The sequence below is a fragment of the Amblyomma mixtum genome, chromosome 4 (assembly GCF_055824585.1).
Source record: "Amblyomma mixtum isolate Tamu chromosome 4, ASM5582458v1, whole genome shotgun sequence".
Classification (NCBI taxonomy): Eukaryota; Metazoa; Arthropoda; class Arachnida; order Ixodida; family Ixodidae; genus Amblyomma; species Amblyomma mixtum.
In genome coordinates, this window is record NC_143015.1 from 57,870,062 (window position 1) to 57,942,150 (window position 72,089).

The 72,089-nt window shown below is 45.8% G+C and overlaps 1 protein-coding gene and 2 pseudogenes across 1 annotated transcript; 2 read left to right on the forward strand and 1 right to left on the reverse strand.

The window, feature by feature from the left end:
* The window catches only part of LOC149346553 (uncharacterized), a 2,325-nt pseudogene extending 661 nt beyond the window's left edge, over positions 1–1,664 (reverse strand).
* A 139-nt stretch (positions 1,665–1,803) lies between these two features.
* On the forward strand, positions 1,804–5,595 carry LOC149346554 (membrane metallo-endopeptidase-like 1; annotated as a pseudogene).
* Positions 5,596–19,343: 13,748 nt separating this feature from the next.
* On the forward strand, positions 19,344–26,366 carry LOC149346555 (neprilysin-like). Its single transcript, XM_089585411.1, has 2 exons — positions 19,344–19,498; positions 24,252–26,366. The coding sequence occupies exons 1-2, from the start codon at positions 19,358–19,360 to the stop codon at positions 26,298–26,300; spliced, it is 2,190 nt and encodes a 729-aa protein (XP_089441537.1). The 5' UTR covers positions 19,344–19,357; the 3' UTR covers positions 26,301–26,366.
* Positions 26,367–72,089: the final 45,723 nt, after the last annotated feature.

A 72,089-nucleotide genomic window follows, 5' to 3' on the forward strand; every position in this document is an offset into this window, starting at 1 on the left:
GCTCTAAAAGAGATTCCATCAACGTGCATTTCCTCGTGAATGACAGCGGCCGTGTAAAATTCCGTGGGCGATGGCCCTGCTACGTCTACATAATATACAACAGGTCGGGAGCCGTGTTGTCTCTCAAGAGCCCGAGCCCGCGCTTGTCGTCGGTTTTCGTGCATGTCGGTGTCCATGTTACGAGGGAGTGGGGAGACCAAGAGCATATGGCGCCACAGTACTGGGATACTCTCCGCCTCCTCTGGAGTGCAGTCGTGTTGGATGTGTAAGCGGTTTAGCAGGCGGCGCCCAGGAGCCGTCTGCGTGAGCCGCGTGTATTGGTTCACGAGGTGGGCCTCCCGCAGCTCCTGGTAGGAGTTTAGCACCCCCAATGCCTTGAGTTTGGCATTAGAGGTAGCCACCGGCAGATCCAGGGCTCGCTTAGTTGTCTTGCGGATGATGGCGTCTATTCGCGCCTCTTATTGCTTAGTAGTGCGGAGATATGGCACGGCGTAGAGGATCCGGCTAGTCACGAAGGCATAGACGAGCCGAAGCGCGTCTCTGCCCCGCAGACCGCCCCGCTTGTTGGAAACGCGGCGGATCATGCGCCCTACCTGTTCGCCTACTATCTTGAGTTTCACAATGGTGAAGTCCGGTCTGAGTCTGTGGTGAATGAAAAGGCCCAGAATACGGAGCTCCTCCACCTCTCTAATAGGACCTCCTGACGGAGAGATGTGTATTGCTGTCCTATCCTTTGGGTTCGCTCTGACATGCAGAAGCTCTGATTTCGCTGGAGCACATTGGAGCCCACAGTCATTAGCATAGGCATCAACTATGGAAGCAGCCTGCTGAAGGCGGTCCTCCATGACCCCAAGACTCCCCTGAGTGGTCCAAATTGTATTGTCATCTGCATATAACGCGTGTTGAATGCCTTCCACCCGGGCCAGTTGGCTTGGGAGGCGCAATAGCTACAGCTGGCCGCATGGAACTCGCCGAGTCGAATTGCAGTCTTTCGCCGCCGCGTTTCGCTGGGCGTTCCTCTTTCACCTTCGTCCCTTGGCGTGGATTCACAGCTACTGCGTAATTTCCATTCCTCAAATTTATTTTCTTCATTATGCCCCTCTTTCTGTTTGTTTTTTCAATCCACTTCTTCCTTTCCTCTACAAAAGGATTACGGGTGTCCACCGAGATATACGAGACAGTTTCAGTATAATTTTCTTTCTTAAAACACAATTTTCATTTTTTTCATTACGGCCCCTCTTTCTTCTTCCACTCCCACTTCCTTCCTGTAGGGCGTGATTCGGGTGTCGACCGCGGCGGTTGCTAGGCAACGGCTCAAGGTCGGTGCGACCATGGCCAGGCTGCAACCAAAGCGAAAGTGCTACCATGCTGAAGAGGCGAAACGGCTGGCATAGACTAGCTATCGTTACAAAAATAGAGGCCAGGGCACAGAAACTTGTTTATCCATCCTTTTGAACTCTGTTCTATCGCTGTCTTAGGCTACAAACCTCAGATTTCCGGTAACATTTCGTCCTTGATTTTTCTGCAGCGACAACGGCGACGCAGCATCAACCGCCGTTGGGCGGTGCCACTGCCCACTCCCTTAGACGCAAGTCCACGCGTAATCTTTCTCCTACCGACGGCAATGCGCCGCTACCGCCGCACCCGGACCCCAGCGACGCCATGGCAAACGACCCAGATAAGCCGCAGGTGTCGGCGGCTAGACTGCTGGACGCGCCACAGCAGCAGTCGACACCGTCCCCGAGAAAACAGTCTGACGCTACGGCGGCTTCGGACCTCAAGAGGTCTGCCGGTGCGGAGGAGATGCGAAGTCCGGCTGGCCGTCGTTCCTTCCTGACAAATGCCCCAGAGACGAGCTTGATTTCCAGAGGCAAGAAGGGCATGACGGAGATGTCCACCGGCAGCTATGCACATCCTGCTGGGCCCTTCTCGGCGAAGGCTGGTGTGAGTGCGTTTTGCGCTCAGTGCGTTTTCCAGTGGGGGCGGTTTCTGAAAGTGTGCCTGTTAAGCTTGAAATATTAAGGCGAAAGCCTTTAATGGCCCGTACTCTCACTCGAAAGTTCTATGGAAGCTCCCATAGACGGGGCGCCAGCTTTCCCTCTAGGTAATAATAAGTAACTCTATGCCACCGATAGCAACACCTGCCATCGCAGGGCCACTGCTTAAACGCTGCAGCAATTTAAGCTATCGCATCATACCCTTAATTGCGCAACTTAAGTGTGCCCTCCAATTTTTTATAGCTAAAGCCTGAACAGTTGAAAATCATTGAGAAAATAAGTCCTGTTAGAGTGGTCTATCACGAGTAAGTTAATCCTGAAGTGAGCACCTTCAAACCCCGTTATAATGCACCCGTTTATATACCAGTTATATCGGTACTGGGGATCAAACCGTGCACCTCCCAAATGCAAGGCCGATGCTCTACACAAGCGACAGGACGCCGAAGCGGCCAGGCCGGCTGGACGGGGAGACAGAGAGGCTTGTGACGTCACAGCATCAAGGAGCAGTAGATTGGGGCGCCGCCGCCAGGTGGGCGAATTCAAGGAAAACATGTGGGGGCAAAATGCTTTCCGCTTGGTTTGTGCAAAAAAAACGGTGCTGTTTTTGTGCACTTCGAAACGCCAGCTTTCACTGCAGCACTAAAATGGAGCACCTAAAATTCATGCAGTATCCCTTTAAAATAACTCTTGGTGTGACGTGTAACGATGTACTGCAACTTCATTACAATTTTATAACCTTGTTTTGATGTTTGTGCTACACGGGGTATTCATGACGTGTTTTTGAGGTTACGCGGATTATGAGCATGAAAGGATACTCTTTAAAAGTAAGTCGTTGATATGTGCGTCACTTTCTGTGCAAGCAATCTTGCCTTTAGGGATGAATGTGGCGCAAAGGGTTAGCGCAATCACCCCTCCATGCTTTATCACCTTTTTCTGATTTCATCAGACTGGAGATGCACTTGCGTAAATATAGTTGCGTATACCGTACGAGCGGATTCTTTCTGCGAACGTTTCTGCACATGCGCATTGGGTAGGCACACGCGCACGCACGCACGCACGCACGGACGCACGCACGCACACACACACACACACACACACACGCACGCACGCGCACGCACACACACACACACACACACACACACACACACACACACACACACACACACACACACACACACACACACACACCTGCCACGTCGCATGATATATATGCGGCTGGCTGGTATGGTATACGTGTATGCGCTAGCAGGCGTTCACTATGCTGCAACGCGGTCGCATGGAACGTATGTCCTTCGTTCCAAAGCAGCGCAGCAAATCGGCCCAATATTGAAAATTTATTGCTAAAATAAACCCGCCTATATCCAATATTGGGAAAATTATACGGGCTGCTTGGGTTTTCACCCTGTGTCCCGAGTCTTGTAGTACGTTAGCCGTATTTCACTACAAAGAGCGGCCGCAGCCTTTTCAAAGTCCCCTTCTATTTCACCGTTTTCTTGCAGCTCACTCGTCGGAAAAAAATGGCCATCGCTGGGATCGCCTGCGCCGCCACGGTTTTGCTCCTCGTTGCCCACGTCACATTTCTGTTCGGGGGTCACACCCCGTCTCCAGCAGAGAGGAAGCACTGCGACAGCCTGCCCTGCCGCTTGCACGTGCAACTCCTAACGAGAGATCTCAACAGGAGCATCGACCCGTGCGAAGACTTCTCCGCCTACGTCTGCTCCTCCTGGTCGCCCCCGACGGACAGCAGGGAGCACGTCAAGACGCCCGTCGACGACGTGGCCTTCTCGCGGCTCGCCATCTTCAGGGAACTGCTCATCAAGGGCGCCCTAAAGTTCCCCGTGGCAGCCAAAGCCCTCGACATGTACAAGTCCTGCATGAACGCACGGGACCACGGCGGCGCCCACCTGCCGCAGTTCCTGGCACTCATGCCCGAAATGGGTCTCAGCTGGCCGGAGTCACCGCGAGCCGACGCGAACCCCCTCGAGATGCTGGTGGCGTTGTCCTACAGGTGGCAGGTCCACTTGTGGTTCGAAGTCCGCGTGCTCGCCCGGCTTGGAAAATGGCTGCTGGCGTTCAACCCCGCTCCGTCGCTGCCGTTCCTCTTGGATCAGTACGAGGCTGTGAAGTACCGTAGCAGCTATGTTGCGTATTGGTTGGGCTACTACGAAGACCTCAGGCTCAGCACCACGGCTCCCGTGAACGATGCCTCCCTCGAGGATTCCATCGAGGAAACACGCAACATGGAGGGCACCGTGCTGATCGAACTTTGCGAAATGATCTTTACTCGAATGAGGACCCCGGCTGCATTCCGCCTCGAAGACATTGGCAACCACTCTCAGCCAATCAGCTCGGATACCTGGATGAACCTTCTTCGGGAAAACGTACCGCTGAGTCCAGAACTGGCAGCCACTGACGACGTAAATCTGAGCGACGAGAAGCTCCTGAAGACCGTCGGGGGCTTCCTCGACGACTACCAACGAGCAAGACTTGTCAGCCTGTTCGGTTGGACGTTCGTCCAGATGTTCGCGCCCATTGGCGAGCCCCGGATGCTTCTGAGACGTTTCGGCGCCAGGCACAAGGTCGACGTCTACCGTTCCCATTTCTGCAGCTTCCATACCGAGTCTACGTACAAGGCGCTTGTACTTTCCCTCGAAGTCGCCACCGACAACAGGGAGAGGGACCGGGAAATCATTGGCGCTGGATTCCAGAGGCTGGTGTCCGTTGCCATCAAGAAGATGGAGGGCGTAGCGTGGCTGGACGCCGACAGCAAACGCATCGCCAGCGAGAAGCTGAGGTCGGTGAAGATGCGAGCGTGGCCCGAAGAGCAACTGCTGAACAACGAAGCGCTGGGGGAAATTTACCAGGACTACCCGAGCACGGGGGAACTGTTCGTCGAACTCTGGATTCAGGCGCGCAGGGTCATGCACCGTGCCAGCCAGAGAGTGCGTCGCATCAATGACTCGCAGGTCTACTGGGACGCTGTGAAGCTTGCACCCAACTTTCCGCCGTCCTACCCTAGGCTCGACTACGTTCTGGGCACGCTAGATGTACCCACCTACATGATCTACCCTCCTCTCTTCTACAGTGGCGGCCCGAACTCCATGTTTTTCGGCGGCCTCGGGTACTTGTTGGCGCTTAACTTAGTGAGGGTTCTGGACAAAGAGGGCATCCGGTGGCTTCCGAACGGCACGGCGGTGGACTGTATTTTCTCCGAAGAGACAAGAAAAGCCTACCAGGAGAGAGACAGCTGCCTCAACTTCCACGGTTTGACGAGCGTGTTTCCGGAGTTGCCGGCGGCGGAGATTGCGTACGCGGCAATGGAAGACGCCGACAACGGCGCAGGTGTTTACGTCGGAAAGGACATTTCGCCGGACAAAGCACTCTTCATAAGCATGTGTTACATGTCCTGCACTGTACACGGCTTCCACAGCGCCTTCTCGTCAGACTGTAACATCATCGTCCGCAATTCGGCGGCATTCGCGAGAGCATTGAATGTTCCAATCGTTCCAAAATGAATCCCCAGAAAAAGTGCATTTTTTTTTTGGTTGACAGGTTCCACTTGAAAGCTTGCGCATCCGGATGCCATGACATTTCATGAGGTAGCGTTGCGTATTCACCTGATTTTCTGCATAGAACTTGATGATTATCATAGACTACGCTGTGGTTTAATGACCATGCATTCACTCCTGAAACAGTTTACTTTCAACTCTAGTTTAATTAATGGGATCACTTCAGCTATTATTGTGCTCCCGGGAAAGCCTTCATTGAGAACTTGTGATATAGTTTGCTTATTCTCGTTCACTACCTGGAGGACAGTGCCAGGGAACACGTTTTGTTTCCCTCAAAATAGGGATATTTAGGGAAAATGCCCAGAACTGATGTCACTAATGGCACGCGCTTTCCGATTTGCTGGTTCATGAGACCAGGCGTAATTCAAAGGCGACGTATATGCCACCTCGAAAGCGCATATAGTGTAGTGCTTTCTAGGCTGAACCAGCAATAAATTGTGTGCTGACTTAGACCGGGCGATCTGTGGCGTACACAGCGGTATAGCCGTGGCCACCCTAATAGCCGTTTACACAAATGTGGTGTACGCTCAAGAGCAAGGCTGGATGAATTTCAGGGCTGTTTTTCCTTTTTTTGGCTATTGCTGCTTTGTGGCCGTGCAGCTGGGACGCGGGCATGACGTCGTATATGTTGCTGTCATCTCGGCGCATTTGTGTCGTTGTGGCTTCCTCAGTTTGCTGCATCTCGGCTAATGTATTATCCGAGCTGTCTGGGTAGCATCATTTGTATGCATGCAATACGCGATTGTCTTGTCCACGCTGTCAAACTGTCTACAACGCTTTTTTCTTTTCGCCAAGTGTCCATGTGCTGCTGACTTCCAGCCAGATGTTTTCTTGACAGGGATGGTTTATGGTTTATGGTTTATGTGGTTTAACGTCCCAAAGCGACTAAGGCTATGAGAGACGCCGTAGTGGAGGGCTCCGGAAATTTCGACCACCTGGGGTTCTTTAACGTGCACTGACATCGCACAGTACACGGGCCTCTAGAATTTCTCCTCCAAAGAAATTCTAGCCGATGTATTGGTAGCGTCGAGGGGTTGATTCACAGGGGCCTTTTTAATTTTTGTACCGTAATAATCGGAAGCGTTTTTTACTTGAACCGTTTCAATACTTTGCTTTTTTGTTCCTTGTTTCTGCTACGAAGACAGTTCTTTACCCACTGACGCATCAACGCCGTGGTTAGTCCTTCACATGATCATGCGGTAAGGAGGGCCCGTAGTAACCTGCGCCCCATATAGCTTGGCGCCACCAACGGTAGTGGCCTATGAAATAGCATTCGGCAATGGCGACTAAATAAATGCTCTGGTTCAAATGGTTCAGTCTATGGCCCTAAAGACTCAGTACTAAACTTATTATCTGGAAGAGGTCCAGGGCCGACTCGTGCCCAAGGCTCAATGGCCGAGCACGGCCCGAGCTCGGCCTGCCAAGCTCTGCCCGGTGCCCGGCCCGGCCCGCTCCCGGCGGCAGTGCTATGAATAGGCCACTGTGTGCTGGTGGTCTCGTCCTTTATTACTGACGCTCGAAAAACAGTTTAGTGGTAAACTGAAAAATGAGATTACGAGCGTTTGCCCGTTCACTTTCTCAAGGATGATCTCTTGTATCGAGAAACCCGTCTCGACAAGGCGATGGGGCTGCGGGCAAACTGGCAGCCTTCGAAAGCATGGAGACTTCCACACTGTTCTGAAAGTGGGTGACCGCTTTTAGACCAAAACGTGGTATTCCTGCCACTGAATGCTTGGCCGAGGCTGCTATGGGGCAGGTTTGGGAGCCTGAATCTTGTTGACATGCTGGAGAGGATTAACCGGTTGTCATGCAAAACTCTGAAAAGAAATAGGTGAGCTCAGCAAAAGGAATACTTGGGTGTGGAGTGTGGGAGAGAGAGAAAATGTGGGCTTGAAAACCGGCGTCCAGCTGTGACAGGTATCATGGTATGACTGGCTGCTTTGACGTGAAAAACAGGGTTAAATGAATTAAGCAGCATGGGAGAAGCAAATACCAGGGGACGCAAAAAAAAAATTGAAGGAAGAAAAAAAATGTGGGAGGGTCGTAAAAACTACGAGAGTGAGGGGGCGGGGGAGAGGAGGCCCTGGTATTTCCTTCTTCCATGCTGCTTAATTCCTTTCATAGTGAATGAAATAATATTTAAAGTCCAAGGGCCACTGCATAGCAACGACATATAGCACAGGAGAATACATCTAAGACGTGCTAACTAGCCGGCTGGTTAACTAATATTCAATAGTTGACTTTTCAACTATTACTCTTAGGCTACGTAATTATTGAGAAGCATGTAGCCCACCCTAAATAATAGCTATATTAGTTTTTAGAAATACGATAACGCGTTAGCCTTGGCGCTGTGGGCCAAAACATTTTGGCTACATCGCTCAAAAGGCATGCGCTTTCGAGAAACTTGCAAGCAAAGCAACCTCTCCGTGCACGCAAATTGTCAAAATGACCAAAAATCATTGCCGGTCTGCTAGCGCAATGGGACAGCGCAATCTATGTAATCCACTAACGTTCGTAAACGCCCTCGCGTCTTGCGTAACAGATTAACAGATACTACGTGGCGTGTGGGCCGTATGCGACATGTCGTAAATAGACCAGGTCGACGCTTGGGCATGTGGGTTAGACATCGGTGCAGCGCATGCAACGGCAACGAGAAGAGGCACAGACACAACTTTGAACTTACAACTCGCGTGTATTGAGGCTCTGCCTCAGTTTACAGAAGCGGACAGTCTCACAGAGGGAAGAAAACACGCACATAAAATGACATAAAAGTCAGTGCAACTCTCAGTGCTCACAAATCAGTTTTCCTTTTGCACATTAATAATATATTAAATTTTTATTTTTTTTCTCACACAGAAAATGGACTATTATTAACTCTGTGCCATTTTTTTCCCAGTGACACGTGACTGTTATGACTGCCGGCATTTACTCATGCATAGTCTAACCAGTCACAGACTCACAGGTTCAAGTACGCTGTGGGACTACTTTCTACATGCACTGCTTCATAATTTTTTTTCTTACAAACGCCTACATTCCAAGACCTTTGTGTGAAGTGTCTTGTGTGCTTATTTCACCGGAGTTTCCAACGCTGAACGAGCTTCAAGAGGAATTTCGCCCTATGTCGACAAAAAGTGGATTGCCTTGGAAAAGTGTGTTGCAGAACTTTGCGCCACCAGCGTTCTACCACTCCTGGAAAGTACATCGTGCCCAGACCTGTTCGTATCTATGGAAGCTCTTTCCCCAACATTTTGTCCTGGCCCTCGGGTCTCTAGTCCTTGAAATGTATGTCAGTTTTTAGTTCGCACAGCTCTGTACTCCTCTTATGAACATCACAAACGGGATAGAGCGAGTGCAGAATAGTAGCATTATTTTTATCGCTTGTGTATGTTGAAGGGAACAGCATCTGCATTTTCGGCCGGCCACCCATCCAGCAGGAGGTGTTGGTGCAGGCTAGTTGGTTTATTGTAATAGAAAGCACTGTGCGCAATGCCACAGACATGGACACTTTCAGCGCTTACATACGTTTCTGTGTAGCATATTTTTATTCATGTTGTTTTATGTTGAGTGTAATTTGATTACACCGAAAAAATTTCGAAATCACCAATACCAGGATGACATGTTTGAAGATGTTGCTGTATAGTTACGTCAAATGGTATCCTAAATGAGGAAATGAGGTGCCAGGAGCCACAGAGCGATTAAGGAAGGCACTTGAGAGTGTGTTGGGGAATGATTGTCTACGCACCTCTTGCTGACCTTCTTTTGTTCCAGGCAATATGCGGCGGCCATTCAATCCTTTTATGGAGTATTCTGCAACAAGGGACGTGGCTTTCCAGCATTCGTTGTCCGCGAAGAGTGAAAATGGTACTTTTTTTCATTTTTTGCTGGTGCCCTCAGTGCCATCATCCGTAGCTCTGAAGAACCGTTGCGATGCCCTTTCTACATTTTCACTGTTGTATTTATACCCTTTTCTACTTAAGTATGTGGAAAAAAATGTGTATACTTATTTTGCGAAAATGTGGACAATATTAAGCGAAGCCTTTTGACCAGGTAACACATACGAAATAAGTTAAGCTGATGTGGGCACCTTATTTTCATAGAAAGAGGGAAACAAATGGCACAACTGTTGGATAAAGAAATTGGAAGTTGGGAAATAAGTGTGTTCAGGGGAGAGAGGAAAGGAAGACCAAAGGGTACTTGTAGCTTGCGACCAACAACTCCCTAAGAATGAAAATGGGACAAGGATCACTTGTGAAGATTGAAATTCTTGCTTCTTATGGCCAAAGGATGCAAAAAATTGGAGTGGACACTTATGCTCCGTCTTCACGATATGAAGAGATAGCGTTAATGAGGTAATGCCCATATATGCGGAATTGGTCATTCTAAACTTTACATTCGTATGTCCCTTGGGACTTCTCATACCACTCCTTGTGTAATGGTGCAACAGTTGAGGGACGCGCCACTGCCCTGCGATGGCAGGTGCTGCCACTGGTGGGTTCTGCGCGACAGAAATTGCTATTCCCTAGCAACTCTTTTTTTTCCTTTTTCTCGCCTTCCTTCGTGTAGGTTTGTCAACTCGGGCAGAACGCCTGGTTAACTTGCCATGCTTTTCCTTTCTTGTCTCTCTCGGAGATCTTTGTTTCGTCTCCTTCTTCTTTCTTTGCTATTGTACGCCACAGAAAGGACGTGAACTTCGAGTTGCCTGCAGCACCTGCATGCATCACCGTCACTGCCCTGTCACTCCGGCCGCATACAGTTCGGCTAGTGAAGCGGGGTTCGTTATTAACGGCTCGTTTGAGAGCACTGCTGTGGTGGCACGCGAGGGGATGCATGGTCAGGTGTACTTAAAGCGATAGCTGTTAAGCTCCCGTATGTCGTAGTAGTAGTATGTTGAGTCACTGGACATGTTTTTCTATCATTTGTTGAATGGAACACCGTCATATGCATGATTTGCATCTCGTTATCGGCGATCGAAGGGAACTCTTGGTGATTTTTTTTTTTAGTGGCATTTGTTTCTGCACCGAACGCACAACTGAATGTGAGAATAAAGAAGCAACAGCCAAGCGCGGTCTGCTCGCCGAGCACGCGCTACGGGTATGCGAGCGGGTGCTCTCGAGGCGAAGCAGAAGAAGATATCCTGTCCTGCGGTGCAGTCACTCTGAGCAGCCCACCTGGCCCATCCATCTTCCTGCTGCCCTGTTCCGATCTGGCATCGTCCCTTCTCGGGCTGTAGGAGCGACACATCGGCGGTGAGCGGACGACTTTTTCTGGCCGACAGGCATGGGGGGCAGTTAGAAGGCCAGAGAACGCCATTGAGTGCAGCAGCTCAGCTCCATGCCTGTCGTCTATGTGTGTGGGTGTGTACGCTAATTAGCATTTCGAGGCAGAATGCTGGCAGTGGAGGCAGTGGCCTACTTAGTGAGATGTAGTTCAGTTCGCAATTACTGCGGAGCCCTTAACTGTGGCGTCTCCCATAGCCCACGTGTCGATCGCTTCGGGATGTTTTACCCAACAAGTGTTTTTACCGGGGTTATTCTGCAGTACCAGTGCACACTCTGCAAGAGGCACCGGCCAGTAGTACTCGGGTGGCGCTCCGACTGTGCCAATGCTAGAGTCAATAGCCAGTGCTAGGGGGACTAGCCAATGCTCTGTTGCAATGCTGCTGCCGTCCTTCGGCCGCTTGAGTGTTGGCAGTCGCAAGACCACTAAAGTCCCGAAGTTTGTGTCTTGACTGTGGGAGTCTACATCTGGAACTATTGAGAGGTGAGCACTTGGCTGCTCGCCGTTTGTCTTTACGACAGAACGAGAAAAAGCTTTTGGCCACGATTGTCATTTTTTTTTCAACTGGGTTCCGAAAGAGCTGCAAAGGGTGCTCGGCGCTAATCGGCAAACAATGGCGGCAGTGGACGCACGTCTGAGAGAGCTTGGTGCGCAGTTTTCTGTCTTCCGTTCCTAGAACGAGAATTTGCACTCAGGCCGGCGACTGCTGGACGAGAACAGCGCGGACAATACGACTGCAATAATACATAGGAGTATACCCCTCATGGAGCCCCTTTTGTATATGTGTTTTCTGAGCTTGCGAGCTTCCACCGCACTTTGTCTCCTTCCAAGTAGCCGCCTCCGCCAGTTGCTAATGGGCACTGAAATTCTGTTGGACGTCCCATGGACGACCTTAACGTCCACAAGGCGTCCGTGGGAGTTTTAGTGCCTATTGGGTTCTGGCCGTTCTCGGGACTCACTGAGCAGCATACGATAGTACAACGCATTATATTATACCAAGAAGAGATCTCGAAAACGGAACAGAACATTGGCAGTATGCCCCAAGCCATACAGCTTTTTTTCCTTGGATGGGTGATTCATCACCGTGCAGGGCAGGACAGGACAGGATGGCGCGAGGCAAGGCAGGCGGACAGGCGATAGATAGTGATGTACCAGAAGAGCGCACATTTAGGGGATCTCATTCATGAAGCAAATAAATAATCACATATCCAACCGACAAATCAGTCCCCATAAACCAACCAACCAACACGGGACTAGATTACCCATAGAGTGCCCTTCGCGCGCGTCTCTAATAGGCCGTTTTCAGGAACCCCAGTTGTTAATGTGCAGCCCTGTGCCACGCTTTTACTTGTGAAAAACTTTTCAATTATCCGTGATCGTCATGCAGTGCAACCTTGCGGGATGACCGGAAAAAAGAAACACGCCCGACGGACAAGACGCGAGCCCCGTTCGGAAAGCGTCCGTCCATGGCGGCGAGCGGGAGCATTCCAAGAAGAGCTCCAAGGGGAAGACGTCGGCGCCCTCGAAAGAGCAGCTCAATGCCCCGGCGAGCGGATCCGAAGAGAAGCCGCTGGCGGAAGAACGGCCCCACGAGGCAACGGACACCAAGACCGACAAAGTAACGGGTGAGCACATTTGACTTTTTCCACGCTGTAGTCGTTGGCGAAGGATGTCCGCGACACCGCGACCCCTTACTGACAACACTGCGGTTGTAAAAAAAGCAGGAGCAGTTTACGAGGGAAGACGCCGCTTTTAAATCCGAAAAAAGGGACAAAAAGTTTTTTTTTTCATGTTGTGTCCACAGGCATGTCTCGGTTTTTTTGTTGTCCCGAAGTCTCTTTACTGAAATCGATAGATATGTATACTCTAAAAAATTGTTTCTTGATCCGCGATGACTCTTCATTGCAGGGAAACGCAATGAAGAGCATGAAGGACAGAACTAACTACAGGAAACAATGCCTTCATTTTTCATCCATATCATTTTGGAATTTAGGCATCAAACAAACTAATACGCTTTCTTTGTTCAAGGTCAAATCAAAGCTTTTCTTTCATAATGTGTGATTTTTTTATTAATGCAATGTATCGCGGCATCTGTGAGCGTTTTTTTGAACATTATCCTGCCTTGTATTGTTTGTATTTAAATATTTTACTAACTCATACTACACTATCTGCCTATAATTATTCTCTGCGTCGCTAATTAAGGTTTTCTGTATTTTATATTTTGTTGCTTATTGAAATTTATTTTCATGGAAGGTCCCGCCCGCGGTCTTGTACCATGGGACCTCTCGCTGTATACGTTCGTAACTTTGTTTAAATTCCTTAATAAAGCTTCACCTTCGACCGTTTGAGCAATGGGTGTTACGGTTTTCTGCCGAGATAATCCTATTGCGGAGCATATTAAAAACGAAAGCTGTTGCTTTCTGAGCCACAGCTTTGAAGGTCATGCACGTTGCGCCGTGACCTCTAAACCGGAGGAGTGGCCTGACGTCATACCACGTGACTCGCCACAGCTGCGCCGGCTGCCTCCGCGCCCACTCTCGCCCCTCAGCTGATCGCGTGACTCCTCCTCTCCTAACCACGTGTTGCAGCTGCGCTCGCTGCCAGTACTCACTCCAGCGCGCTCTGCAACGCCATGGAGGCCGGATCTAGTCAGAGAACGGCTCAGTACAGATCCATATAGTAGAGAAACCGGGCGGCGTTCGATCACCTCGCTGACATTGCTCACTAGATATAACAGGGTTAAAACCCTGCCAATTCTTTTTACGACTGTTTTATCAATTTTCACCCCTTTTCTTTATCCTTCCAAAAATTCAAGCATCCGAAAAATTCAAAGCCAAGATTTCGGCTCTGCGACGCATAATTCTAAGAATGTCCTGGCCTGCAGCACGTCAGTAGAAACGGAGCGAACGTTGAACCAGCCTTCTGCCACATTTTGTAAACTTTGTAGCCTTTTCACAAGATGCAGAAAGAAAATATATTTTCGATAACGATTTTGTGGGGATTTAGCAGTGAAATTTTGCGTGATTAGTAATACGTTTAATCCTAATATGCTCGAAAATCATTTCAAAATACATGAAGAACTACAGAATTTTTTTTACTGAAAGCCGCGTCCCTCCTTAACTGTTCAAGACACTAAACTGTTCGTTGATAATTTCTTTTCTTCTTTTGGAATGGCATTATTGTGCAGACGGATATAGGGACACGAGGGGCTCGTTGTAACACAACTGATTTAAGCGAACAGTCTCCGAAACCGATGAAAGCGCAGGAAGATGCGTGTTTTTGGTGTTAATGGAAAATTAGTGGCGTAATCACCTGCGTCTGCCGCAATAGCTCAATGCGCACAAATAAGGTGCAGAGGCAATGGTTACGAAAAGTACGTTTTGCAAAAGAATTACAATTTATTTTAATATATTTTTGCTCACATCTGTCTGCCAAGTAGGGCGTTCCAGGAAGGGCTCCAAGGGGAAGCGGACGCTGTCGAAGGAGCAGCTCAATGCACCGGCGGGAGGAGCAGAAGAGAAGCCGGTGGCGGAGGAACGGCCCCACGAGGGAGCGGACAATAAGGTGGACAAAGTAACGGGTGAGCACATTTAATTTTCCCACACTGCTGCCATCGGGGAAGTATATAGCCGGATACAACCAAAAAAAAATTGGCTGCGGTTAAGCTCTGGTTAAACCTGGAGTGACGCGAGAGCTCCGCCGAGCCGCCCACTTATACAGCTGCGACACCTCTCCCCCTATCCACTACCCCCCCCCCCCCCCCACTCGACACGGCTCATGCGCACAGCGGTTGCAGCTCGGTTTCGTCGGCGCGCCGCGCCGCTGCCAGCAGCAGCTGCTCCGCATCACGTGACCAACCGGCTCAAGGCCAAGGAGCTCAAGGGATGCCACGCTGAAGGCTCGAAGCGCTGGCGTAGTGTAGCTCTCGCTACAAAAATAAGAGAGATAAGAGATAAAAGAGAATCATTTAGCATTTGGAGAATGCGAAATGATTCACGCCTCCTCGGCACTCGTCGCCTCTTTCTGCCTTTCTTTATCATTTTTGTTTGTTATTTAACTGCCAGTTAGCGTAATTATATTGTGCTTTAAAAATCAATTTATTTACCCTAGTTGTACCTTCTTTTATCTCAATCAGCCATTTTGGTTTTTCAAATTGGGCGCCGTGGTTGCTTTCCCGTCCACTCACTATATCCGAGTCTTATCTATTCAACTTTCGAATGTTTTAGCTGATAATTAATTGACTAATTACTCTGTCATTGAAACTTTTTATTCGATTTGTTATACCTCGTCAAATCCATTTCAATGCATTCCAAAGTTAATTTTCACTCCTTTGCCTATTTTTGCACTATCTTGTTGCCCATTGCTGTTTTCCCGTCCACTCACTATATCAACTTTCGCGCTATTTCGACGTTTTTTGACATTTTTGGCTCTTAATTAAATAGCGAATTATCCTATCAGCATAATTCTTGTGTGCAGCATCCTCACATAATCCTTCTTCGATTGCAACCACGATACCTCTTTTGAGGGGTCACAACTGCTGCGGACACGGTTCGGGCACGTTTTGGTGACACGACCCGCCGAGATAACCTAGAAATGCTTTTGCATTAAAGAAAAGAAAACTGCTAGTAACAAAGGGTGATGGTCCGTGCCTTCCGTGCCGTGTATTACGCGATAGCGTATACAGCTCGTTCGGTCGAAGAGCCGTAGGCGTAGTATAGTCGGCATCGCGTGTCGGAAATGCTCGGGGGATGCGTAAAAAAATCGTATCATGGTAACTTGTAGTTATGGTCATTGAATGATCGATTGGTGTGTGATCGGCGATTATGATTTAATGAAATCATTGTAATTAATCGATTAATTAAAGAAATGAAAAAATTCGAAAAAGGAGGCTAAAAGATGTGGAAATGCTCAAATGAAAAGCCAGTGCTTGATGATGATGATAATTAAGAAAAATTGGAGTGCGTAATTTATCAATTAATGAAATGAAACGAGAAAAAAATTAAAAATGCGTTCAAAGGTGTCGAGCTTCTCATGAAAGCCTAACCCAATATGCTATCGCGTCATGCCATTAAAGCGGAGTAGTGTCTTTTCCAATTTTTACTCAGCTGGCCAATCACGACAGCAACCAAAATCAGGATCTCGCAGCACAACGTATATTCTTATTCAACCGAGGACGACGACCTTAATGTTGAAGCAGTGAACGGTAATCTAACAGCTATCATTACAGAGGGCGCCGTAGAAGTAGGCGGTCGGATGGTTACACACAATATCTGCAGGCTCTCTCGAAAGCATGAACGTCAAAGTATGAAAGCCTCTTACCCCACAGACAGAACGTAACTAGGAGAGTTATGGAAGCTATTCGGCAAGTATTTAGCAATCGACATAAAAACTTTAATATGGAGAGAATCGATAGCATGCTGTACAGAACGGAGGGAGCCTCGAAGCGGTAAAGCAGAAACTAGGCGTAGGCAAAAATCAGGTGTATTCATTAAGAGACAGGGCAATGTCATTAGCCGTAGAGAAAAGACAGTTAAAGTAGCCAAAGAGCCCTACAGAAATCTACGCAGTAGCCAGTGTAATCAAGACGTAAATGAAATAGGAAGAACCGCGCAGCAATGGCACATCCCAAAAGTAACGAAAGAGGAAGTAAAGAAATGATAGGAGCAATGCAAAGCGGGAAAGCAGCCGGTGAGGATCAGGAAACAGCAGATCTTTTGAAGGACGAATGGTCGATTGGGCTAGAAAAACTAGACACCCTGTATTCGCAATGCCTTGTACGACCTCGAGCGTGCCGGAAGCTTGGAACGACGCTAACGTCATCTCAGTCCGTAGGAAAGGAGATGACAAGGACTTGAAGAATTACAGACCAATCAGCTTACTGTTCGTTGCCTACGAGATATTTACTAAGGTGTTCGCTAATAGAGTTAGGACAACCGTAGGCTTTCGTAAAGGCTACTCAGATATAGACCCTATTCACACTACCATTGAGGTGATAGATAAATGCGCATAATATAACCAACCCCAATTACGAGAAAGCATTTGTCTCGGGTACGGAGGAACAGGGAGGTGGGGGCAGCCACCCTCCCCCTCCCTCTACATTTTATCTTATTTCTTTTCATTGCCACACTTTTTCTTTTTTTCCCCTTTGTTCCCCTCCCCAAGTGTACGGTAGCTTACTGGGCATCGCCTGGTTAAACTTCCTGCCTTTTCGTCCATTTCTCTCTCTCTTTTGAGTGGGGAAGCGCCCTCGTAGGCTCCAACTGTTTGTGCATACGTCAGATTTCCGAGAAACGCTTCAATTCTGTAGGACATTATCAATGTAAAGTGCAATGGAGCTAATCTATAGTCGGCTGTGTAGCCAGTCGCAAAACGTTTCTTTTCAGAAACCTAAACCAATAATCTCATAACGGAAGCTGATTGTCTGATTCCACTTCATGAGTTTGATCAGAAGATTTGAAAGACTATGCACAAACTTGTTCAATGCAGCCAGCCGATCGTCACTTCTCGTTTGTTTATCTTTCTAAAGCTGCCCATTTCAGGTGAGATTTGATATGCATTAACAGATACGTGTATAAACATTGCAAAGTATAGAAAATAAAAACAAGAAATGTAGGGTTTAATATGTAAAGAAAACATGGAAAAATAAATTAAATAACAACAAAACAAACTAGAAATGCCCCCCACCCATTCAAAAAACAGTTCCAGAGAGTGTGATTTGACTCAGTCGAAACCTCAGCTGTCAGGCAGGCATTACGGAATTAGGGTGTAGATGAGGCTTATGTAAAAATACTGAAAGACATCAATAGTAACGGCTGTAGGGCAGGAATAGTCCTCCATGAAGTCGCCAATAAAATTCCTATAAAGAAGAGTGTAAAGCAGGGAGACATGACCTCTCCAATGCTATTCACTGCCTGTTTACAGGAGGTCATCAGAGGTCTGGATTGGGAGCAACTTAGGATAAGAGTTCATGGAGAATGTCTTGGTAACCTGCGATGCCCTAATGTCATTGCCTTGTTGTAAGTCAGTCAGGGAAAGAAATTCAAACCATGGTTAACGACTCAGACAGTCAGAGGAGAACGGTGGGCCAAAAATTTATTTCTATGAAACTAAAGTTGGTTGGTTGGTTTTATGCTGTTTAACGTCCCAAAGCGACTCAGGCTATGAGAGACGCCGTAGTGAAGGGCTCCGGAAATTTCAACCACCTGGGGTTCTTTAGCGTGCACTGACATCGCACAGTACACGGGCCTCTAGAATTTAGTAATACTGAGCAGTCTCGGAAGGGAGCAACAGTTTACGATTGGTAGCAAGCCCCTGGAAAGGGTAAAGGAATACGCCTACTTAGGGCAGGTAGTGACCGAAGCTGCAGATCACGAGAATGAAATAGCTGCAGTCGGATACAACTGAAGAAGAAAGCGGCTTTTCTCCGTCAAAGGGCCCCCTTCAAACCAATGGCGCCGGCTGATTCTCATGGCTCTGCTAGCGCGGCAATACAGATAGTGGCAGATGAAAGGTGATAGTCCCGTCCCTTCATGGACTGGTCCCAATGGGCACTTAAACCCCCTTGGACGTCCTGGGGACGCCCGAAACGTCCTGCGAATGTCCAGTAGAGCTTCAGTGGTCACCGGGGTATAGTTCTCCCCCTGCACTGTAACCCCACTCCCTCCGTTGTCACGCTAGCAGGCTGATGAGAATCGGCCGACGCGATTGGCTGGAAGGGGGTCCTCTGACGGGGGAAAACCGCTTCGTTCTTAAGTTGTATCTGGCTGTAGAAGAATCAGAACGGAGGGTGGAGCGCTTTTGGCAGCTCCTATCAGATGATGAATGGGGGTTTACCATTATTCTTCTAGAGAAATGTATATAACAGCTGTATCTTACTGATACTTACCTATGACGCAGAAACGTGGAGGCTAACCAGCAGGGTTCAACTTAAATTCACAACGCAGCGACCTATAAAAAGGAAGACGATACGTGTAACGTTAAGAGACAGGAAGCGGGCAGAGTATGTGAGGGAAAGAACCCGGGTTGATGACATCCTAGTAGAAGTCAAGGAGAAGAAAGGGACTTTGGCAGGGCATGGGGTGTGGTCTTCTCTCTGCATATACTGAGTGTCTTTAGCGTTCCTTGATGAAAGAATGGGGCGAGAGCGATTTCCTGACAAATTTCTTCACCCCTCTTTCGACTCTGTCCTATCGCTGTTTTACGCTACAAACCACTGTTGCCCGGTAACATATCTTCCTTGCCTTTTGTGCAGCGCCACCGGCTACGCATCATCAAGCGTTGGCGGGCGGTGCCACTGCCCACTCCCTTAGGCGCAAGTCCACGCATACTTTTTCTCCTACCGACGGCAATGTGCCGCTACCGCCGCACGCGGACCCCAGCGCCGCCATGGCGAACGACCCAGATCGGCCTCAGGTGTCGGCGGCTAGACCGCTCGACGTGCCACAGCAGAAATCGGCAACACCGTGCGACGCTCCGGCGGCCTCGGGCCTCAAGAGGTCTGCCGGTGCGGAGGAGATGCGCGGTCCGGCTGGCCGTCGTTCCTTCCTGACAAATGCCAGGGAGACGAGCTGGATTTCCAGAGGGAAGAAGGGCATGACGGAGATGTCCACCGGCAGCTATGCACATCCTGCTGGGCCCTTCTCGGCCAAGGCGAGTGCGTTTAGTCCGTTGTGTGCTCAGTTCGCTTTCCAGAGAAGGCGGTTTCTAAAAGTGTGCCTGTTAAGCTTGAAATACTAACGCGAAGGCCTTTAGTGGCTCACACTGTCGTCCGTGCGTTAGCAGAGGGTGTCACACCTTTAGCAGCGTTTAACTCGTGTTATCTCGGGAACTAAAAACTACAGGAAAAAGCGAATGACTGCTTCAGATACAGGAGGAAAAAATGAACCTATAAGGTAAGTTTGATGACTGTAGAAATAGTTAATTATAGGCAGAAATGTCGGAATTGCATCGAAATAGCGCGGACATCGATATAGTCACGGGAACGGTGTGACGTCACATCCACCGGAAGTCGTCACGCCATAGTGACCTCGGCTTTCGCCTGTCGCCAAAGTGTCCTCGCAATTTTTAGTGTGCAATACATGGCCAATAGGAGAGCAAGCCATCTCTTATTTTGGGCAATCTTTGTATATATATGTTTATCTGTTCGTTTGTTACAATTTATAGACGGGACATTGAATGTTAGAGCATTCTTGATGATCGAACATCGTTTATTTTCGCATTATTTTTTGCCACATTTTGTGGTTCTGCAGTCGGTAGCTCGCCGGCCCTTGATGCTTAGAGCGATCATGGTGGCCGAAGTGGTCTTGAGCCAGCTCCATGCCAACACCCCTAGACGGGGCGCCACCTTTCCCTTTAGGTTATAGTAAGAGACTCTTATGCGACCGATGGCAACACCTGTCATCGCAAGGCCACTGCTTAAAGGGTGCAAAAATTTAAGCTATCGCATCATACCCTTAATTGCGCAACTTAAGTGCACCCTCCAATAGTTTATAGGTAAAGGCTGAGTAGTTAAAAATCATTAGTGCTGTAATTTACCTTACGCGCAGACACAGTAATTAGCTTCAACAACGCAGTTAACATGCTGTGTCTGTAGCCGTGCACGTCCTTTCCACAATTTCGCTAACCGTGGTTAGTGGCAGCCATTGAGGTGCTTTATAGACAGACGTTATTCTGTGAAGAAATTAGAGGGTACTAACCTGGCAACGTTGCTTTATTTAGTTTGGTTTATTGGTTTATTGGGGTTTTACGTCCAAAAGCGACTGAGGCTATGAGGGACGCCGTAGTGAAGGGCTCCAGAAATTTCGACCACCTCTGGTTCTTTAACGTGCACTGACATCGCACAGTACACGGGCCTCTAGAATTTCGCCTCCACCAAAATTCAGCCGCCGCGGCCGGAATCGAACCTGCGTCTTTCGGGCCAGCAGCCGACCTCCGTAACCACTGAGCCACGCGGCGGGGCGTTGGTTTCTTTAGATCACGTGATTTCCGGTACTATGAAGGTCGCTATCACCACGAAACTAAAACTTTATACCAGTGGTTATTTTTGGTTTTGGTAAATGCTTTTTCTCAATGCATTTTTTCTAACTTTTCTGAAACATTGAGGGCTAGAGCTTACAAGTAGCTTTTACTACTAAAGGCGGATTTAAGTTGTTTTGACGGCGACACGAATCACTGACCTGTACGCAACGGTTGTTTCTCATGCGTTTAACCCAGCAGTCTTGTGCAGTTTAGCGCGATTTGAAGGTTTTCGCTTTCGTTCCTGCTAAAACGGGCCAAGAAATTTTTTTCTGGTTTGACGTTCATGCACGTAGTCCACAGCAGTGGCGTAGCCAGAAATTTTGTTCGGGAGGGGGGGTGGCTCATGTTGCAGCGCGGCCTTCTCATAGAAATTGTGGAGGGATCAAACGCAAGAATAATAACTGCACTGCCATATTGGCATTGCCATATTAGCAATGCCATTGTTTATTAGATAACGCTGCGCACTGTCTAGACAAGTGACATATGTATTTTTAAAATAAAATAATGCATTCGTATGTCTTAAAAAGCGTGGTAGACATAACTGATGCCAATTCTTGCACGCTTTTGCGTATTTAATAAGTAAAGAAAATATCGCAAGAAGTCTAGAAATATATATCATTCCGGAACCAGCAAAGCGGTACATGCCGCTGACATGAAAAACATAAAGGCCATGAAATGAACACTTATAGGTCAGAATCGTCTTTTCTTGGGCTAGCTGGTTTTAATGCTGTAGGTGTTAGCAGCGCCCACGAAACAGCGCTGAGTTTCGTTGCCTTTTCTGTTCGTCCTTGTTTGGGGTGCGCTGCTAACACCTACAGAACAATTATAGAGGACGAATATTCTTATGAATCTTTGTAGGTCAAGAACCTTTACATTTTTTACATATGCAACGGCCAGGAAAAAATCTCAACGACGTTGTCCTTCGTTCCAGTGTACTGCGCAGCAGCAGCGGTCGCCGGTCATGTATTGCGAGTAATTGCACCGAAATTTTAGTCGTCACAATGAGAACATGTATAAAGGAGGAGTTCAGAAAAATATGCATTAGAAGTGCGAAGCTAAAATGGAGTATTAGAAATGCGAAGATACAAATTGATAAATGACAAAAAAGTGCCAATGGAAATAAAGTCACTGTATGTATACACAAAACCTCACAAGATATTTAATTACACGTATGTCTCCATTAAAGCTACGTATCTAAGCAAAAGTCTCTCTGTGTAATGCGTCAAACAAGGCAAATAAACACCTTCCGCAATCACAGATAGTAAATTTTACACACGGAATGACAGACGATCTAGGCAAGAACAAAACTATGATAGCTGAAGTCGCGATATGTACCTGGGCCATGCTTCGGCCGCGACAGCATCATATGGTTAGAATAATAGAGTAACAATGCAGAAATCAATATCAAAGTACGTATTTTTTAACTGCCAACACGGCGACAATTATTCTGCACCCATAATCAAAGAAGGGTATTCCTTTGGTTCAAAGAAAAAATAAAAGCAGTTTGCTAAAAAGGAAAGAGAAGGACAAACGAAAATAACGAATGATGCCGCAAGTTGCAATAACCAATATCAGACTGTGTATGTTGGGAAACGCCGCGTGGCCAGGGCTTTCAATAAGCAACGTCAATCAAGATCGGCATGTCCTCAAAATTTTCGTATTCGCATGGTAATTTCGATCACGATACTATCTGATGCTTGCGTTACGTGACTCTAGGTGCATGGGCATGGCCACGAAATCCCCACCCAAGTTATCAATATTGACGACAAAATGTCTTTTCTAGTCTTAAAAAGACATTATAGGTGACAAAATCCAGAATCACTTCCGGTGCCGGTGCTCGTTTTGGTCAGCCGTGCGTGACAGTTTGAAAAATTTCGGAGAAGGGGGAAGGCTGAAGCCCCATTAGCCCCCCTCTCCTGGCTACGCCCCTGGTCCGCAGCAAACGTGACGGTGCAGTGTAAAGGAATCCTTCGGTTAGCTAGGCTAATGTATTCGTAGCAGCCTTGTTTAGAAAACAAGTCCTGTTAGAGCGCTTCATCACAAATTAACAAGTAAGTTAATCCTGAAGTGATCACCTTCAAATCCCGTTATAATGCACCCATTTATATAAGGCCAATGGGTATCGGCACTGGGGATCAAACCTTGCACCTCCCGAGTGCAGGCGGATGCTCTGCCACAAGCGATGGGATGCCGAAGCGGCCGGTCCGACTGGAAGCGGAGACAGATTGTGACGTCACAGCATCAAGGAGCAGTGGTTGCATGCTCCATCGCTAAGTGGACCAGTTGAAGGAAAAAATGAGGGGGCAAAATGCTTTCTGCTTGCCTTGTGCAAAAAAAAAAAACGATGTTGTCTTTTATGGACTTCGCAACGCCAGATTTCTTTGCAGAACTAAACTGGAGCGCCTAATACTCATACGGTATCCCTTTAAAATAACTTTCAGTGGGCCATGTAACGCTGTACTGCAACTTCATTTCAATTTTATAACCTTCTTTTGATGTTCCTGCTACATTGGGTATCCATGCCGTGTTTTTGATGTTAGGCTGATTATCAGCATGGTAAGATTCTCTTTAATACAGATTTCGATGCTCGTTAAAAGTGAGTCGTTAATATGTTCGTCACTTTCTGTGCAAGCATTCTTGCCTTTAGCTATGAATGTGGCGCAAAGGGTTAGCATAATCACCCCTCCAGTCTTTATCTCCTTTTCTGATTTTATTAGACTCGAGACGCACTAGCATAGATATAAATGCGTATGCCGTACGAGCCGGATTCTTTCTCTGCACGTTTCTGTGCATGCGTATTTGCTAAATATGCACATACAGACACATCCACCTGTCACGTCGCATGTTATATACTTTGCGGCTGGCTGGTATAGTATACGTGTATACGCTAGCACGCATTCACTATGCTGATACTCGATCGCACGGAACGTATACGTCTCGTTCTCCAGCAGCGCACTTAATCGACCGAATATTAGAAATCTATTTGACACAGGCCGGTCCTATAAAGGATCGCAGTAAACCAATCTATTTCCAATACTAGGCCAATTATATGCGCTGCTTGGGTTTTCGTCCAGTGTCCCGCGTCTTGCGGTACGCTCACCGTGTTTCATTAGAGGTGCAAGATGCCGGACTAGTTGGTATTGCATAATGAAATAAAACAGCGCAAGGGACGGGACGAATGTGCAGGATCGCCTTGGACACACCCCCCTCTTTGTACCTTACATATGTGTCCTACATCGAAATAAAATTTGAGTTGTTAGTCAGCGCCCGTGTATGTGTTTTGTTCCTTCGTGTTTCGTCCCGTCCCTTACGCAGTTTTATTTCATTGTGCTTCATTAGAAAGCACTCATGCAGCCTTTTCAAAGTTGTACTTCCCCCCGTTTTCTTGCAGCTCACTCCTCGGAAAAAAATGGCCATCGCTGGGATCGCCTGCGCCGCCACGGTTTTGCTCCTCGTGGCCCTCGTCGCATTTGTGTTCGGGGGTCACACCCCGTCTCCAGCAGAGAGGAAGCACTGCGACAGCCTGCCGTGCCGCTTGCACGTGCAACTCCTAACGAGAGATCTCAACAGGAGCATCGACCCGTGCGAAGACTTCTCCGCCTACGTGTGCTCCTCCTGGTCGGCCCCGACGGACCGCAGGGAGCACGTCAAGACGCCCGTCGACGACGTGGCCTTCTCGCGGCTCATCATCTTCAGGGAACTACTCATCAAGGGCGCCCTGAAGTTCCCAGTGGCAGCCAAGGCCCTCGACATGTACAAGACCTGCATGAACGCACGGGACCACGGCGGCGCTCACCTGCCGCAGTTCCTGGCACTCATGCAGGAAATGGGTCTCGGCTGGCCGGAGCCACCACGAGCCGACGCGAACCCCCTGGAGATGCTGGTGGCGTTGTCCTACAAGTGGCATGTCCACTTATGGGTTGAAGTCCACGTGCTCTCCCGGCTTGGAAAATGGCTGCTGGAGTTCAGCCCCGCTCCGTCGCTGCCGTTCCTCTTGGATCAGTACGAGGCTGTGAAGGACCGTAGCAGCTATGCTGCGTATTGGATGGGCTACTATAAAGACCTCAGCCTGAACACCACTGCTCCCGTGGACGATGCCTCCCTCCAGGATACCATCGAGGAAACACGCAACATGGAGGGCACCGTACTGATCCAACTTTGCGAAATAATCTTCACTCGAATGAGGACACCAGCAGCATTCCGCCTCGGAGACATTGGCAACCACTCGCAACCAATAAACTCGGGTACCTGGATGAACCTTCTTCAAGAAAATGTTGCGCTGAGTCCAGAACTGGCAGCCACTGACGACGTAAACCTGAGCGACGAGAACCTCCTGAAGACCGTCGGGCGCTTCCTCGACGACTACCAACAAACCCGACTTGTCAACTTGTTCGGTTGGACGTTCGTCCAGATGTTTGCGCCCATTGGCGAGCCCCGAATGCTCCTGAGACGTTTCGGCGCCAAGCACAAGGTCGACGTCTACCGTTCCCAATTCTGCAGCTTCCACACCGAGTCTACGTACAAGGCGCTTGTCCTCTCCCTCGAAGTCGCCATCGACAACAGGGAGATGGACCGGCAAGTCATTGGCGCCGGATTCCGGAGGCTGGTCTCCGTTGCCATCAAGAAGGTGGAGGGCGTAGCGTGGCTTGACGACGACAGCAAACGCGTCGCCAGCGAGAAGCTGAGGTCGGTTAAGATGCGAGCGTGGCCCGAAGAGCAATTGCTGAACAACGAAGCGCTGGAGGAAATTTACAATGACTACCCGAACACGGGCCAACTGTTCGTCGAACTCTGGATTCAGGCACGCAGGGTCATGCATCGTGCCAGCGAGAGAGTGCGTCGCATCAACGACTCGCAGGTGCATTGGGATGCTTTGAAGCTGGCATCCAACTTCCCGCCGACCTACCCCAGGCTTGACTACGTTGTGGACATCTTGGATGTACCAATCTACATGATCTACCCTCCGCTCTACTACAGTGGCGGCACGAACTCCATGTTTTTCGGCGGCCTCGGGTACTTATTGGCGCTTAACTTAGTGAGGGTTCTGGACAAAGAGGGCATCCGGTGGCTTCCGAACGGCACGGAGGTAGACTGCATTTTCTCCGAAGAGGCGAGAAAAGGCTACCAGGAGAGAGACAGCTGCCTCAACTTCCACGGTTTGGCAAGCGTGTTTCCGGAGTTGCCGGCGGCGGAGATTGCGTACGCGGCAATGGAAGAAGCCGACAATGGCGAAGGTGTTTACGTCGGAAAGGACATTTCGCCGGACAAAGCCCTCTTCATGACCATGTGTTACATGTCCTGCACTGTACGTGGCTTCCAGAGCGCCTTCTCGTCAGACTGTAACATCGTCATGCGCAATTCTGCGGCATTCGCGAGAGCATTCGACTGTTCCAATCCATCCAAGATGAATCCCCAGAAAAAGTGCAATTTTTTCGGTTGACCGGTTCCACTGGACAGCTTGCATATTCCGGATGCCCTGACCTTTCATGAGATACCGTTTCGTTTTCACCCGATTTTCTGCATAGAACTTGATGAGCATCATAGACTACGCTGTGCTTTAATGACCATGCAGTCACTCCTGAAACAATTTACCTTCATCTCTAGTTAGAATAATGTTACCAGTTCAGCTATTATTGTGCTCGGGACAGCCTTCATTGAGAACTTGTGACAGTGCCAGCGAAGAGCACGTTCTGCTGCGTTCAAAATGGGCAGATTTCGGGCAATTGCCCAGAACTGACACCACTAATGGCACGCGCTTTCCGATTTGCTGGATGATGAGGCCAGGCGTAAATCAAGGGCGACGTATATGCCGCTGAGAAAGCGCTTACTAGTGCTTTCTAGGTTGCTTCAGCAAGAAATTGTGTGCTGACTTAGTCCGGGCGATCTGGGGCGTACACAGCGCTACAGCCGTGGCCACCGTATTGGCCGTTTACACAAACGTGGGTTACGATCGAGAGCAACGCTGGACGAATTTAAGTGCTGTTTTCATTTTTTTCTGGCCATTGCTGCCTTGTGGCCGTGCTGCTCGGACGCGGACATGACGTCGTGTATGTTGCTCTCAGCTCTGCGCATTTGTGTCGTTGTGGCTTCCTGAGATTGCTGCGTCTCGGCCACTGTATAATCCGAACTGTATGGCTAGCATCATTTGCATGCGTGCAATATGCGATTGTCTTCTCCACTCTGTCAAACTGTCTACAAAGCTGTTTAAGTTTTCCCATGATTTGCATGCGTGCAATATGCGATTGTCTTCCCCACGCTGTCAAACTGTCTACAACGCTGTTTACGTTTCCCCAAGTGTCCGTGTGCTGCTGACGTGCAGCGAGATGTTTTCTTGACAGGGATCGATATATTGATAAAGTCGAATTGATTCACAGAGGCCTTTTGTTTTTCGGATGTTAAACCACAATAAACCAACTAACCAACCTTTTGTTTTTGTACCTTATAGAGTATTAAGTATGAAGTACTAAGTACCAAGTATTGTGTAGGCGCGCACCGTCACCTGACTGCCCATCTCCGATCACATGACAGGATGTTGACAGTCACATGGCGGTGCGCGCGTTGTACTGACCCATGGTTTCCACAGTAACCGGATGTTGACAGTGTGCGCTGTTAGTCATGAATCTGCCGCTATACCGGAAAGGGCTCCATGTAAGAGCTTTCGCTGTGAAGGTCTACGCCACGGTTTCGGCAGTTCGGGGTGCAGCAAAAGCTGGAGTTGTCACGTTTGTGCGTCAGCATGGTGTTATCGCCTTCTTTTGCATTGCTTCAGGGTGGGAACTCTGTGTAGCCTGTTAGCTCCAGACAACGTTGGCTCCAGACAGCATTACTAAACTAGTCTAGTAACGTTGGCTCCAGAGTACGTCACCCCCTTCAGACCATACGATGTGGATAGCGAACATTTCCAAACCCTCCTAGGCCACTCGCAGCTGGCTTCCGCATTTATCGTGGCATGTAGCTCCCTGCTTCCTGCTTTAACAAGTGGCCGCCTGTTTTTACATTCCGTGCCTGAACACAAAGTAGAAAAGAAGTGTGCCATATCTGAGGGTTCCAGAATAATTCCGGCCACCCGGGGAACGTGCACTGGCATCGCTCAGCAAACGGGCGCCTTGCGTTTAACCTCCACCGAAACCCAGCCGCCACGGCCTGCTTCTAACTCGGATACTTGAAGAGCGGAAGGTGAAAAAAGATCAAACACACATCGCAGCGCCTCTGTCACCTTTGCAGCCCCTTGCAAGGTAGCGCTTTGCTCCACCCTGAGCCGGCATTATTACTTACATCCATGATTACTTAAACCGGTCCTGGCTCCACCTATCTTCCCCCTCCGCGCCTTCTCGCAAGTATCGGAAGGTGTGCAGTTATCACCACCTTCTCGCTGTCGAAGCCGTAGCGCCAGCTGCTGCATTTCCTCTTCCACTCCCTTGCCTCTAGTGGCAGGCGTAGCACCGTCCATCTGGCGTGCGCATGGCATAGCTTCAAGACGTTTCGTGTCCTCTGCGCCGTCGTGATTATTGCTGGCATATACGTGTCATTATTAAATCTTCATGGCATACGATAATTGCGAGAGCAATGCAAATGCGTTGTAGCATCGGCGTCGGTGGTTCAGTGGTCAAAGCCAGGCAATAAAGAAAAAGAAAAAGTGTCGGTGGTTCAGTGGTAGAATACTCGCCTGCCACGCGGGTGACCCGGGTTCGATTCCCGGCCGACGAAGTTGCCATTTTATTAAATTGAGTTTTCGTTGCAGCAGTTCGATTGGATTGCAGGCCGACGGAGTGCAAAAAAAAGCACTCTCTGCGTCGGCCGGGAATGTGGCAGGCGAGTATTCTACCACTGAGCCACCGACGCCGATGCTGAAGGGGAAGTCGTGTTGCTCTCGCAATCGTTCATGCGGGTGGCCCCAGATTCGATTCCCGGCCGCAGGCAGTTAATTTTTTCAAAGTTGCATTTTCAATGCAATGGTTCTGGGTAGTTTCCAAAAGTGTCGAAAATGCTTGCGAAACGTTGCACTCGCGTCGGATTATACTTTGGCATATATTCGACATGACAGCAAGGGAAGAGCCACAGTCATCAAAGTTCCGGGGGGGGGGGGGGGGGGGAGGAGGTAAAAGATTTCATAGTCTGGTTGTCATGACGTCATGGTTAATCCGCTTGAACCTAGAAGCGTGACCCCCAGGGGGCTTTCACGTGCCAAGAGATTAACCAGGGATTAAACATGATCTCTTGAGGATCAGCCCACACCCTTGGCTGGAGGGCCGGAGGCGTCTATTAGTCCATGGGCTTGAGGCAGGTCTTGCAGCGGAAGTCGCGCCGATAATATTCACGTACACTTCCGCGGTGTTCTGTAGGCGGCGTGAAGGCATCCGCCGAGACCACTCGCTTGGCCCGGGGAACTACGTGTCCGCAGGCCCGCGAAAAGAAGGCCTATTGAAAACTGCAGGCCAGGATTCTGAAGTAGTCGCCAGGGCAACAGCAGCCGTAGGTAACTGCTGACTGGTCTTGCCACAGCTGTCCCGGACGGATGCGCCAAACTGGATTACAGGCAGCTTCGCATCAGCAAATGGCAGCGAGACGATGTGCGCTGGACAACAAGCCTGGGTGGTTCCACTGGATCTGCATAATTTCCGAAACACACTCCGCATGCCTTTAACGTAGGTCGCGCGGGAAGGGAAACGGCGTCCGCATCCGCCCCGTGGCGCCATGTTTAACTCGCTAGCGAAACGTGTCGCGCGGCTGTGCAAACGCCAAGTTCGAGTGAACAAAGCCCTTGTTGCGTTGAACGAGACTGCTCAGCTCGTGCGAGGTTACGGAATAGGTGGGCAGCAGTCTGTGCCCACTATAGTGAACTAGAATACTATAGTGATCTAGAATAAGAGTATTCTAGTACACTAAAGTGCCCAATCTCAACACCATAATCCTGCTGCTCGCATCTCTTCCGGCGGGGTGTAAGCAGCTCTGAAAAACCATGGGCCTGACTACCACCCTGATAACGACCGCCAACGAAACAAAATAGCCGAAAAGGGGACGTGCGTGAAGCCGCGAGGAGGCGTCGGCTTCACGGGGTGGTGCTTCCTCGCTGACTGCAAGAGACAGCTTCAGAATTGTCGGCGCTCACCGTATCGGATGGTGTTGGAGCGCCAGATGCCGAGGCTGGAATACATGGCTCGGCAGTTGAGAGATGGTGGCGCATACGTGGCGCATCGCTTAACCACTGCGCCACTGCGCTGGTTGTGGTATATGAGGACTCGGCGCCATCTATGAATCTAAGAAGGAATTACCAATTCAGCATACAGGGGTTTTGACATACTAAAGATATCGTGCCACACCGCTTAGGCGGAGTTTAAGTGTCCCCTCCAATTGAAGAATTTAATTACGTTTAATTACGTTTTAATTACGTTTTTTGGTTTCGAGTATTCTTTTGTAGTACCGATACTGTTATTTTGTAGTACTGCTGTTGTTATTGTGCAGTTTATTTCTGTAGTTTGTAGTTGAGTGGTCCTTTGTCATATTAACTACAAAAATTTTGATCTTATTACCGCAATTTCCGTTATAACAAGTTCAGAGCAAAAAACCTTGCAGTCAGTGCGGTGGCTCAGCGGCTACAACGATCTGCTGCTCACCCGAAAGTCGCGGGGTCGATGCTGGCCGCGGTGGTCGCATTTTAGTGGAGGCGAAAAGCTAGAGGCCCGTGTAATGTGCGATGTGAGTGGACATTAAAGGACCCCAGGTGGTCGAATTTGCCGGTGACCGCTATTACGGCGTCTCTCATAGCCTCAGTTGCTTTGGGACTTTAAAACCTAAGCAAACAAAAAAAAAACATTATAGAATGTTTGTTGTTATGACAGAAAGTTCTGTTTTGTATTTTGAGGCGCAAATAATAACGTAAAACATCGTCAGGAACTTGACACTTAATCCGCTTGGGTTACCTCTTTGCGGCAGGCTGAGTAGTGGATGAATTTGTGAGGATACCAGGAACAAAGGAGCTCTTGGTGAAACATTGGCTACGCAAGCTGAGGCTCCTCCCTAGACACTTGTTCTCTTTATATTGTGCTGTCAAGAAGGCTTGTTCCCTTCCTCCTTTTTTTCTAACAGACAGAATAAGTAGCTTATAAGCGATGAACCAGTGCGTAAAGAAAATTGGAGCACGTGTTCTAGTTCTGCCTAATATATTGCCTGGCTTTATTTTTTTTTTCAAAATTCATTTGCTATACACATAAGGTAATAAGCAATCACTCGCACCCCTATTCCAAATGTACACATTTTATTCATTTTATCTGAGCTTTGATAACGAGAGACCGTTCACGGGGGAGGGGAGGGGAAAGGCGCACTACCATTTAAAATGTTGAAATCATCGCGGAGCCGCTTGCTTATCGGTAAAAGCTCTGTGCTTAATTTTGCTACAAAGCACAAGACACGGGCGACGCGGGACAGGGGAGGGCAAAAGCGAACTGCCAGTTAGTGTTTAAATAATTGCGCAGCTGCTTGCTTATCGGTAAAAGTTCCGCGCTTAATTGTGACTCCGTGAGGAATGAAACGCAGGCAATCTCGATATGAACAGCTTGAATCTCTAACGCAGTGCTTAAATTACTGTTTTATGTGCAGGCAATATGCCTTCTTTTTCATATTTTCCCGCAAAGAATGCGACCATGGAAATCCGCCTTCAAAAAAGGCATTATGCAAATAAATAGATCGCAGACATCCCTCTCTACATAATAAAACTCCGATTTTCTTTCGTTTCCCCGCTCGTCTGCCAGCACGAATTCACCCCAATGCCTAAATAAAAGAGAACAAACAGGAAATTTTGAACGGAACACAAAGGGCACATCCTTTTAACCCGGTTGCTTAATGTGTCCAATGCGGAAAAAAAAAGAAAAAGAGAGATATAGTAAACGCAAGAAGCCGCAGAAAACTCGTCTTGCAAATGAGCAAATCGATTACGAACCTATCTTACGGCGTTCCTGCAGACGCGCTGCAGGCGATATCGACGTCTGGGAGGCCTATATTTTGTCGCTTCTTTCTATCTTTTGTCGCCTGCGGTTTTGCTTCGGTTTTCTCGCGATGCTCACTTCTGCTCTTCGATCTTTTCCGTGCGAGCAAGCAGGAGCGAACTAAAAATAAAAAGCCCGGACGGCTTCTACGCCTTTTTCCTTCACTTTGGCTTCTGTGTCTTTCAGGCCCTACGTCGCTGTAGGCAGTTCTGTCCGTTCGGAACCTTTTGTACGCTCACTGTTCGGTGCACTGGGAGCAGAGGCATCGCACGGCACTCGGGGGCGGGTGCTTGGCCTCCAGCTGGTTCTCGAAGTGTGCCACATAGACGAGGTTGGTCCTTCCGGCCTGTGTTTCGTGTGTCAAAGCGAAGCGGTGGGGTTCGATCGAAAGGCAAACATTCCAGCAGAATGTTGGGTTCGTGTGCAGGGAGGCTAGGCGCCAACGTCGGTAAGCTACGGGAAAGAAAGCGCCCGCAGTCTCACTCTGGCTTCTTCCACGCATGTCTTACTTCCCTCAACGCATGATAGAGCCGAGGGACTATCGAGTCTCTTAAAAACAGTGCACTCCCTTAGCAAAAACTAATGCGTTTGGAATATACGGTGGGCTATTTAAATTGTATTTTGAACATATTTTGTATTCGTGAATGCACTAAAAATATCTAGGAAATACGTTCCTGAAATTTCATGCTTGGTGTTCGAAATATATTTTTAAAACGTGCCAAAAATACCTGACTTAAAGCATACTGCGAGCACTTTTAAAATACGTTAAAAAATATGTGTGCAGTTTTAGCATCTTGTAAGTGTCTTAAAAGTGTATTTTCGGAAATATCAAATTAATTCATTCAAAGTATACTTCAATTCTAAAAAAAGGCCCGTCCTTGTAAACGTATAAGTATGCAGTTTTAATATCTTGTCAATGTATTAAAAGTGCGCTTTCGTAAATATAAAATTAATTCATCCGAAGTATACTTCAATTCTAACAAACGGGCAGTTTTTTTAACGTATTTGCACCACACTTCTAGCTGCCGTTGAACAGTCGAGTGCTCGAAATCGCGTTTCGGGAAATGGCATTTGCCTGTTGTCAGTGTACTTGAAGTGTACTTCTCTAAATACGCAATTAATTCGTCCAAAGAATACTGAAATTCTACCAAATTGGCAGTCCGCATTAGCATGTTTGCAGCACACTACAAGCTGTCGTTGAACAATCTAATGCTCGAAATCGAGTTTCGGGAACTCGAATTTTGGTGTTGGCCATGTATTTAAAGTGCACTTTCGTAAATACGCAATTAATCCGTCTGAAGTACTTAAATTCTAACAAATGGGTAGCCCGCGTAAACATATTTGCATTAGACTTCAATCTAGGGCTCGAAATGTCATTTCAGCGAAGAGTGAAAACTTTCCCTTTCTTGTCATTCTTTCGTTTATGGTAACCTCTAGCAGGAGGGTGATCATCACTTATACCTCTGCTACACGGGCGCTTCGAATGCCTTCCAACCGAATGTCATCTAACGCTGCTACACGTGCTCTGTCTAATAGAGTGCGTGAAGATAATATTACGCCAATGAATATTAACCGCGTCAGCATGAAATTTCCCCAGGAGTGCGCCGATGAGGACGACTGCACTCATACTGTTGTTTACATCGCTGCGTACGAACAGCTAGTGCTCTTTTCATAACATAAAACGCAATCTGCGGTTCAGTTCTATTAAACAATCTGGTTTCTTTTTTACTGGTTGCACTCGTGCTTGTTCATGCAGTGTGACAATATGTAGGAAGCGATGATGCGATCGCACGCCTGAGAAACACTTGGCAGCCGGGTTGTTGGCATCGCGCAGGATCGGCGCTTCTCGCTTCTTGTCCCGGGTTTCTCTGACGTGACCAGTACTTTTTTTAAACTACTTTATCCAGAAGTATGTTTGGCGACTGCTCGCTTTAACTGAAACGGCCTAACTTAATTGTTATCCACAAGCTAGCGACGGCGACGACTGCTGCTGGTCGTAAAGCACGGCTCGGCAGTCTGGGTCACACCGGCGTTTCCCGTTCATCGTACGCGTGCCATGCGATGTCAGCAATAGTTGATTTCAGGTCACTGTTGCCAAAACTACACCCGGTGACCATTTGCATTCGCTAAAGCTTGTGATTCGCTCTTCACAACCGCCGCAATCACTGATCCAACCCTGCGGACTCGCTGGGCCCAGTCGTCGCGGAAGGAAAGAGAGCCTGCGAGTAGTTTTTGCAGGCTAGTTGGTGCCTAAGCATTCTGGGTTTTTTGCGCAAAAGACACGACACAAAAGAAACGAGGTAGACAGGACAAGCGCTTACTAACAACAACAGTTGTTAGTAAGCGCTTGTCCTGTCTACCTCGTTTCTTTTGTGTCGTGCCTTTTGCGCAAAAATCCCAGAAAGAAAGCCGTCGTCCACTGAAATTGATTTGGCAAGCGCTTATCGCTGGTGAGTGTTCAGGTGTGCACATGTGAAATATAGCCGTTCGTTTCGCTCATTTAGAAGCGCGAGCATATTCGCACCGCCGCCTCATCACCGTGCTCCCGCTCAGCCGCCGACAAGGCTGACCGTCCGCCGACCGGCATCGTCGGTGTCGTTGGCCTGAAAAACATGTCGCTCTACAATCATATTATAGTAAACTAGATATTTCACTATAATCACATGCTGTTGTTGAGCGTGATATGTACTGCCGTTGTCGGACTAGTGTGACCGCCGCCGTCGTCGTCGCTGTACACTGAAAACGAGCTGAGGCTTTCGAATGCGTTTGGAAAGTGTCGTGTAGCACCGCGGGAGTCCGTCGATTCCGAAAGTCATTCCAAGTCTCGAATGACATTCGACTCAGATCTCATTTGAACATTTCCGTGTGCGAACGTGATAGCATTATACCAGCAAAAGCGCCTTGGGTACTTCTGGGCCCGAATACGCCAGCGGAACGGACCCCGGCTGGCAAGGCCGACCGGCTCCTTAGACGCGCATGTATCTTTTGGCTGACAGTTTGACTCATGACCTGTGCCTGATGCAAGTTTCAACTAGCAGTTCCGTTCTCGATTAGCCGCAGATTCGAACGCGATCAGTAGGGTACTTCTGCGATAATTTGGCAGCCCACAGTCTTGACGCAAAAAAAGGCCTCACCGGGCAACATAGTGCGTCGTTCTCGGTGGGTATATATAAGGCAAGCCAAGTACAGCGCTTGTCGTAGGATTTCTAGTTTGCCGCGTCACCGTCGTCTTGGTATGCTGTGTGTAGGTATCTGCCTTTCCCATTCAGTCACGTGACCTTGTAATTTCAGACTCCTGTTAATTGGTGATAAATACTCGTGAACTATCGCCATTGCGATCCTGGAGCCAGATCTGTGTATCAATATTTTGTTGAGAGTGTCCTGAAAATTTACGATGTGTTAAAAGACCGAGGTTTTGACGTAGAAATTGTATCCCTTTTCCAGAATCTATCCCAACTGAAGAAGTTGGAATGGTCGCTGGAAGGGAGGAGTGCTGTAGCCATGTAAATAGTCACATATGTTGTAATGCACTGTATTCCCACGCCTTTGAAGGCAATAAAGAAAAAAAAGTGTACAATTTGTTCTCCAGTTGAAGCATTAACCCATCTCATTCCATGGAGCCGCCCAGTAGACATTTTTTTAGGCGCGAGTAAATGTATTTTTAATGTATTAAACGTATATTTTTAGTCTATTTCTAATGTATATTTTTAATGCATTGTAAATACGCTAAGCGGGCAAAAATGTATTTTTCACGTATCTTTAAGAACGTTCAAAAAATTATTCCTAGTATACTTAGAAAGCATTCCTATTGCAGTTTAATCATAGGGACAAAAAAATGCGAAACAAATATAAAATTAATACAATACGTTTGAAATGCATTTTTAGCACATCCTCGTTTTCGCTAAGGGCTGTGCTGGCTTTCTTCGAGGTTTTAAAACGTGCTATAAGTCGGATGTGATCGCACTAAATTTGTGCCCGGCGCTAGTACAAGCAACATAATGTATGATGTACACTCTTACAGGAGCCAGGCGCTCACTTCCCAGTTTTGGCTAAACTGCATCCTATAGTTCAACTAATCATACAGAAATATTTGAAGCTTGCTATGAACGCTCTTACCACACTCGAGCTATATTTCACGGCAAACGAACGTACTAGATCGACGTACCAATCAGGAGGCCTCTTCAGACCCATCTTCGTTTGTCTCTTCTCGGCAGAAAGAAAAACGCAGCCGGCGGTGTCGTACGTATTTTACAATATTTTGCCAATAGTTAGGGAGAAGACCACGTTTAAAACCTGTGAACTGCGACCGAAGAAAAAGCTGGTCTTCATTACAGAGTGCGCTCAGTCTACGTTTAAAGCGTTTAAGTGTTGTTTATAGTTTTCGCACTGCGTGGTATACCGCATTTGACATTACCTAATCAGCCCGTGGCAGTGAGCCTAAACCCTGTGTGCTCACTGACTGCACTGCGTTCAGGATCACTGCGCTCCATTTCCATAAGGAGAGGAGCAATAATGCTTATATACTGGAATTTTCTTGTATGTTAAAGGGATACTGAGGCGGTTTTCGAATCAGATAATTTTTTAGGGTTTTGACGTAGTGTCATTACTGATCACGTCTGTGAAATTATTTTTTCGATTTTGGCTAAAACAGTGGCGCAATCACCAATTAAATACGCGATGTTTAAATCTCCCGCGCCCCGCGGGAGCGCAGGAGAGGAGAAAAGCGGAGAGGGAAACCTGGCCATGTCGGCCAACGTGACGTCACGTTGAGGAGCCGGGGATACTTCGGCGCACCCGAGCGAGCTTTCAGCGCGCGTTGTTTTTCGTGCTGCGTGCATTGTTCCTCGTACTGCGTGCGTTGTGACGTACAAAGCGTGTCAGCCGACCTTGAGAATCAGGTTCAACATGAGGTGCTACTGCGCGTTCGTGTCCACGAACAAATACGCCCGCGACTGTCTCGTCATCCACTGTTTACTGCAAGATCATAAGCTTGCGGCGCAAGCGCTCGCTGCTGTGACGAAGGATTCAAGCCGACCAAAGCAAGCGTACTCTGCTCAAAGCACTTTCGTAAGTGCGGCTACATGCAGGGCGTGTCCCTAATATGATCCTGGAGAATTTTGTCGCGGCTGAACCATGACACAGTTCCTTCGATTTCCTCGCGCATGAGAGGCGTGCCATCATTCCGAAGAAGCGCCTCTTCTAAAAGTAGAAACATGCTCACTTAGCCCCTGCAGAAACCTAATAGAGGCTCAAGCATGTGTCGCTCTCCTCAGCTTAGGTGCGGCTAGACCACCTGAGGCGTGCTCAGCAAGGCTTGGTTAGTGATTTTATACTCGGTTCGACGTGTCCAAGCAAGCAAGCAAAGCAACGGCATCTCGATTAATCGTAGCTAAGCGATTAAAATGAAAGCGTTCGACGTTCTGATTCCGGATGCAAATTTAAGAGAGAAATGAATGCCAACCAAGTTTTTGCAAAAAAAAAAAACACGATGTTTCGCAACCTTACTCGGTTTCCTCATCAAGTTGTGGCAGCGGGCGAGTTGCAGCTAGCTTGGCTTTTGAACACACATATAGTTAGCCACTACTTCACTGAACCTAAACTGCAAATCAAGGAAGGGCGAACGTTTCCGAGGCAGCGATTAATATTTTCTGGCATCTGCTGAACGCGCCACGAGTGAAGCAGTGCACATATTTGGCTTGGTTTCCAGCGTACAATGATTCCTTCACTATCCTGTGGTCACATGCCTCGTAGCGCTTGGCGACTGCGCTTCGCTAATTTTGACATCAACTTTGTGCTGTTCCATCGTTTCCTTGAAATACTTCCTTGCCCCAACCTACGCCGGGTACTGAGAACAGGATTTTTTGTACACAGAGCTTTGGGCCTTTTCTTTAGGATGACGCTCTTTTGGGCGAGCCAGGAGGCGTCCGGTGGTGGTAATTGACTTGAGTATTGTTCGCACCCCTTCCTTTCCGAGAATACGAGCCGATCGAGGTTGCGCTGGCACCTTTTACGCATGGTCTGCATACGCGTCTTTCACGCTGGCGCATGCTTGTGCTAGGCGTACAATTTTTTGCTTGTGTCTTTTTTGCTTTCAGGTGATACGTGGAATGAACAAACTGTAGTATGCTTTTCTTTGGAGGTCAGTAAAAAAATAGTCGCCATATTCGCTTTTACAACACCACGGAAAGCTGCGATCTGCACTCAACGCAGCGCCGGCTCCGCATCGGCAGCTTCTCCAGTCCTCAAAGTGACGTCACGACCTCTCTTGACCAATCACGGGCGGCGGCGCGCCGCACGGCGTGCCCCACGGCACAGGCCGCATATTTATGCTAAAAAAGGCAATTCGCGCTTGTTTTTGCCTTATTTGGATGCAATATTCCAGTATACAGCATGAAAAACTAGAGGACGCCGCTGCCAGCCTGATTTTCAAAAAAAAGTGCATCAGTCTCCCTTTAAAGAACCTAAGCGCTCATAATTTTTTAAAATCCTTTCCTACAGCGCACTTCAGAGCGTGAAATGATGGTTCGAAATTCAAAACCTCATGATCGCACCCTAGTTTTCGTTCAGTGATCAGCGTTACTAATTTGTGAGTAAAATTAATGATCAATGCAATGCCGTTGCACTGGAACGATTCGAGCCATCAACAGGACCGCGTCTCTAAGCTTGACGCCGGCTCACAATTTCATCGGCCATCTAGGGTAATGCGGCGTCATGGGACTTTATTCCACCGGTAACGGCTTGGCGTTGTCTACACGAAACACTACCTTCACAAGATCGTAATAGAAACTAACCCAAACTGAGTACAGTGCCACACTCCAGAGACTATTGGACACCTTCTCTGCGAGTGCCCGAACTACACTGATGAAAGGAGAACATTGGAAGCAACCGTGAGACAACTGGACCGCCGCCCTCTCTCTGAAGAAACTCTTCTAGGCGCCAGGGCGAAACATTCTAATTGATGGTGAGTGACAAAGACCGCGCTCAAGTTTTTATATGGAAGAGGCCAGTAAGCCCGTCTGCGATCGCTTGTGCATTACCTACATGGTTTACACAGTTTACACGGTTTGTATTTTTGTTTTCATAGAGCCCCTACTCCAGTAAGTGTTAACGACAGGTCTACGTGTGTGTGTTGAAGACATGAACTTCACGTTCGTCTACTAACCGCGATGCGAGTTCCAGCCAGTGTGTGTTTGCGTGGACATCACCCGTGAAACTCATTGTATTATGCCATCATCAACCTTCATACAAACTTTCAGATTCCTCGCTTCCGTTCCCCCAGTGTGGAGCAGCAGACCAGGGCCAAGTTACCACTGGCCGACCTCTCCTCCTGTTCCTCTCCTTAAAATTCCTTTCTTTCTCTCTCTCTTGGTGATCAATAGAGCAGTCCTTAAAAATTGCTGCCTTCCTTGTCTGAAAGCTCAGACTAGTTCCATCGGACTTTTTTTACTTTTCTCTACTATACCTACTGCCTACAGGCGCATCCAACGCTACTTTATTTCCTAGGTCTTCAGGAAGAGTTTTAAGAAATGTACACAAATGTTGCGCAGAGGAGTAGACAAATGCAGCTGTATATTCCAATGCGAAAGTGTGCAGCGCATTCTCTTGGCGGAATACTAATCTCCATTTACTCGCACGTGGACGTGGCACATATGAAGGGAATAAAAGCAGGTTAACTCTTATTCACTGTTTTTCTGGGGACATCACGTCGCTCAGTTAGTAAGTGCCCATAGAGTCTGCCGCAAGTAATGTGCAAGGTTTTCTTACTTCAAGAATTTGCTATTTCATTGCTGTTCGTCAGAAATTTGGGAAGAACAAAAACGACTACTGGATTTCCTTATTTTCTCGACCCTTTAACCACGGCGGCGAGTAGGGAGGTTATTGCGCGTTGTCGTGTATAATTTGGAATGATTTTTCCTAAAGTAAAGCATGCTTTGGGGTTCGTTGATTTATTTGAGGAAATACAGAGAAAAGTTTGCGTGAGCTGGACTGCAGAAGAAATAATAGAGGAAGAATGGAATTCATAAAGAATTTAGTTTTGCTCTGATTTTTTTTTTGCTTATACCTCACCCTATTTGCTTTTTGTGTTTCTTCATAGTTTTGTTTTCGAATGTTCTTTTTCGTTTGGACATTTATTGGGTGGCTATAAGTCTGTCCAATATTTTCGAATTCATTACGTTTCGAATTCGTTACGAATTCGTTAGGTACAAGTTGATGTTTTCCTTCGCGGCCTGTCTAGTCACTGTGTAGAGCGCTCTGGCTTAGTTGGAAGCGTTTCATCCACAGTGGGGCGCAGACTTATATGACAGGATACAGAAACGATTACTGCGTTGGGAAGGAAGATATTTCCTTCTCTAACATGAATCCGGTAATCATTTTGAGGAGCTATTGTTGCACTTAGTAAAAATAGAGCTAAAATTGTCCCAAAATGCAAAATTATGCGCGGCCATCTTTCTTGTATGAACATGCAACACGACAAAGCATCTTTCTCGTTCTGTGAAATTTTGTGAACAAGGCACTTGACCCATTACATCAGTTGAATCTGATCAAAGGAATGACAGCAACGCTCGTTGTCATGAATTATAGTAGGGCTTATTGTAATATAACATGAGGGTAAACGCCTTAGCTTAAAACGAGTTGAATGAGACCTCGCACCTAAGAAGAAGACTACAATTTCAGCCGCTCCACCGGAGAGCGAGCCGCCCTTTATATTTTTCTCTGAACTGAGTGCGTTACTTAGCGAATGATGACTTAATGTGCCGTCATGTTTGAAAGCTATTGCGGGAAGGAATGCCGTCCATATTTCTCGCTGCATTACCGCTGTCGTGCCCCTTTGTTTTTGATTACAAAGCACTAGAGGCAATGCAAGCCTTAAACAGTAAATGGAATGTGGTTGTCGCTGTGAGCAAAACTAGACAAAGGCCTGCGACGTGTTGTGTATCGCTTAATTACTTCAATATTGCTTGCGCTGCTCCGGGCTTGCCTGTCATACGAACAACGAGTTTGTCGCTGCATACGTCCGGAGCAATGCGAAGAAATGGGCCGGAGCCTGGTCCTTTTGCAATACCTTGCAAGCAAAGGCTATTTTGACTCGTAGCTTAGCCTAAATATCAAAGGCTTGTTCCAGTGCTCCATATACAGAGGCAAATACTGTCATTTAAACCAGGCTGGGAAAGGGGCAACAAGAGAGCGCTCCGATGGTGCGCCTATGCTTTTTTCAGCCTCGCCCTAGAGGATACAGTGACGCAAACAGTTTAAATTTTGCCATGTCATCAGTGTGCCCACATTGCCTGGATGAAAAACAGCACAGTAATTGGCAGCAACGTTGGCCCTTTTCTATATTTCGCTAACTACTATCCTCTTAAAATTTTGTTTCCTGTGACCCGGACCTAGTCCTCCTAAATTTCACATTTAATTTCAGCTGAGGCTGCCATTGATGCTATCTGTAATACTGGGAACCAGATAGGGCCACGGTGGTGATTCAGAAGAATCAACTCTATAGCGAACGCACCCACAAAAAAAAAAAGGAAGCCTGTGTGGATAAGCGACGATAAAACAACGGGTGCGCTTAGCAAAGCCAACATGTTACGTAAATGATTTTGCGCATTTAATTTGGCAAGTATTAAGTAAGAAATTAATTGAGAACACTTTTTAGCATTGAAAATTGGGGTTGTTCAAAATTATTTTTCTCGGGTTTTTAAAAGTATATGATGGTCAATTCCTTAAAGTTGTTTTTGCACGCAGTTTATGCGAACAGGCGTACAAATATTGAGTGAATAATGAATATAGTTATCTCCATAAGAAAATATAACCATTTCAAGAATTTTCAAATGCTCAGCAGCAGGCATGCATTCTTGCAAAGGAAACAGAGGTGGCCGCATTTCTAGAATATTCAATTCCTTATAATTCTCATTGCACGCACGTGTAGCACAGAAAGCTAGGTGCAAGGGGTATTAATTTTATTTCCTAATTTTTCTAGTTAAAGAGGTCGGTATGAATTAATATTCTCTACCTTTGACTTCGCCTTATATCATAAACTGCTAGTGAGAACAAGTTTTATGTTCTACTGATGGTAATATTGATTTTGATAAGCTTGAGGCTTATTTTGAACGCCGTGTATATTTCCGCACAAAGCCCATGATTTCACACGGAAGAAAAGCAAGGCAGGGGGCCTAGACATTCTTTAAATTTTGGCTCAAGAGGTGATACTGTATCACCCATCCAGCAACTATCTCCATACTAATGCGCATCAGAAACACAGGCCAAAAAAAAAAAGTTTTCTAAGCATGACATGGATTTCTTTTTTAGGAGGCGGTTGAGTAAATTTCTTTGTTAATTTCCCAGCTCTGCACGATTATAAAGGAAGGTCTATAGCCTGCGGAAGTAGACTATATCTCAAGGAGTCCTGTGGATCACATCCCAGTGTTCTACGCTGGAATAACATAGCTTGTGCTGGCCCTCCTACGATCACTTGCTACACAGTACTCGCCAAGCATGTGATGTGGTGCAAATTAAGAGAGCGGGGTCATCGCAAAACACATATGCAAGTCAGGAATACCACAGAGGAAGCCTTAAAGTGAAGGAGGCAGGCGCGATACAAAAACGGCTAGAAATTAAGATAACGGAAGGTCTCTTTTCTAGGCTATCCTCGATATGACAGGTCGCTCGAATAGTTGGATGGAGGGTGCGTACTCCTCGCACTGCTGTGGCTGCAGTCCTGGCTGTTCCATCATGGAGAACTGCCGGCACATACGGAAGTGGTTTCCGGAGACCGTATCTCAAAGATCTTCTTCCTCTCGTGAAGCATTATTTTACCACTTTTCGCGCTGTTTGGATCTGCCCTTTTGTTTTTCTTTCGCAGCTACACTGGTGACTAGCTATTGCCTCGAGATGGGAATATTGTAACTATTTTATTCCAGTTCTATTCCTCAATGTCCTTCCTTAAAGGCTGTCACATTTAAATGGCGTCTTTAGAGGGCATAATTAGCGGGCCAGTGTAGCGAATGTAAAAAATGATTGTATTTTTTTGACATCCGCAAATATACGTGTGATATTTTCTCTGGAAAACGGTTCACTTAGTCAGCGAGGTTCACTGAGACGAGCTAGCACGCACCACGCCCCCTGGAGCTCGAGAGAGGAAGAAGACAAAACCGGCAGCCCCTAGCATGCGCAAGTCTTGAACGTTGTCAAATAATGCAGTTTGGCTACATGGTGGCGCCACTAGAGGGGTTCTAGTTTCGCAATATAAAACATAAAAAGCATACGGGTAGAAAGAGCGAATACCTAAATGATCTGAAACACTCAGGGATGCAACAGAAAACGAAGAGGAGCGGAGTATTGGATAAAAGTGAGAACATAAAAAAAAAGATCAAACACAAGAAGCGAAGAGTTGAAAACCCGAGAACTAATCATAAATATAATAATTATCAGCAAGGAGACAAGAACAATGCTGAAGTTGGTTGTTTGATGCGCCTGGCATGTACTAGCAGTCGCAACAAAAAGAAATACATGGACAGAGAAAGCGCACAAACTGAAAACACAAGCCCCAGCTTGTAGGTTATGAATCTTCTTTCACCGTGTCATCATCTACGTGGCTAAAAAAATACGTTCAAGGATAACAGGGAGGCATATAAGCGTACACTCGCTACGGATGTAAAGAGAGAACATCATTTCAATGTTGCTTGAAAGTCCCATGAAAGTGAACATGTGTTGTCATCTTATTGGTGGCTTTTTCGGAGTTTGTGCGCTATTATGCCCAAGCCCATAGATTGCTAGTAACAAACAGCGTACACTGTGTCCAATTTCATTAAAACTATGAAATCGAAAACCTACTGCAAAAAAGTAACAGCCGAAGGATTTAGAGCGAAGTTGACCAACTTCGCAACAACAGTTCCGAAGGGATCTGCTGTCTCGGAAGGGAGCAGCAGCTTACAGTGAGTAGCGAAGCACTGGAAGTCTTAAGGGAACATGTCTAATTAGGGCAGGTTGTGACCGCCGATCCTGATAACGTGAGTGGAATAGCTGCAAGGATAAGAATGAGGTGGAGCGCAATTTGCAGCTTCTTTGAGATCATGATTGAAAGCTCTTCGAAAAATCTCAAACCAAAAGTATATAACAGCTGTCTCTATCTGGTACCCACCTAAGAAAAAGTAACTTGGAGGTTAAAGACGAAGATTCAGCCTAAATTGAAGGCAACGGAGAGAGCTATGGAAAGGCAAAAAATGGGTGTAATGTTAGGTGTCAGGAAGAGGGGAGAGTGAGTCAAAAAACTAATGTGGGTTAATGCCCTCTTAGTCTAAAACCAGAACAAATGGGCTTGGGCAGAACATGTAGTTCGAAGGCAAGACAAGCGATGGTAGATAACTGTAACGGACAGGCTATCAAGAGACGGCAAGCAAACCACGGGACGGCAGAAAGTTAGGTGAGCGCACGAGATTAAGATGTTTGCGGGGATAACGTAGCCGTTGTTGACACAGGTAAGTGTTAATTGGACAGATATGGCAGGTACCTTCGTGCTGCAGTGGTCGTATTGGCTGACGGTGATGATGATGACTATGAAACAAACTTCGTCGATGCGCCTTTAGAGGCCATCTGTCTAAAAATGCCGAATAAATCGGGCACGAGGAGAGAAACTTTCGCACTTGCTATCCACCGATGTTCGATAAATGCTGATTGATTTGTTGCAAAAAAACACTAACCCCACTAACAAACAATTCTTGCAAGATCAGCTATACCACGTAGAAAACTGGCGAAACGTCAGCCTAATGAAAGTTGAAATTAAAAATACAAATTACTGCCGTGCCGACGTCACAATAATTTCCTGTTTCACTGCAAAATATAAAACTTTCCTATTGATGCGGTTCAATCATATACAATTCTTGGTGTTAGACTCTGTAACACTCGTACGCGGAATACGCATATTGCGAGACAATATCATCCGCCAATAACGCAGTAGCCTTTTTAATGTTCCGTGTCTTCGGTGCCCCTCAGTATGTGGCACTATTAGAGTACCCAGACCAACTAATTCAAAACTAAAAAATACCCGCCGCTGTGGCTCAGTGGTTAGCGCGCTCGTCTACTGAGCCGGACTACTCGTGTCAGAACCCGAACGTGGCGGCAGCGTTTCTATGAAAGCGAAACTCAAAAGGCGCCCCTGTGTTGTGCGCTGTCAGAACACGTTAAAGAACCCCAGGTGGCCGAAATTATTCCGGAGATCTCCACTACGGCACCTCTTTATCCTTTTCTTCCTTCACTTCCTTCTTTATCCCCTCCCTTACGACGCGGTTCAGGTGTCCACCGAGATGTCAGACAGATAGTGCGCGATTTCTTTTCTTAAAAAAAAAACACAATTTTTCAAAACTTAAATGTGCGCCTCTCATCAGATGTTTAAGCGAAACATACGCCGCACACGTACTTAACGCAATCAAGACAGAGTTGTTATAAATAATTTATTCAAGTAACGCGCAAATTTCACGTTGTAGTATTTTATGGGTGGGCCGTGCATGAAACTTTGAATATAGCAGCAAAAATGACGGTCATAGACAAAGCATTATCCTAGAAATAGCAGGAATTCAGGAGCAGTATAAACTTGAAGTAAGGGAAATGTGGAAAAAAATTAAAAAAGTGTGTTCATCAAAACAGATGAGGATTCTGCATAGAAGTGAACACGAACAAAATTTAGTTTCTTTTACTGAGCAGCAAAAGTTGTGCAGTCTGCTTGGGTCATGCATTCCTGGTAGTTATCTCTTTATTCACCTTCCCCTAAACTCATGTTGTGAGGGAAGAGGGAAGGGATATTAAGCAGAAGAATATTATTTTAGAAGAAAAAGAAAACACTCTTCTTCCGACGGCATTCCGCTACATTTAACGAAACATTGCTACACCACTTCATTCGAAGATAGACAAATTAAAGATTTAAAGATAAAAGGATACAATGTTCATTAAACAAATAACAATAGTTTGGGAAAGGTATGAAAATCAAATTTTGATGAGGCGTGGAGGAAGATTTCCGTTTTGTTAAACGGCTGAGCAGCGCTGAAGAATTTTAAAGATTGTCACTGCCGGAATTACATTTGCTAAAGTCCTGTGATGTCACAAGTCTGAGAAGCATGGTACACTGGCATAACCATTCACCTGAATTTTAGACTCTTTATGCTGGCTTATAACGATGTAGGTGTCAGGCGTTCAGCGACTTGAATGATGTGGGCATGAACTCTGTAGAGTTGCTGCATTTAAGTGGCATCACGCAGCTTTATAGCTGTGTATATTCGCTCCCCTGACTTCAACCTTCATGGCGGTTTCACCCGCTGCCAGTGTTGCTGGTAAAGAAAAGTCAATACACTCTGAGCAGGCAATTAGCTGCCTCCGCCCGGAATTACTTCGTTGCATGCTCTACCAGTCCGTGACGGTGATTTGGTGGAAGTGTTCTCTGGACGACCCTGCGGGCAATTCGATTCTCGTAAGCAAGTGCCAAAGGTGAATACGAACTATAGGAATGGTTTCGAGATGCGGCAAAGTATAGTCCGGGGATTTTAAAGTTTTCGTTGGCCGTGGTCCTGAGAGCGGGTGCGGTTACCACGTAAGCATATTTACGAGAGACGGCTTAGAAAGAACACGCATGCCATTTGGACAAGAACCAGGAAGCTCTAAAAAGCTATGGACAAAGATTGCACTTGTGTTTATTTTGTCTACCTCTCTCGAGTAGCGACGCAGACTCTCCCTTTGTGTGAGCCTTGCGAACAACATAAGAGTTCCTAGAACTACCACTTTGACACTGTAGAAAGAGCGAAGGACTCTTTGTAAAACGTTTCCGCTTCACTATATGCTTTAATTAATGAATTAGGCTTAGTTATTTTCTCTATGTAAGCTATTGTGGCGAGGACGGCTTCTCACAATAAGAATCCACGCATTTCGTCCTCAAGGCCACATTCTAATGGAAATTGATTTGCGAGGTTAGGGTTGGCGAAATGTAGTGAGAAGGAAAGCAACGTTTTAAGTGTTGTTTTTGCGATGACGTGGAGAGAACTTCGAGAATAATTACGAAATAAGAATAGGCAGGTTCTATAGTGCCATGATCAAGTGGTTTTCGTCAGCAGTGAGTTAATCCAGCCGAAACAGAAATGCTCCTTAAACGGAACAATCTTCTATATCTCAGTATCAGTATTTGGCCCCTTCATTTTGGCTCATGGTAGCTTTCTGCATATTATATAGAGCCATTTGAGCGAGGCTGCTCTCCTCAGTCACAAGGAAGAGTGAGGTTGTAATAAACATGTGTTTTAACAGCCAAGTAAGAAAAACGGGTGAGATTGGTGCTTGATTAGATAATGATCGCCTTAACATGCTCTGCTTAGATTGGGCTGGTGCCCGCTTATTGCAGAAGCATATAGAGTAAACACACAACAAAAATCTTCACCCTTTCCGAATGTCATGACAGGTTGCTTTAAATGCTAGACAATATAGACATACCTTCCGGTGTGATAGTGAACACACTTTTTGACAGCCTTAATGTGCTGCTGCAAGGAGCTCTTAGCCACTCTGAAGAAGTTTCGCAATGCATTGAAAGCGTCAGTGGTTGCGGCTCCGAATTCAAACCACATTCCATAAAAAGCATACCACGCAGATGAACGCACCCGATGGTAAAGAAGGTTATTTGTACAAAGGCAATGTGCAGATGTAATCCTTATTTCATTCCTTGCCGCGATCCTTGCTTATAGCGTATAAATGACAGAGTATTGCAATCTTGGAGCTTCTAAGCTATCTGGCTAGAATAGGCAGATAGGAGCTGAATGAAAGAGCTGGGTGCAAAAAAGAAGTTGAGCACATTGTTCCCCGCGGTAGGAAGTATCAGAGGTCGTTTCAGGAAAACTGGAAGCGAAAACTGGGAGGAAAACTGGGGGCTCGCGAAACGCAGCACAAAGACTTCGCTCTTATCGGTGTGTATAGCTGGAGGGCTATCGTAAAGAAGACTGCTGGCGGATGTCGCTTGCAGTAAGCGCCTAAAATTTGGGGGTGGTGGGTCGTGGTGCCATGTACACCCAATGGCCGGGTCGCTTCATAGAGACGCTTGAAAGGCAAGGGTATATCTGGGTGAACAATGAGAAGGAACGAAATGCGCGCAAAAAGGTCAGCAAAAGATCGACAGCTCACGGAATATGGCACTTGGCTGACACAACAGTACTCTGAAAGACATTAAACAGCGCCAGGCAATTTGCAGCCATGTGTAATCTAAGTATGCTTTTTCCCCAAAAGAAAGTAACGAAGGTGGATACTGGTATAAGAACTGCCTTTATTTACAGTGTAAAAGTCGCCTGCGAGCTCTGGTGAATATCAGTATGCTGTATTAACTGTGCATTGCGTCGTTTATGGTTCTACTTGTGCCTTTCGTATAAATATGAACCCCCTTAATCAACTGAAAAATCTTTGCGGATATGATTTTCCTGACGATTTCACATTCAGAAATAGGCAGTCACTCTCGAGTTAAATTTTATTTTAATTAATTAAAACGACATTCCTTGGTGCTCTGTAATTTTACATTGTTTTGTTTATGTTACCACTACAGATCGGGGTTTTTACCTGCTGTGTAGCTAGCTCTGTTGTTTAATGCTCCGCTGTAGTTAAGTTTACAGGCCGCACTAAGCCATTCAAAAAACTGGAGTTCAGAATGGCGTTTGTCTTGTGCTCTTTTTCTCGGTCCCCATTATTCTGCACCACAGATACATTTAACATGCCTGGGCCATCGCGATTGTGCGTTCAATTCAGCAACATCCATCATGTACACCTGCTAACCTGCATAAAGCTTATTAAAAGTACATGTACGGGAGCCCAAGCCTTAGCCAACTACCTATAGGTAGAAGCCAACTTTCACACAAAACAGACGCTAAATTATTCACACAAAAATGAGTTGCATAGCAAAACATGCCATTGGTAACTACTTCCGGTTCGGTATAAATTTATTTGAGGCGAGCGGATGCGTCTGTGTCTTATTTTTTCATGGTGGGAGTGAACCAATAAAGAGAAGCCAGAGACGCTTGACTTATGCGCTTGAAAGAGTAGTTGGTATTCTGCAACACATATCCTTGCCGGGTAAGCCCACAGCACAGCACGATGAAGGTGAACACGCCCTACAACAAGAACAAAATGGACCCGTTCCCTTCAGAGAAGATCTTCAGTACACAGCTCCGAAGCGGACGACTTGATATCATGATTCGACGCACAAGGGAAAATAATTTTTTTTTTCACGCACAAAGGAAAGCACCACCTGCTGTCTCTGAGGTGCTCATCTTTTACCTTAGACCTTTTTATCTGAACAGAGAAAGCCTGACGTTCACTAAAAATACAGCGCACTTTTTGTTTCTTTGCCCTGAGTACTGTGAGTCGGAAAATCGATCTCTGAATTGGTGTGTCTCTCAATCGCAAAAAAAAATTCCGGCGCGTTCGGAAAAATTGGGCTTTGTACATTGAAAGAGCATATCGCCTACGCCATCAAAATAGTAAACGTAATTCAAATGAACAGCAGTAATGAAAAAAGCGCCGCTGGCCAGCTCGTTTTGGCAGCTGGCTGCTCCCTGACAGGCCCATCGGGAATCAGCAAGGAATAAAAAAAAATAAGAGGACATCCCTTCTACTCAATTTGTGCCGCTGATGACGAAGTGGCCAGAAAAAAAGCCCCCAAGCTTATGTTCATTTGAACGTGTCAAGAGTGGAAGTGGCACTGCGTGTGTATTAGAATTACAGCACGGAAGTGAGGATTGAGGATCGTCGAGACTTCCTTCTCATAAGCCAACCATAAAATGTGTTCTCGCTTTCCTGATGGAATAGCGGAATACAGAACCAATTTTGTTTAGCGAATACTGAATACTACAATATGTGCAATAACTGTAGTGCGAATTCATGCCAACACTCTCAGATAAAGATTATGGATATTGGAAAGTTGCAAGATACTGTATGGAATTATTGACGGTAATGGTACATTCTTCTGATATCCAGCGAAATCTTTCTTTTAAAGGGTTTCCAGCGTGCGTATCGAAGAGATAACACTGCCATAAGAAACCAATCGGGGGCGCTTTTGACGCCACCAAAGACGTTATTAGGAAAAAAAAGTAAGACTACTGTCGGCTGGGTGATCTACGGATATATAGATCGTTGCAGTGATACGTTGCATTATATGAAAACATCGCGTTCTTAAACCGTCTTTGTGAAAATTGGTTGGTATGAACCTGATCGTTGGCGTTAAATTGCCGGCAAGGTCAGAACAATTATTTTCTTTTATTCTACCTTTCTCGTTTAGATTGCCTTCCAAAAGTGAATCAAACTCATGAACTTGGACAGCAACATTTTATATCATATTTTCACTAGGGGTCACAATGAAGACACGCAAATCTCACGTAAAGAAACCAAACAAAAAAGGCTCAAGCACCCTTCGAAACAGAACAAACGATAGCGTTTCCACTTCCAGAACTGCTGGTGTATTTTCGCTAGTTCCCCTATGCTGTAAGTTAATCAACTAGACATTATTTTCAGTCTGCGGGGGGTTATTCTCCACTAAGAGCACCCGCAATGTGAACCCAAGAAAGCGTTTATTTACCGAATTTGATAAGAAGAACCCTTCCGATCCCAGACTCCAAACCATCCACAGAAGGAAATTGAAGAGCGGTTTATCTCTTAAAGCAACGCAAAACTGCTCACCTGCGTACATCATCAGCCGCGAAAGAAGTCGCCGCGGTTGCTGCGTGGTTATGGTGCTCGGCTGCTGTTCTGACAAGGATAGGTTCTATACTCTTCCATGGCAGTCGTATTTCAATAGATACGAAATGCTTGAAGTCCGTTTACAGCTCAATGTGAGTGGACGTTAAAGAATTCGACTTGGACAAAAATATCCCGAGCCCTCCACTACAGTGTTCTCATAGCCTAAGTCGCTTTGGGAAGTTAAACCCCATAAACTAACTCAAACCTTGACCTCAACAGCTGGTGAATCAAACGCGAACAAAACAATGGATCATGTATATGAATTCAGGGACAATATTAAGGTACTCTCAGGGTCGGTTTGCTAGACACGACGGTTTCATTCCTCGTCAAGGGTCGAGGCACTCCGGGGCGTATCCGCCGTTTCTAAAAAGCTTACCTGTAAAGGGAATGCTCGGTTGAAGCTTCAAATTTCGAACTGCTATGCCAATTTCGACAAATAATTCAGGGATAGTGCATTTTCTTGTCATTAGACTAAATTTAGTATTTCATTATCATAGCTAACTGAAGAGAGCTCAGAGCTGTCAGATAGAGCAATTACGTCTGTCAGTTTAGGAAAACTATCATTTTGGAAATAATAAAGATGCACGAAATAATTGTGATTAAATGCCTAATAGATGGTCTAGAGTAATGGATAAGGCTAGTCAGCTGTCTTTCATGCGATTTTGTAAAAGCTCCTTTTAAGAGTTGTTAATTTTTTTCTTGTCAATATTTGTCGCATCTGAAAATGTTTTGCGTTACAAAAAATTGAGGTGTAAAGAAAGTACCTCATCTTGTTCGTGACAAAATTTCAGTCTAGAAACTATCTCTGTGGAAGCTTTTCGTGCTGCACATTGAAAATGGTAGTATCATTAACGATTTTGTTTTCTCAAGAAGTTAAAACAGAAAATATTCAAACATTTCGGTGCGTGCTATTTATTTTATGGCCAAAAACAATTAATAAACGTGCCATGCTGCATAATTTGGGCGCTTGTCATCCAACACGCCACTGCTCTGTAGCAATTTCCTCAAGGTTTATACTTTTTTCAGGTTTTAGCTGCTCTGCGCCCTTCCCTGCGTCCATGAAAGAATTTAATTAGCTGCTTGTTCAGTTTAGAAGAAAACGAGTAACAAGCACCGAAGAGATCCAAAGCATGGTCTGGTATTGGAAGAGTACTAGTGGCGCCGAAACAGCGTTGTATGATCAGGTGTTTGGTTTGCGCGAAGCCAAGCTTTTGTTTCGACATTGCATCCAATCTTAAATTTCCATCGGCATGCTTTTCTAGTTGTTTTTTTGTGTTGCAGTGATTAGTGAATTCTCGAAAGCAGGCGTTCCATGCCAATGAAGCGCAAAAAAAACTTTCTAATCTGGACATTCACTTCGCGTCCGGTTTCTTGACACTCTGTGTCTGTGCCATGAAAAAAAAAAAACGTTCAGAGGCGCTTCCGACGCCGAACGCGCACCACCATCCCGTGAAAAGAATTTATTATCTTTTTATCTGCTGCGTAAATAACATCACAACTTGGCGAGAAGTTTCTTTAATAAATCTAGTTTCCAAAACAACACAAATTAGTTTCAGGAGGAAAGTTGTTTTAGAACCATCTTTTGGTTCGATGCGATGTTCTTTAATAAATTCTTATACTCGTGTCTTCGATCGCTAGACCAATAGATCACTAAGTATGGAGAGAAACAAAACTCAATAGCAGACAACGCTGAAGTACTGGGTATTCTATAATCAGTGGACGTAGGTCAGCGAAATGTCACTTCATAAAAGAAAATTTCCAGTCAATCAAGTGACGTTTTCAAGGCGTGTTTTCCCTTGGAGTAGCGGTTTTAACGCTTGCTCGCGTGCTACATTCACACTAACTTTCATACCTGCATGGCACTGAAATGTTGAATTGTTGAGCTTGTATGCCATCTGTGGAAGTCAAAACGAGCCAGCGCAGTTGAGGTCTGTGTCGTGGTTGCGAAAACTTGAGACTTATCGTCCGGTAGGTATTGCCACTTAGATTTCCCAGGTGGCGCATAATTCACCTGGAAGACGACGACATAGCGCTCGCGCTATTGCGTAACGGTTGCCATGGCTCCAGGTACTAAACCACCAGGATAAACTGAATAAACTTTACCCCATCCAAGAATCCCCTCCAGTTGGCCGTGACGCCAGCCATGTACTGCTTGACATCTCGGTACATCCCTTCAGTAGGAGGATCCAGGGTCTGCCTCGGGAGCTTGGACAACAAGAGACCTCAATGGGGAGAGCCGCTCCTCTGCAAACCGCCGCCGCCGCAGCAGCCTACTATACCTTGCAAACTCCGTGGGCTCCTAAGACGTTCCCTGGTGACGTTTCGAGAATGTGGAGGACTGGCTCATTCACTTTGAGCTGCTAGGTTATTTTGCTCAATGAGACGACACAGAAAAACTCCGCAATGTTTACTTCAGCTTCGAAGACGGCCATGGTAACTGGTTCAGAAACCGAGAGGGTGATTAAACCAACCACATAGCGAGAGTCCCTTCGTCGGCTGCTGGAGGCCTACACCAGTGCGTGTTGGTGACAACGAGCTGAGCGTGTACTTTAATCCGACCTCCAGCTTCAGAATGAAAACATCCAAATGTGCGTCGAAGACAGGACATGCTTTTTCAGGAGGGCCGATGCGACCCTGACTGAAAAAGAGAAACTTAGGCACCTAGTACTTGGCGTCAGAGAACAGCTGTTCGCAAGCATCGCAAGCAGCCGGCCACCGACCATGGTCAGCTTGCAGACAGGCCATCTCTGACATTGTGCACGTTGTGCGGCGTAAGCCGTACTGTGCGCCGTAAAGGCAAGCTTGTTAGAGTCGTCGCGTTCTTCAGTTATTACTCTTTGCTGGATTTTCTCCCTCTCGTTTATTTTCAGTTTTGAGCTTCTGTTTACTGCCTAGCTGTCGGCTTCGCGCCGATGTTAGGTTTCGGAAAGGGAGAATAATGCCACCTAGTATTGCCAAACGGCGTATAGCAGACCTGGAAGATGACGACGTAGTGCTCCCGCTATCACGTATCGGCCGCCATTGACTTATCCTCTTGCGCGACTCCAGGTCATCAAGCGCCCCTCATAAACAAGTATGCGACCATATACTCAACCATGCAGATTTACTGACCGATTAGAGGATTAATTCTTGGTGTAGATTGGTTGGCTTCACTCCAGAAGCGTCAATATTGTCCTCACACTGGAGACCAAAAGTTTATTTGCAAAGAGTGGCCACTAACTTCTACTGAAACATATCGATACGAGCGGCATATAATAAAATCATAATACATATCTATATGATGTACAGAGAATATTCAAAAGCATGTATGCTTTCAGTGAATTTTTTTGAAGTTTTCATCTGATTCCCGGATCGTTTTAGAGTGATCTGCATGACTTTGTACATGGTCGGTCTGTATTCCGAAATTAACCTCTCGGATTGTCCTTGTGTAGTGCGTATAAATTTCTTATGGTTCACAGTAGTCACGTGCCGAACACATCATATCCATATGAGATCCCATACTTGTAATGAAGGAAGCCCGAGAATTTAGTCCAAATGCGGTAAACAGCGCTTCAGTCCAGATAAATGCCAATAAAAGATACATTACTGTTCTTCTGTGTATGAGAATATATTTTACGTCAATGGGTATCAGGAGCCGAATAGCCTTATTTTACATGAAAACGGATCCTTTAAACGCTCCAAAAATATCCGTTATGAGAAGTTAGAGGGTATGAACAGGGTAGGAGAAAGAGGGTGATAGGAGAGAGCAAAAATGAAGTGGAACGGATGTATGCGTCCGATAAGAGGTTGCAGAAATGTTCAGTGATGAAGTTTGAGGGGTCAAGAGAGAAAATTCAGATGGATATCGACCGAGGAGCACAATTCGGGCAAGCACGTTGCGAGCAAAAAGAAAAATCAGAAGTGCAGGGAAGACATTTTAAATATGGTTCAACTCCTCTTGGAGAAAGAAGAGAGAAGTTTCAAGGTCGATGATTATGATAGGGCGGAACTCTAAATGGCCAAAAAGTACAGAGCAGGGCTTATCTCGATGGCCTGGGACTTTGTTCAAGAAGCATAATTTTCAGACGCTGTGGTCGGGCGAAAGAGAAAAAAGAAATAAAATGAATCAATGACATATCCGTATATGGTACGCTGCTGAGGTGCGCATATTTGGAATGTGTCTTGGCGGGAAAGAAGGCATGTGGTAATTTGGAAAAGCATCAGCTTGATAATTTGCGGACTGGGATAGATGGCTCAGGGTCATAAAAGCTACATTTCACGACAGCAATTGTGGTGCTGGATTTTCAACAACGTTAACGTCTTCCTAAAATGAGATATTCATCGGCCCTTTTCCATTCGTATGTTTATGAATCTTTACGAATCTTATATGCCAGCACAAGCACGACTCCATTAAAATTGTTCTTTAGTTAGGTGAGCTTTCAGAATATGGCAGTGCGTTCAGCGACACCAAGTTAACACTCAGAATTGGTACCAGATTTCTAGGAAACATGCCTTTGATTATGTCCGGAATGCGAATGTCCGGGTGCGGAATGTCCGGGTGCGAAGAGAAGCATTGACCATGCAAAATCTCATCCAGCAGAAGAGAAAAAAATCAGCAAAAAAAAGTAAAAGCCAGAACGTAAACAAAAGTCGAAAGTTGGGCAAGTTGGATAAAGTTCATGATAAACAAAATTGGCTGTGGTTTAGCTCTGGTTAAGCCTGCAGTGACGCGAGAGCTGGAGTGGTTCCCTATCCCCCTCTCCCCTCCCCCCCTCCCCCGTCGACGCGGCGCATACGCACAACTTTTGCAGCTCGGTTTCGCCGGCGCCGGCGGCAGCAGTGCTCCGCACCACATGACCACCGGCGCCGCCACGGAGCTCAAGGGGTGCCACGCTGAAGGCTCGAAGAGCTGGCGTAGTGTAGCTCTCGCTACAACAGCGCAAAAGGGACACGAGGGAAGGAAAAGGAAGGACGCTGCTTGTGTGAGTCGTTCCCTTTCCGTCCCTCGTGTTCGTTTTGCGCTATTTTTTCACCATAAGTGCCAGAAACCTGAACCCAAAAACAACCGCTACACCCGAAGAAGGGAAAAGTAGGGTGTCAGAAAGACACACGCTAAGGTGAAATAGCTAAATTAACGATTAAAGAGATGCGACCAACGAGTAGCAATGGCAGGTACAAAGGGGCAACGATGTTAAAATCTATAACACTGAAACATAGGCTCGTTGGTTCATATTTTTCATTTGTAGCGCATCAAAGGACCGTGGACGGTGAACGAGATGGACACACACAGCGTTGTGTGTCCATCTTGTTTACCGTTCACTGCCTTTTGCGCGGAGTTTATACCAATTATAAAAAAAAGCCGGGAATGGCAGAAACAAGAAGGCGAGCTAATTCGAAGCGAATAGCTTGGAAGGATGAGCACGATTAAATATGACGTGTCAAGTGGCACTTCCAATAAACGCAACTTATTCTTCTCAAACCAGGCTGTACAACGTGCTGACGCGTTTATGTGCATTGATGGGGGTGTAACGGCCTCAATTGTCTCGGTTTAGTCTTATTTCTCTCAGAGTGATGAAATTTGGTGCTTTTAAGTCAAGGCTAAATTCACCTTTCTTTCACCTCTTTAAATGCATTGCGAAATTGGCGCCAAAATTGTCAAGAGAGAAGCGTTCATGTTATGTTGCCTTTCTCTGAAGCACCGGTCAATTCGTGCGACGTACATATCTACATACTTTCACGGGATTGCGGAATGTCGTGAATAATAATTGAGGCGCATTCGGTGTACCTATGGCTGTGATTAATAGGACATATTTTTCTTGTTACTTCTTTTGCTCATTATCGGGTTCACTTTTGCGAGCTTGCATGCACCAGCAACATGAGTTGCACGCTGTTTTTTTTCTTTCCTTATACACTCGAGAAAAGTTTTTTCAGTCAACGATCTCCATCAAAGAGCGCGTCAGAAAACTTAGCTACAATACACTCTGATTGCATTAAACGAGGAGGAAGAAATTACACGGCCGCTTGACATCCTCATCTTTCTTGTCCTCCGGTCACTTAACACCGCTAGAATATAATGGTTAAACTTGTACTTCAACAGAATGCGTTATTCAGCAACGTGAGAAGAGGCCACTGCAAAGTTTGATTAATGTTTGCAGCGGGCTGACGAAGGTAGGACTTAAACCGTCCTGGAGTGCTTGCCGCAGTCAGCTGCAGGGAGTAGCTAGCATTCAGTGTTATACTGCTACCTTTCATTCCACAACTGAGTGTTCTCATTAAAACTGGGGAAAGCAGTGATTATCTGGCAGCGCGGAGAAAATACCGTCTTTGTGTGAGGCGCTACTGGGGGCGTACTCATGCAACGATCGCTCTTAACAATCTTTGCCGTTGAATTACATGACTGCTTCCGTACACCTTCAGTACATATGACCAAGAAAGAACACTGTTCTTTGATGTCTTATTATTTTCTTGTTTTTATCTTTGCCTTGTCTTCTTCACTCTTTCCACCATCCTCTCCTTTAGGTTTTAAGATGTTAAGGCCACCGGGAATATGAACGAAAGGGTAAGCGCATGCGCTCCGTTCTGGCTACGATGTATGATTGTAACACATTTATTCGTCGGAAAGAGCTTGGTGCTAAGAGGTTGCGTTAAGTGATCGAGACTACATAGCCCTTGACGACTTCGTCAGCCAACTCCACCGCCAAAACTTGCGTTCTGGGGTCAGAGCTAGCCAGCACGGTCTCCCACCGTTGGAGAGAAGCAGCTGCAACTAGAACACCCGGGAGTGGCTCTATTTTACAATCCCACAGGATGTGATCGTAGTTGGCTCGTTCACCGCAGTTTTTATAGTTCGGCTTGTATAGATTAGGTTAAATATGCATGATGAGGGATGTGGTGCGAATCGATCAAGTCTGTAGACGACTCCACGTAACCTCTTGTTCTTTAGTCAGGCTTTTGTGCGGAGGGGGAAAGGTCTCGTTTCTAGTTTCAAATGATTGGTTAGATTATAGATAGCTACGATCTGTGTTTTTCAATAAATCACTTGTTGAAACTCACCGGTTGTTTCGTCCACTTCTCCGCGGTCGTCCTCGTGCATTTGCTCTTTTTTACTTTTTTGTCGTCTTCATATCCTACCAGCAAGCCTGAATTACTACGCTTATGATTTCTTCTGTTCATTCTTCGGTTGGATTCTTCCGTACAAAAAACCTTCTCGTAATATTTTCTTTGAGCTACTATGATGCATTGCAACTTAACTATTCTTCGCAACACGGGAGGAAAAATCGGAGTCCAAGAACAAGGCTGCCTAACAGTTCACACTGTTGTAGGTCGCATCGCCCCTACCTCCGCACATTGTGGGTGAGCATGAATAAATACACAGCAAAAATGACATGGGATGGACAGATTCAAGCAGACCTATATTAATGATTTCACTCGGGATGTTAGCGAGGACACTAGTTCTAAATGTGCTGCTCGCCGAAGGCTGCGCTTATTAACGAGTGCCTTGTAGAGAAAACTTGTGTGTAGTTATTGATTTCAAAGTTTTTCAAAATGCGGGGTTAGCGCCGGTTCTATTGAAACAAAAACTTTTTCTGATTTTTTGTTACATGGGAGGGAGGGGAGGGGAGGTCCTCGAGTCGTTCGTAAGCTGCCGGAAACGAGACGCCCCACTTTGTAAGTTATGCACATAAGAAAACAGATTACATTACTAATAAATAAAAATATTGTTTAGAAAAAAATGTATATTAGTAAACCACCTGTCCTCAGGCGTTGAAACCTTTACAAGGGTCAAAATTAAATAAAAACATCCAAATGTGTGGTTCAGTGTTACCTTCATACTTCGAGCCATTACGGTTATGAACATTCTGAAGGTAGCTACACACGCTACCGCGATTAGAGCGTAAATCTCATCCCTACTGCAGTTACCCAGCCCTTTGTGTGCCCGTGCCTAGCCTGCCGGCCGCACTGCACAAAAGGTGTTGATCTGCGGGTCATCATCTTACACGTTGCAGGCAGGCAAGACAATACAATGCGGGTCTTCGTTAATCGGCAGCACCTTTATGCGTGCTTCCTTGAGTCTACGTAGCGTAATTTCTGAGGAAAGGAATGCCCTCGCAGGGGCTAATGGAGCCGATATTGACGCAACGTATCACGTCGGTAGCCCCTATTCTGTGAGGCGTGACTGTCTACCAGAGGCAGCTACGGAAAGCTGATTACGACTCTAGACCGTTGTGTGTGTGTCAGTTCGCCTCTCCTGCGAGGTGTGTGTTCCCTCTTAGCTCTTGTGTCCGGTCCACTCAGAGTTGTATTTGGGCCCGGCGTGAGCCTCTGTCTTCAAGCAGCGGTGTCAGCCGAGAGAAACGATGCCATCTGACAATCCGGAACAAGGTTACCGAAGGCTAACGTCCTTAGACGTCGGTTTATTCAAGCCCATTTTTCTTGGTCATCTGTTTTAATTTCAATCCAGCTGTGAAGTGTTGTATCATATTAATATGAACGTATTGATGGTCATGGCCAATTCTTCAGATATATAGCAAAATTTTGCGTTTAAATTTCTCATGCGTCAGAAGCAGATATGGGAATATAAATAACGCTATGGTGCACTCTTACAATATGCGAAAACTTGCCACTGTAAACAACATGCCGTTGAAAAATCCGCTCCTCCGGAATTTCCGGCTATGACCGGCTGCTTGTTTATACGAATGTTCACTACTTTTGCTTACAAATTAAAGGTGCTATTTTAAGCCTAATTTGTGTTGGGGCAAGAGAGGCATTATACTCTTTTAATGAGAAAGGTTTTTCAGTCTCCACTGTTGGTGCGATTATATATGCTTGCTTAGGACAGCTTCAGTGAACACATTTAGACCCGTCGGTACTATCCACTACTTCCATTTAAAGCCAGTACTTCGAAGAAGTGCAGCAGAAAGGCTTACCGATGGCTCTAAAGGCGCACCTGTCTTTGCCAGGGAACTAAGCCAGACTAACTTTGATAATGGCTGCTTTTCCCAGACATACTAAATAATGCTAACTGCAGTAACCCTAACACAACTTAGCCTTTCGTATTTTCACCCACATTGTATTTCTTTTACTTGTACCGTGTCATTCCAATTATCCTGTGCTTAATAAGAGGCCTTTGCGTCTAGCCGCCTCTTTCTTTTTATTCGAAGTCCAACAGCGGTCTTCAACACGTATCGCCAATTCGTTCGACCAACGTGGAAGTCTAAGAATATCTGATGGTATGCTTAACGCTGGAGAAGATTGCCGCTTAAGTTGAACAAAATACAACTTGCGACTCTCAAATTAACCTTTCAGAAAGACTCATTTTTTACACGGCGTTAACATCCCTCTTCTCCTTCTGCATGCGTACTAGATTCACCTTTCACTCACGTTCCTTAACTGATCAGGCACCTCAGCCCTAAGAAATAGTGCTTCAATGAGTGTTTGCTTCAGACTTGACGCGAAGGTCGTTAAGGAGGGAAGAAGTTGGGGTAACAAGCTTCTAAGCTTTCAGTAATTCACGGCACGGAATCCTACGCGCTGCGCAAACGGACGAGTTTATCCAAACGCTAAACATGTTCTCTGAGAAGGGCGATATTATCAACAACGTAAACCAGATTCACCTGTCCTGCGCTATCACTTGGGTACTCGGAATGTGGAAGGGTAGCAAAATAAGCAGTGAGATAACTCAGCATTCGCTCTACTTTCGCATCAATTAATAAATTAATTAGAGGTCTGTGCTTTTAGAGCAAGAGTGGTAATTAATTGAACCTCCCGCCATACTCGGTAAACGATTTTGCTGGGCCCGTACTTGGGGCCGGCAGGCTATCGCCACGCCTGTTATTTTTGTTTTATTTAATAATACTGTAGCTCTCACTTGAAGGCTATTACAGGGGAGGAATTGTCAAGGAATAAAAATCTCAGGCACCGACAACCCACAATAAAAAATATGACGGAAGCAAAAATACGGGGAAAGCAGAGAGAGAGAAAGAAAACATTTGCTTCTGTTTACCTCTGGTTAAGCCTGGAGTGACATGAGAGCCCTGCCGAGCGAGCCGCCTACTTATGCAGCTGAAACACCTCTCACCCTCTCCACTCTCCCCCGCCCCTTGCACTCGACACGGCGCATGCACACCGCTGGTGCAGCTTGGTTTCGCCGGCGCGCCGCGCCGCTGGCAGCAGCAGCTGCTCCTAACCACGTGACCAATTAGCTCAAGGCCATGATGCCGCCACGGAGCTCAAGGGGTGCCACGCTGAAGGCTCGAGGAGCTGGCGTAGTATAGTTCTCGCTACAAAAGAAAGAAAACGGAGTACACGAGAAGCACTAAAAAGATGCGTGAAGTCGTAACATCAGCATGATCATTGCCAATTCTCCTGTTGCCTGTAATGCAATTCCAAAAGACTCTCAAACTCTTTCACTTTTTGAGCTGCTAATATGCATTCTGAAAGACCATTCCACATGTTAAAAGGTGAAAGAAAAAAAAGAGTTTCGAAAAGCATCTTCATGGGTTCTGCAAGGCCGTATTGCTGCACTGTGGGTTAAGCGCGCACTGTGTTTCAGACAGGGTGAATTTGTCCTTCTTTGTTCATTTTTTTATTCCTAGTCATTTAGAAAAACAGTTTAAACGGTGGTTTTTTTCTTGTCTTGTGAAGGAAGCAAAGCCTGGTGATGCGGCGACGAAGTTCGAGGTTGGCATTTGTCGTCAGAGGTGAAGCGGTGATGGAGTATGACTATGCATAATGAACGAAACTGACCTATCACTTTCCTCACCATAGCTCACTGCGTTGTCCTGAGTTTTAGCTCAATCGCTTTTATTAGCCTCCACGTTTCTTGCCCATCCGTGAGTACAGAAAGAATACAAGGGTTATATACATTTCTTTTGGGGGAAATAAAAGCATCCACTGAATAACATTTAAACAAGTGCATAAAAGTACAAAAGATGAAGGGAGCTAGCCGAAAAGGAAGAGCGCCGAAGCACGCTTTTTTCCTAAGGACCGTGTTAGGGCAAGGCGTGTTTCCCGTTTCCGGGTGCAATCTCGAATGCTCGTTCTCCTGCCTGCATCCAATTCCGGCAACAATAGATCGCCCTCGTTTACGAAGTAACAGCAGGATATCTCTGAGATCAATAACCCTGCTGTGAGTCTAACAGAAGTGGCATTCCAAACGTATTACTAAAATAAGCGCCTGGGCTTCACTGAAGTCGTAATGTCATCAATCAGCCGTGTTCACATGTCGTCGCTAGCCGCGTGAAGTGCGTAGTTTTTGCTCAAAAGTTTTTGCTCAAAAACGGGAAAACGGAATGGCAGAGAATAGTTTTTACTGATGCGAGGTCTAATATTTTTTCTCCTAAAAAGTTGTCTCTTCGGCATGAAAAGTGCAGAAAACATGTACAGAAAGCCTCATTATTCTCTTCAAAAAATAGGGACAGTTTGTGCCAGCGATTATTCATTTTCACTCATTGACTTTACCAAAACACGCTGCTCTTGGTTTCGGTTTTCTCTGTTCTAAGACTTGATGTACGGTTTTCCGCCTTGTCAACATTACGGCTGACGGGTGCCTCATAAGCTATCAAGGTTTTGTGTATCTTTCTCAGCCAGTAACTTACACTGAGAGACCCAATAGAAAAAAAATGTTTATTTCTTTCAGGGCCTAAAACGACCAACCGAAGCACTACTACGTGGGTATATAGGCTCCACTTAGGTTTATATTCATGCTCATTATAAAAAACGAACCTTGCTTTACAAGTAAAAAGTAGTGTCTTTAGCTGAAAATTTGCTAAATACGAAGGCTAATCGCTAGTGCAGGCGTCTGAGCTCTGCTCTCAAATCAGCAACAATGGGTCTATATTAAAGATTATCAGAATGGAAATGTGGACCCGCTACCCCGTACCCACTGCTTCCTTTCGAGTTGAAACACATTTAAACGTTTTTTGCTGCAAGTGAGGAACAAAAGCCAAGAGCCAGAAAGTGAGTCATCAATCCGGCAAACGAACACCCACTGCTTGAAAAAGAAACGTTGAACGAATCGTGGTTCACTCAAAAAGTAGAAATAAACTCTGATAGTGTTCAATATGCGTATATATATATATATATATATATATATAACAGAATATTCATATATATATATATATATATATATATATATATATATATATATATATATATATATATATATATATATATATATATATATACACACACATATATATATAGCGAAGTATACGCCTCGTTAAAGGAAACATATTTATTCACCTCGACGTTTCGATCGGAAGACCCATCTTCTTCAAGAGTGATTTTACATTGTTAATGCATCCCCTTTTATAGGGGTGAGCACAGAACAGGTAAGTTGGAAACACAAAGCACATAGCAGAAAAATACGCATAAAAATTATTAGAGGCAGTGGGACCCACACACACACAAAAAAAAAAGATAGAGAGTGCGAGGAACAGGTACTCAGTAAGAAAATACAACGTCCAGATGCGGCCTCTGTTTTGTTAAGCACCACAGGCTTGCTTATTGACAGGCGTGTCCAGCTCGGAGGTGCTCGACAGGTGCATGGCCGTGCAAGAACTTTCGTAGAAAAATGCGAAAACTTGTTCCTTCTCCTGGCCGCGAGAGCAAAAAAAATATAAAATATGACCCTCCAACAGAGAGAGCAGACAAGAGAAAAAAAAAAAGAGAAAATGAAAAGAGACCAAGCGAAAAAAAAGTGAAATAGGTAAAAGAAAACCATTAAAGTAGTGCTTTTTATTCGCACCCAGCAATAGCGCACCCACGTTTGGTTGAGGGGAAGTATTGGAAGAAATGTAAAAAAATGTAAGGCTTACATAGTAAAATTAAAAAGGAAAAAATAAAAAAAGGAATTGTGTGGCATTCGCGTGACCACAAGGTGAGCACACCCGGGGAGGGGGAAACGGCACAGGTGTGGCACAGGTGTGGCATGCAGAAAGGGGTATGACCTCAGACGACTTAGTCAGTGGTGCTTTGTTTAATTTCGTAGACCCCTGACCTCGGAAGAGAGGTGAGGGTGCCGTAAGTTTTATTAATGCCATTTTGCACTGTGGTAAATTTAAAAATAAAATATGATTCTCGTTGCTCACGCTCGCGCTCACGAAAATAAAGAAACAGAATCATAGGGAGACCGATTGTTTCTGGTATTGGCACAATAACAGAACCGATCTCAGAGTATAACGATTCGCTCATCAAACATATACCTCCGAAACATTCATCTTACATACGCGACACTAATCACTTCCTGGAAGAATTATCGAATGTCACCTTCCCTCAAGGCGCTTTCCTAGTTACCCTGGATGTGGGATCACTTTACACTAACATCCCACATAACGACGGAATTCAGGCAATGGTTGGATCATATAAAGAATACAAAATTCTAGACACCCCTAGTCCAAGTGCCGTCGAGACACTTGCAAATTTTGTCCTTAAACTTAACACCTTCGAGTTCAACAACTCATCTTATCTTCAAACTAGCGGTACAGCTATGGGCTCAAAAATGGCTCCAAATTACGCCTACATATTTATGAACAAAATTGAATCAGACTTTCTGTCCTCATATCCAACAAAACCAGCTTTTTACAAACGCTTTCTGGATGACATATTCATAGTCTGAAGAGAAACAGAGGACGAACTCATCCATTTTATCGCCTCATTCAACAAAATCCATCCCAATATCTCTTTCACACACACCTACTCAACCAATAAAATTAACTTCGTGGATGTTCTGGTTCGAGTAGAAGGAAGTACATTAATCACTAGTGTCTATAAAAAACCCACAGACAACAGTATCTTCATTTCAACAGCTGCCACCCACGCCACTGCAAAACTTCAATCCCATACTCACAGGCCATCAGATTCAAACGAATTTGCTCACGATTGGAAGATTTTCACGAAAATGCTAATCGCATGCGGGACACTCTAAAAAAGCAACATAACCCGTCTTCTATAATCAACGATGCCATTAAAACGGCAGAAGCAACTAATATTAATCATGTCATTAAGGAATCTCAGCCAACATCACAGCGCTGTAATCTCATACTAACCTTCACAAATAATCTCCCGAATATTAACAACATCCAAAAAAACACTTTAATATCATAGAACAGAGTGACCGTCTTTCAAATATTTTCACAACGGTCCCCCAAGTAACATATAGAAGACCAAAAAATCTGCAAAACCATGTTGTCCATTCGACAGTCAATAAACCGAGAGCTGTAGGTTGCACACCATGCAAAAAAAGCCGATGCCAAGTCTGCAAACACATGGAAACCACGGCACTGGCTAGAGGCACCCATTCAAATTTCAAGCATTCTATCCGGGAAGACCTGAACTGCGATTCCAGCAACGTGGTTTACATGCTCGAGTGTGGCGACTGTCGAATGCAATACTTAGCCAAACAGACCATTCCCTCCGATTCAGATTTAATAACCACCGCTCACATGCCCAATACCTCCCCAACCTCCCTCTTTCGAAACACCTCCGCGAGAAAGGCCACTAGTTTGACAAACTTAAAGTAACAATACTACAGAGTGGCTTCAAAAACACTCGTGAGCGCGAGAAACGAGAATCATATTTTATTTTTAAATTTAACACCGTGCAAAATGGCATTAATGAAACTTACGGCACCCTCACCTCTCTTCCGAGCTCAGGGGCATACGAAATTAAACAAAGCACCACTGACTAAGTCGTCTGAGGTCATACCCCATTCTGCATGCCACACCTGTGCCACACCTGTGCAACACCTGTGCAACACCTGCGCCGTTTCCCCCTCCCCGGGTGTGCTCACCTTGTGGTCACGCGAATGCCACACAATGTCTTTTTTTATTTTTTCCTTTTTAATTTTACTATGTAAGCCTTACATTTTTTTACATTCCTTCGAATACTTCCCCTCAACCAAACGTGGGTGCGCTATTGCTGGGTGCGAAGAAAAAGCACTACTTTAAAGGTTTTCTTTTACCTATTTCACTTTTTTTTTCTCGAGGTCTCTTTTCATTTTCTCTCTTTTTTTCTGTTGTCTCCTCTTTCTGTTGGAGGGTCCTATTTTATATTTTTTTTTATCTCGCGGCCAGGAGAAGGAACAAGTTTTCGCATTTTTCTACGAAAGTTGTTGCACGGCCACGCACCTGTCGAGCACCTCCGAGCTGGACACGCCTGTCAATAAGCAAGCCTGTGGTGCTTAACAAAGCAGAGGCCGCATCTGGACGTTGTATTTTCTTACTGAGTACCTGTTCCTCGCACTCTCTATTTTTTGTGTGTGTGTGTGTGGGTCGCACTGCCTCTAATAATTTTTTGTGCGTATTTTTCTGCTATGTGCTTTGTGTTTCCCACTTAGCTGTTCTGTGCCCACCCCTAAAAAGGGGATGCAGTAACAATATAAAATCACTCCTGAAGAAGATCGGGCTTCCGATCGAAACGTCGAGGTGAATAAATATGTTTCCTTTAACGAAGCGTATACTTCGCTATATATTCTTGTAAGCAGTCAAGTACTTCATGCTTTCGCAACCTATATATATATATATATATATATATACGCAAACAAGGGAAGGGAATGAGGGGCTCGTTATAAATATGAAAGAAGCCAACAGCCACAGAAACCAAGGCGCACAGGGGATTTTTTGTGTTTTTTTTATTTTGTGGTGTGGATCAATTTATAATATTACTCAATATGTTATCGCTTAAAGCTAATTGATTAGAAAAGCAGAAGAAAAAACAACCACATGCCGCCGGTGGGATCCGAACCCACGACCTCCGAATTACGCGTCCGGTGCTCTACCTCTGAGCTACGGCGACGGCTGTCAAATCTGCTTTCGGGGGTATTTATGTTTACAAGTAACGGTGGGTTCGGAACCCACCGGCGGCATGTGGTTGTTTTTTCTTCTGCTTTTCTAATCAATTAGCTTTAAGCGATAACATATTGAGTAATATTATAAATTGATCCACACCACAAAATAAAAAAAAAACACAGAAAATCCCCTGTGCGCCTTGGTTTCTGTGGCTGTTGGCTTCTTTCATATTTATAACGAGCCCCTCATTCCCTTCCCTTGTTTGCGTAATTGCTTAGCGAGGGCCTCGGTTCTGGCAGCCTTGACGCCATAGGAAGCATAAGAGGGTTCTCACGCAGCTTCCACCCTCTCCGTTCGATGACGTTCTACGTCACACCTGCGGTAACTCAGGACGTTCTACTTCCGCCGCTTATGAACGTGGGTGGCGCTGATGAACACTCTCAAAGTTAGGTTACTTGTAAACATAAATACCCCCGAAAGCAGAAGATTTGACAGCCGTCGCCGTAGCTCAGAGGTAGAGCACCGGACGCGTAATTCGGAGGTCGTGGGTTCGGATCCCACCGGCGGCATGTGGTTGTTTTTTCGTCTGCTTTTTTTTCTTCTGCTTTTCTAATCAATTAGCTTTAAGCGATAACATATTGAGTAATATTATAAATTGATCCACACCACAAAATAAAAAAAATCCCCTGTGCGCCTTGGTTTCTGTGGCTGTTGGCTTCTTTGGTATATATATATATATATATAGTTGCAGGAGGTCTTGTCGTTCAATGGGCCAGGAAGACTTGTAGAAGAAGGGGTCACAACCTTGCAATTATCTTAATTTAATACCGACAGTTTCGGACGGAGGGCCGTCCTTCCTCAGGGTATACACAAGAATGAACACAGTTTCTCATTTTCTACGCAGCGTGCGTAGAAATATATATATATATATATATATATAATATATATATATATATATATATATATAGAACGTGAATTAAATCTTTTGTTTTTCAATTTCTGGTGACTTTATTTTATATTAATCAATGAGCTGCCAAGAAATAATTTATGATATATATATATATATATATATATATATATATATATATATATATATATATATATATATATATATATATGGTGTGCAGAGAAGTCGAAGAATGCATTGACCGACACGTCGTGGTGAAACTTCAGAACTCTTGCGGCTTGTCGAAAGGAAATTTTATGGAATTATTAACGAGATACTTACAATCCACCATCATCAGTCAGACGGGTAGTTTCTACATTCAGCGGGAGGGGATATGCATCGGGTCTTTGCTCGCCCCCATTCTGAGTGATTTGTTTCTGGCGCGTATTGACAAAAGTCTTATGACTGCTATTAAGTGACAAGCATCATTAAGGTGTTCCGTTATGTAAATGACTATCTAATTCTTTATACAGAGGACGAGACAGCCAGACAGCAACAGCACGTTGGTCAAATCATTGACGTTTTCAAAGAAGAACTAAAAGGACTAGAAATAACGAGCGAACTCCCAGAAAACAACGTTCTGCGATTCCTTGACTTGACGCTAACCTTTTTAGACAGTCATGTTTGTTGGCGGTACGGATCACGAAGCAAAAAGGGACTGCTTCCTTACACGTCAGCCCACTCCAAGATCATCACACGGGGAATAGTGAAAGCAGCAATGAAAGCCGGTGTGACAAGATCTTGTCACCATGATGTACAAGCTAGTTTCGACGCCCAAATTCGTCGGCTGGAAGCAGCAGGTTACCCGATGCAGCTACTGTCCAGTGTCGCAGAAGGAGTACTGCGAAAACTTAGAGGCAGGAGAAAGATCAAGGCCACATCACAAGAAAGGAAGCCGTATGCAGTAATTCTGTACATTCATGGCTTTTCACAAAACCTCAAGAAGGTAGGCGAAAACGTTGGCGTAAAAGTGCTGATGTCAGCACCTAACAAGTTAATGAGCATGTGTGCCAAGGTAAACAGTGAGCGAACGGGAAGGAAACAGTGCCAAAAGAAGCACAAGAACATGCACGTGAAATGTACTAACAACGTAGTCTATCAAATACTGCTGTCATGCGGGCACAGATACATCGGCCAAACAGGGCGCTGTTTAAATGAACGGCTGCAAGAGCATAAAAGATCTTTGAAAGGCGCCATCAACAGTAAACTGGCAAGACATTGCCGAGAGCATGAATGTGCCCCCCACCTTGGCAACACCATGATCATATCTTCTTACCCAGACCAACGGACGAGAGAAATTGAAGAAGCTATCAACATTCGGCAAGATGGTGAAGAGTGCGTCAGTATCCCTTCCATTTCACTTCGCGACATAGAAATAATTATCTTTGTTTGAATGCATAATCTCTTACCACGTCGTTTCTTGTCTATCCCGCTTTCCCTCTTTCTCTTTTTCTTCTTTTTTTCTTTTTTTCTTGTACGAACGAGAGGTATTTAACCGGTGAACGTGCAATAAAACTTGGTTGATAGTCAGCGTCGTGTCCCTCTCCCTGCTTCGTCCCCGTTAGCGCTGTTTTTAGCCTCAAATAATTACTCATTGACATCCACCTGAGCGCAGCCATACGGCTACAAAGGAAAGCTTTCCTTTGTAGCCGTATGGCTGCGCTCAGGTAGATGTCAGTGAGTAATTACTCCTTTATTACAAATCTACTCCACCTTGGGGGATTCCCCTAAACATTTAACCTGCAGTGAATATGTTCTGAGGCCTCTAAACAACAATAAATGCTCTGTCCTACGTGACACGAGTTGAAGTCGATAGCACCAGACCCGGCTTACTTTCAAACGTTAAACATAGGAAGAACGTTGTAATTTCACATTGCTCAACACATGCTACCGACTTCTAGAAGCCTATTGGAATGCGCAAATGTGGTCCTATGAATTTCAATGAACAAATTAATCATTAAGGCCATTTCACGCTCGTCAGTTCCTTCTTGTCAAGTCAGGTACAGTGGGCTTAGCGTAGTCTTGTCTGAAAGCCCCATCCGTTTGCTGTACTCCAGATGGAATACATTGAGGCAAAATACGCGCACTACTCACAATAGCGCGCCGTCGTTCCGAGCCTCGCCACCAGGAAGTTACCTCAATGGAAGGCGAGTGAATGCAAGTGAGCTCTTTCAAGAAACGCAAAACACCAAGGTTCCTTTGTTGTTAGAAAAGTTCGTTCGGAAACGGTTGACTTTGTATCGTGTTGCCCGCAGAGAGGCTCGTGAAACAGCGGAAAAGACGACAGGATGAGAAGTCTACATGGTGTACGTTGTGCTATGACTGAACAGAGAAGGCTCCATGCATCGTTGCAATCGGAAATTGCTGCCTGACATCACGAAGTTCAGATGGAGAGGCCCATATCGACGTTTTTTTCATAATGCGGCACTTCGCTCTTTTATATTGTAGGCATTTTTTTTTGTTTGGGATAGCGGCATTTACATTTGAATTTCATACAGAAGTCTTGCCTTGCATGAGGCATTAAAATGCCGTCTGCCTCGGCGAAATAATTTTGTTTTTCGGTGGTATGACTCGGCGCACATTTCTGTTACCTGAGAAGCATGACTTCGGATGCCTTTGTTATTTTAGAAGCCAACCAACTTACCTAGATGCACAATGAAGTGCCTCAATGATGAAGTACCCCTTTCCACAACAAAAAGTGCCGGTTTCACCATCAGCGTGAGATTGGCCTAGCGCCTGCTCACTCTTTATGTAATTTTCTCTGAAGTCGACTATAATTTATTTTTCCTTTCACAGGAGGCATAAAGTCCTTCTCTTCTTGATCTCCAGCCATATTTTTGTGGAATCATCCCTTGTTCACAAGACGTCATTCAACTAGAAATAACTGCCTTGGTCCTCCATTTTAATGGGGCGCAATCAACAACGGAACAGTGTGAACGTGACTTTAATAATAACAACTTTCGCAGTGCTCCGTTAAATTATGAAAACCTTCCTGCTTCGCCGTGATTGGAGATAAATGTGGCATTTGTCGAGTGCATTTTGACATCATCAGTTGGCCGCTCGTGTCTATCACACTATCTGCAAATTACAATTGAAGGATGGTGATATTTTTCTAGATGCGTCTTACTAAGCGACCAAAGTTGCATCGGTGCAGCTGCCAGGTTGTAATCGAACGTATGAAAAAATGAACGTATGGCGATGCCAGGTAAACCGATCTGCAGACTGTGACGTAAAATATCTCAAGCAGTGATCAGGAATGATAACGTCAAGCTTCGAGGAGCTGCAGTCAGGTTTCAGCAAGCTTCTTTATGAATCACGTTTCTGGACTTAATTAATTGCGTCATCTAAATTGCTTCGTTCTGTTATTCAGTCGATCGAATCTAGCTGCGATCACTGTTCGTTTAGCCTTGCAGCTTTACTTGAACGAGAAGAATGCGCAATATCAGCGTCATGCATGTCCGAAAAATGAAGATTACATAGGTTTGTTCCCCTAAAAATTCGCTATCACCAAATTTAAACGCAATACGCTCAACAACAAAAAATAAGTGATAATATTCCATTTTTCATATGCCTAACGTGCCCTCAACAGGTCACAGCCACCACTCGGTAGTTCGAGTAGAGGCCGAAACGACATGCAGAAAAAAGCGCCGTCGTAAATTGTTCAACTTCTATACGCAAGTTTCGCGTCGTGATTTACCGGTACATATTATTTGGTGCTGCATTTCAACAAAACAAATGACATTCAGAACTTAGTCCATCTACACCATTAAGACTTTCATTCTTCATCAGCGAGAGGCAGTAGCAGCGGAAATCTGTGGTAATGGAGTGGAGGCGGACACTCCAGCCTTTGATTTTGATCGGTGCTCTCGGGTTACGAGCATCTATACAATAAATTTCACACTTTCCAACATCGCCCTGTCCTTGGGAGTCTGTCGATCGTGAGGCTCCTACTAATATAAGTGCAATTATCGATCCTCTCTCGGCTATAATAATTTGATGACTGAATGCAACGCTAAAGTGAAAAATTAGACACGAGGATTTGATGCACGCAAAGCGTGTAATCTCCCTTAATAAAAGCTGCTGTACTCTTATATCTAACTTTAAAAAAATTACTAGTATCAAAGAAGATAGTCACCAAAGAGTAATTGCTATGAGTTGTCTTCCCACAACTGTGTCCTGTCTTGGAATTTGCTTCGCCAGATTCACTTTACATTGAGGAACTGAGCCCCTTACTCGACGAGAAAAAAATAAAGGCTTGAAGCTTTCAACGCTCGATTAAGTAACTTCTAATCACGCTCCTCTATAAATGTCCATTGCACTATAAGTGTCCTTTTATTTGAACATATGGAGAAATATTCAACGAGGGATATAGAAAATAGAATCCATACGATTTCAGCAGCGCGAACGCGGTTAGGAAAAAACAGACAGAAAGGGGGACAGGACAGAGCGCTCTGTCCTGTCCCCCTTTCTATCTGTTTTTTCCTAACCGTGTTCGCGCTGCTGAAATCGTATGGATTCCCACCAACTAGCCCGCCAGATTGTGTTATAGAAAATAGTCAGTTCTTACACCATAAGATATCGTCAAGGGCAAGCTCGTGCTATCGGGGATCTCACATCTCCTCATGGCAATGACTTACCACACCCGCACCAAGAAGGAACAGATATTAGTGTGGGCTTAAAAATAAATAAGAAAAAAGTGCCCTGCCCGCAACCAAGAAGGAACAGCGAGACACATCAGGAAGCGCTTTCTGAAACTTTTCAGGCACAGGTATAGACCTCATTGCCAAGCTCAG

Excerpts from the sequence above, each read along its gene's own strand:
- LOC149346555 (XM_089585411.1), top strand. The coding sequence starts at position 19,358 with ATGCGCGGTCCGGCTGGCCGTCGTTCCTTCCTGACAAATGCCAGGGAG. Across the intron at positions 19,499-24,251 it reads CCTTCTCGGCCAAGGCGAGT|CTCACTCCTCGGAAAAAAAT; the intron begins GCGTTTAGTCCG and ends GTTTTCTTGCAG.